Source organism: Hordeum vulgare, chromosome 6H (assembly GCF_904849725.1).
Source record: "Hordeum vulgare subsp. vulgare chromosome 6H, MorexV3_pseudomolecules_assembly, whole genome shotgun sequence".
NCBI lineage: Eukaryota > Viridiplantae > Streptophyta > Magnoliopsida > Poales > Poaceae > Hordeum > Hordeum vulgare.
In genome coordinates this window covers 184,526,174-184,598,262 of record NC_058523.1, presented here as the reverse complement: position 1 = coordinate 184,598,262, position 72,089 = coordinate 184,526,174, and positions in this window count along the sequence as shown.

The window sequence follows — 72,089 nt, the reverse complement described above, 5'->3', positions numbered from 1 at the left end:
CAACCTGAGTATGTCCCAGGAACTCTCACATGCCAACTTGATTTCATTCTGAATTTTAGATACACACAAATTATCATGGCACAACAGAACATAACAATGATATGTTCTAACAGGGCTGGATAAAACATAAATGAAGTATGCAGATAAGGGATTACAAGATCTTTTGCTGAACCACAAAACATTGAGATCATTAAACGACACTGAAGAAAAAAAAACACGAAAAAATGACACCATCAGATCAGAACCCAGGTAAAAACATGTAAAAAATGGAACCCGCATAAACCTATAGACCTGAAAAATGCATAACAAGGTGTATGCTCACCCTGTCCTGCTTCTCTCCGGACTCGCTTTTCTTGCCGATGATGTAAAAGTTCAGGCATGACCTTAGCACAGAGAAGTGCCAAGAATGACGATGATGCGCCACACGAGCCTCGGAAGCTGCTGATCGTGGCTCGCTTCCCTGGTCCTGAAGATCTCAACACTGTGAGGGCGCTTGGTCTACTGATATTGTGAACTTTATGTGTCCTGAATGCTATTTAAAAATCACGACAATTCAATGGTTTCTACAGCTGAGTAACTAAAGATCCGTACAAAGAAAAACAGAGTCCAAATTTATGGGGATATATTCAATTACTTTCATACGGAAGTTTGGATTTGTGTGCATATCAACTTAAAAGAACTCCAGTTATTAATAAGCTTCTTTCTCCATACATCCTTAACTTCAGTCACAACCATTGATCCCTTCTTTTGCAAATTGTGTTGATACCTGAAGATTGTGTTGTTCTATGTCTCTAGCTACAATCTATTTGATCATCCAGTGCAATCACCAACGAATTGAACCAAGTGGAGAGCGCACTTCGGGCTTGGAGTAGACGCCTGCGTTATCGTTGATGGGGATGGAGGGCTCGACAACCTCAATGACGACGTTGGTGGTGCCGGGCAGCTCGGGCAGACCGGCATCGAGCGTGATGTTGACGGCCTCGAACACGTCGAACCCGCGGAGCCGCGCGCTGGCCTCAGCCGTGGCGCTCAGCAGGTCCTGCACGGCGGTGGCGTGTGGAATAAATCCTAGTCCATCTTCCTCTCTTAGATAGCCAGTTCTCTGAAACTTTACCGTAGCTCGTCAGGCTATTGTCGCCGTCACACTGCAGGTTGTTTAGGTCCGTCTTTCTCAGTTTTTCAGTTAGTTAGCGATAGGATTAGTTGTCCTGGTCATTGCCTAACAAACCAGGACCGTTTCCAGTGGACGCACGACTCGCTCGTGGGATGGCGCGAGGATTACGGATCGTGAAGGTCTACCTTTGCTTTGTACTTCAGGATAAGAGAGAATGAATAGCAGTAAGAAAAGTTGCAGCTTTAGGCAACACAAAACTGACTGTCCACTACTCTGCTAGTTCATCGCAATTGCATTCTTCGATCTTTGGTGATAACAATTGGCATCGGAGCCTCTTGAAATCGCGATGGTTGGGACGCCACCACCGGCGGCTGTCGCCGGATCGAGGTCGCCTGCAGGCGGCCCACGTCGCGTGCGCACACCGAGCCGCGGACGGAGCAGGGCTCGGAGAGCTGGCAGCGGTGAAGTGGTGGTGCGCGAGACCATTGTGAGGGAGACCGGCGGCGGCGGCGCCATCTCGTGGCCTCTCCTCAGAGAGACGAACTACACCGAGTGGGCCATTCTTATGCATGTGAAGCTGCAAGGCGCAGGACTTTGGGAGGCGATCGAGACCGGCGACGCGCCGGAGCGGCAGGAGAGACAGGCCCTAGGGGCCATCCTGAGCTCGGTGCCGCCTGAGATGGTCCAGATCCTGGCTGCCAAGGATGACGCAAAGGTGGCCTGGGACACCATGAAGACGCTCCGCTTCGGCGTGGATCGCGTGCGAGAAACACGTCGGCAGAAGCTGCGGAAGGACTTCGACGCGCTCGCGTTCAAGGCAGGAGAGAACGTCGAGGATTTCTCTCTCCATGTGTCGAGCGTGTTCACAGAGCTGCAGTCCCTTGGGGACACCACCTCCGAGCTTGATGGCGTGCAGTAGATTCTGCGTGTTGTTCCGCCTAGGTACTCCCAGATGGCATGCTCCAAAGAGACGTTGCTGGATCTCAAGGAGCTCTCCATCGACAAGCTGAGCGGACGCCTTGCGGCATCGGAAGGTCGTGGCGCGCCGGAGCAAGATGCGGGTGGGTGCCTGCTCCTCATGGCGGAGGAGTGGCGCGTCCGCGAGGGAAATCACCATGGCGGCAGCGGATCGTCCGGCGGCGGCGAAAGGCAAGAAACCACAATGTCGTCCACAAAACGGGGATGGCGGAGGCAAGAATGACAGCGGCGGGAAACCACCGCGTCGTAAAGGCAAGTGCAGTTACTGCGGCTACGAAGGCCACTGGGCACGCGAATGCCGCAAGGCGAAGCGCGAGCGTAGCGACCAGGGGAAGCGGGAAGAGGCCAATCTCGTGCAGGCTTCGTCCGATGAGACCGATGGTGATCCCGCCATGTTCATGATACAGGAGGTATCGCTGTCCGCCGCAGGCGCGGGTGAGCACGTCTTCCTCAATGAAGAGCGAGCTGGCGCCGTCCTCCGCCGCTCCTCTGACGGCGTCGACCTGGCCTGGTACCTAGACACGGGAGCGTCAAATCACATGACGGGCGACGAGGCATCCATCGCCGAGCTGGACAAGGGAGTGGCCGGCACCGTGAAATTCGGTGACGGCTCCCTCGTGGAGATCCACGGTCGTGGAACCGTTCTGTTCACCGTCGGCGGAGAAGATCACCGGGCCCTGACGCAAGTGTACTGGATTCCCTGGTTGAAGACCAACATCGTCTCAATCGGCCAACTGGATGAGATCGGATGCCCGACACTTGTCAAGGACGGTTTCATGAACGTCCGCGATCACCAGAAACGCATCCTCGCCAGGGTGCCTCGTGCGCGCAATCGGCTCTACGTCGTGCATCTCCAGCTTGTCAGGCCCGTGTGCCTGACGGCGCACGCTACCGAGGATGCATGGCGTTGGCATGCTCGTTTTGGCCATCAACATTTTGATGGGCTTGCACGATTGGCGCGTCAGGGCATGGTGCACGGGCTGCCGCTGATCGAGCATCATGAGTAGGTTTGCGACGCCTGCCTTGTCGGAAAACAACGTGGAATACCATTCCCAAAGCAAGCGAGGTTTCGCGCCTCGGAGCCACTGGAGCTGGTTCACGGTGACATGTGCGGACCGATCTCTCCGGCGACGCAAAGTGGAAGAAGGTACTTCCTCCTCCTGGTGGATGATCACAGCAGATACATGTGGTTATCCCTGCTGCACAACAAAGACGAAGCTAAGGACTGCATCCGTAGATTCGAGGCGAAGGTGGAGCACGAGACAGGACGCAAGCTCAAGACGCTCCGGACAGATCGAGGAGGGGAATTCAATTCGAATGACCTCACGGCCTATCTCGCTGATCTTGGTGTCGAGCGACACCTCACCACTCCCTACACGCCACAGTAGAACAACGTAGTGGAGCGGCGAAATCAGACAGTGGTGGGAACAGCAAGATGCATGATGAAGGCCATGGGTGTTCCTGCCCGGTTCTGGGGAGAAGCAGTGTCCACTGTTGTGTTTGTGCTCAACCGCGCATACACCAGGAGCGTAAAGGGGAAGACCTCGTTCGAATCATGGCACGGGAGGAAGCCTAATGCCGACATCCACCATGTGTTTGGTTGTGTCGCGCAAGCAAAGTGCACACGGCCTCATCTGAGCAAGCTAGAAGACCACAGCAAGCGCATGGTCTTCTTTGGCTATGAGGGCAGTGTTGGGTCACGTAGCATAAATTCAAAAAAATTCCTACGCATATTCAGATCTTCCTATGGAGATACCAGCAACGAGAGAGGGGTGAGTGCAACTTCATACCTTTGAAGATCGCTAAGTTGAAGCGTTGCTAGAATGCGGTTGATGGAGTCGTACTCGCGGTGATTCAGATCGCGGTGTGATTCCGATCGAGTGCCGAACCACGGCACCTCCGCGTTCAACACACGTGCAGCCCGGTGACGTCTCCCGCACCTTGATCCAGCAAGGAGGAGGGAGAGGTTGGGGAAAATCTCCGGCAACACGACGGCGTGGTGTCGATGGAGAGACGAGGTCTCCCGGCAGGGCTTCGCCAAGCACCGTGGGAGAGGAGGAAGAAGGGGGCAGGGCTGCGCCGAGGGAGAGGGAAAACGGTGTGCCCAATAGCCCCAAAACCCCCACTATTTATAGGAGGATGGGAGGGGGTGCGCCACCCCTAGGGTTCCCACCCTAGGTGGTGTGGCAGCCCATATGGGAGAGGGGGGGGGCGGCGGCTAGGGCAGGGAAAGGGGGGGCGGCGCCCTAAGTGGGCCTTGGGCCTCCCCTGCGCCTAGGGTTTCCCCTCCCTCCCTCTCTGGTGCGCATGGGCTGGGTGTGGGGGGCGCACCAGCCCACCTAGGGGCTGGTTCCCTCCCGCACTTGGCCCATGTAGCCCTCCGGGGCTTGTGGCCTCTCCCGGTGGATCTCCGGAACGCTTCCGGTGGTCCCGTCACTTTGCCGGTGGTGCCCGAAACATTTCCGTCGTCCAAACCCATCCATCCTATATATCAATCTTTACCTACGGACCATTCCGGAGCTCCTCGTGACATCAGAGATCTCATCCGGGACTCTGAACATCCTTCGGTAACCTCGTATAACAATTCCATATAACCCTAGCGTCATCGAACCTTAAGTGTGTAGACCCTACGGGTTCGGGAGACACGCAGACATGACAGAGACACCTCTCCGGCCAATAACCATCAACAGGGTCTGGTTACCCATGGTGGCTCCCACTTGCTCCACGATGATCTCATCGGATGAACCACGATGTCAAGGATTCAATCAATCCCGTATACAATTCCCTTTGTCTGTCGGTATAGAACTTGCCTGAGATTCGATCGTCGGTATACCTATACCTTGTTCAATCTCGTTACCGGTAAGTCTCTTTACTCGTTCCGTAGCACGTCATCGTGTGACTAACTCCTTAGTCACATTGAGCTCATGATGATGTTCTACCGAGTGGGTCCAGAGATACCTCTCCGTCACGCGGAGTGACAAATCCCGATCTCGATTCGTTCTAACCCAACAGACACTTTCAGAGGTACCCGTAGTGCACCTTTATAGTCACCCAGTTACGTTGTGACGTTTGATACACCCAAAGCACTCCTACGGTATCCAGGAGTTGCACAATCTCACGGTCGAAGGAAAAGACACTTGACATTAGAAAAGCTTTAGCATACGAACAATACGATCTAGTGCTATGCTTAGGATTGGGTCTTGTCCATCACATCATTCTCCCAATGATGTGATCCCGTTATCAATGACATCTAATGCCCATGATCAGGAAACCATGATCATCTATTGATCAACGAGCTAGCCAACTAGAGGCTTGCTAGGGACATATTGTGTTCTATTTATTCACACATGTATTACTATTTCGTGTTAATACAATTATAGCATGAACAATAGACGATTATCATGAACAAGGAAATATGATAATAACCGTTTTATTATTGCCTCTAGGGCATATTTCCAACAGGCGGGAGCAAAGCCTACCATCTATATGATCCAGATGAAGAGAAGATCGTCGTGTCCCGCGATGTTGTGTTCGAGGAAGAAAGGGCGTGGGACTGGGAGCAGACGCATTCTGCGACATAAGGTATGAGTTTTTCGATAGATCCCCTGTCGACTCTGTCCGACGGCTCACCTGTGGCGACGACGTCGACCTCACCAAGCACAGCCTTGGGTCGGTCGCCATCACCACCCACACCCACGACGTCAGGTCCAGGGAGTGCAGGTCGCGGCAGCTCTACATCACCACCTACCGCTGGGTCTAGCGCTCGTGCAAGCCCGAGAACAGAACATGCTCCGCCAGTACCTGTCGCACCAGTGCATGCCATGAGGACGAGGGCACAAGACGATATCTTCCTCCCAAACCCCAAGTACACTGAAAACATCAAATCACCTGCAGTTTATTCTTCACCCCAGTCACCAGAGGTTGACGACGATGAGGAGGACCGAGATTATGAACTTGGTCTCCTGCAAGGAGAAGAACCAGGCTCGTTTGAAGAGGCTAAGCAACACGAGTGCTGGCAGCTGGCAAGGGCCGACGAGATGGCATCGATTAAGGCCAACCACACCTGGGCTCTAGTTGATCTCCCTCGAGGGCACCGTCCGATTGGTATAAAGTGGGTTTACAAAGTGAAGAAAGATGCAGATGGTGAGATAGTAAAGCACAAAGCTCGTTTGGTAGCTAAGGGATATGTGCAGAAGCAAGGTGTCGACTATGAAGAGGTTTTTGCACCTGTGGCAAGAATGGAATCAGTACGCTTGCTTATCGCCATGGCAGCCAGAGCAGGTTGCACAATGCATCATATGGATGTAAAGTCTGCATTCCTAAATGGTGAGCTCAGAGAAGAGGTGTATGTGACACAACCTCCAGGGTTCGTCATTACTGGACAAACAAGCAAGGTGCTGAAGCTTGACAAGGCATTGTACGGGCTGAAACAGGCCCCACGGGCATGGAACACCAAGCTAGACACTTGCTTGACAGGATTAAAGTTCAAGAGATGTCCCTCCGAGCATGGAATATATGCAAGAGGAGATGCAGAATCTCGGCTGGTAGTCGAGGTTTGTGTAGATGATCTGATCATCACTGGATCAGATGAAGAGGAGATCACCAGGTTCAAAGGTGAGATGCAGACGCTGTTCAAGATGAGTGATCTAGGGCATCTGAATTACTATCTGGGCATAGAAGTTCACCAGCACAATAGGGGAATTGATCTCTGTCAGGCTGGTTATGCTGCCAAGATACTTGACAAAGCTGATATGATAGGTTGCAACTCCTGCCCTGTACCTATGCAGCCCAGGTTTAAGTTGAGCAAAGACAGTACTGTTCAACAAGTTGACACAACTGAATTCAGAAGCATAGTAGTGATGCTGCGCTATCTCATTCACACAAGGCCTGATCTCACATTCTTGGTTGGATTTGTGTCAACATTCATGGAGGCACCTACCCAGGAACACGTGGCTGCAGTAAAACATATCCTGCGCTACATTTCAGGAACTCTGAATTGGGGAGTGCACTACTCCCGTGGCGCAGTTGATGCTCCCCTGATTGGATACAGTGATAGTGATCATGGTGGATGTATGGACACGCGCAGAAGCACCACAGGTCTCATGTACTTCCTTGGAAGCAACCTGGTAAGCTGGCAATCGAAGAAACAGAGCATTGTGAACCTTTCTTCATGTGAGGCTGAGTATGTTGCTGCAGCAACAACAGCTTGTCAGGGTGTGTCGCTAGCGCGCCTTCTTAGTGAGATCAAGGTGGAAGCAGTGAAATCGGTGGTGCTCAACATGGACAACAAATCGACAATGTCATTATGCAAAAACCCCATCTTCCATGAGCGAAGCAAGCATATTGATATTAAGTATCATTATATCAGGGAGTGTGTGGAAAACGGGAAGATGCAGACCGAATTTGTGGGGACCGAAGAGCAGATGACTGACTTGCTTACCAAGGCACTTGGTCGTGGGAAGCTCCAGGAGCAGCGAGCAAAGATCGGCATGGTAGAGATCATAAGGATGCACAAGGTTTAGGGAGTTAATGTTGAATAAATCCTAGTGCATCTTCCTCTCTTAGATAGCTAGTTCTCTGAAACTTTACTGTAGCTCATCAGGCTATTGTCGCCGTCAGACTGCAGGTAGTTTAGGTCCCTCTTTCTCTGTTTTTCAGTTAGTTAGCGATAGGATTAGTTGTCCTGGTCATTGCCTAACAAACCAGGACCGTTTCCAGTGGACGCACGACCCGCTCGTGGGATGGCGCGAGGATTACGAATCGTGAAGGTCTACCTTTGCTTTGTAATTCAGGATAAGAGAGAATGAATAGCAGTAAGAAAAGTTGCAGCTTTCGGCAACACAAAACCGACTGTCCACTACTCTGCTAGTTCATCGCAATTGCATTCTTCGATCTTCGGTGATAACATGGCGGAGTGGATGAGGTCGGCGACCTCCGCCTTTATGAGCTCCTCCCGCGTCTTGGCGTTGCCCCTCATGATGACGTCGTGGACGCAGATCCCCACTGGGTCCGAGTTGTGCCTCTGGAACACGGACTGCACCTTCTCCCGCTTGAGGGATGCGGCCGCCGACTCGTCCAACTGCTCCTCCTCCTCGTCCACGTACTCGAACTCCTCCTCGGCGACTTCTACTTTGGCACCAGCCCAGGGCTCGGGCACGTGTTTCCCGGCGACCTTAGTGTTCTGGCCGGCGGCGGCGACGGCGACTTCGGCCATGGTTGGGGTTTGGGGGAAGAGGCACCGCGCGGCGCGGCGAGCGGGGCGAGCGGTGTGAGCAGGCCAGCGGCGCGGCGCGGCGAGCGGGGTAGGATGCACGGCACGGCGAGCGGGGGAGGCGTGGCACGGCGAGCGTGGCGAGTGGTGCGAGCAGGCCAGCGGGAGGAGGAGGCGCGGCGCGGCGAGCGGGGGAGGAGGCATGGCGTGGCGAGCGGGGGAGGAGGCACGGCGTGGCGAGCGGGGGAGGAGGCACGGCGTGGCGAGCGGGGGGGGGGGGGGGGGGGGGGCTGGGGCGAGCGTGCGAGCAAGGGATTGATTGACCGCGAGACGTGGGGTGGGCAATTAGCGCTAACGAAAACTGTCTAGTTTCGTTAACGACGTTTTTAGACCCTTGATTAAGTGATTAGACGACTGAGATTGTGATTTGGATCTGCCGTCTCGTGCTTTTATTAGTAGAGATTACATATTAGGTTGTACATGTGTCACACTCTAATTGGTCGATACGGTTTGAGGGTTAAATCAAGAGGTGTGTGTCCGATCTGGATCTAAGAGCTTACATTAAAACATAGTCCCTCCGTTCCTAAATATAAGACCTTTTAGAGATTTGTACTATAAACTACATACAGATGTACATAGACATATTTTAGAGTATAGATTCACTCATTTTGCTTTGTATGTAGTCTCCTAATGAAATTCCTAAAAGTTCTTATATTTTGAAACGGAGGGAGTATAAATTATTTTAAATTATATAATTTAACATGTTGGATTGTAATTGGACGACCAAGGACGGATCGCGGCTCACCATGGTATCTAGATTGCCGAAACTTTACCTGAAAACGCACGCACTGCTCGGTTATGGTCGAACTCGACGTTCTGCTGCTCCTGATATTGACGAGGTGGTTGAACGGACGGAGACGATGACATCAAGGCTCTTGGTGGTCCTAATTGGCGACTGGGTGCACACAGGATTTTTTCACTGTTTTGATCCTTAAGGCGTAAGTTCATCACAAAACAAACTCGGTTCGAAAGTATTTCACGTTTTGACCCTTTTGGAAACGCCAGAGTTCGTGGCGTTGCAGGCCTTAGCAGAAACGCCAGTCTACTGGACGTTGCAGGCCTCATGTGCAACGCCAGTCTACTGGACATTGCAGCCCCTAGCAGAAACGCCAAGGGGGCTGACGTTGCAGACCAAAGCAGAAACGCCAAGAGGGCTGGCGTTGCAGACCAAGCAGCATGCCGTGGGCTGGCTGGATGTCGTCGCTGCGTTCCATAGTGGGTCTGCAACGTCAGGACTGTTGGCGTTTCACAATCGGCCTGCAACGCCACATTAGACTGGCGTTGCAAGAAAGAAAAAACGCCACGGTTGACAGGCGTGTCACTGTAGGGCAGCAACGCCAGCACTGTTGGCGTTTCACAGTGGGTCTGCAACGCCACGGTAGACTGGCGTTGCAGAAAATAGAAAACGCCACGGTAGACAGGTGTATCACTGTAGGGCAGCAACGTCACGGTAGACTGGCGTTTCTATGTGCGTCTGCAACGCCACGGATTCTGGCGTTTCAAAAAAGGTCAGATCGTGAAATAGTTTCAGTCAGGGTTCATTCCGTGAAATACTTTCATCCCACGGATCAAAATCGTGAAAAAAATCCGTGCACACATGCGGCGACGTGGGACTGTGGGAGGTGCGGACGACGGCGAAGAGCTTCAGGTGCTGACGACGGCGAAGAGCTTCAGGTGCTGACGACAAGCTCATGTGGGCAAGTTGGGGCGAATCAAGTGGTCAGGGTGATCAACGCGATCACGAGAAGATGTTTGGAGAAGATCCAAATGCAAATGAACGATGGAGCTCATGGGAATTACAACGAAAAAGTGATTAGTTTTGGTCGATGGCGAGGTCGAGGTTCCACGTGGCTCTGGGTGCGGCGGAGATGTCATGGACGTTCGTCGTGGAGTGGTAGTTCTCTGGGTGGTGTTGGGTGGTCGCGAGGGGGTCAGGGTTCACTGGAATCGCATCGGCAATCTCTTTCTCGGGGCAGAGAGGATGGCAGTGGTGCGGGCAACCCGGCGGTGCTCTGATGGAATAGATTAGGGGATTCAAAAGAGGAAGCCTGGGGCTTGACAGGACGTCAGTACGGGCGTGCATGGAGGCCGCATAGAGTGGAGGTCGTGGGCGCCCATGTGATCGGGGTCCTGGGCGAGTGGGTCAGCAACGGTTGCGGGAGGTTGATGGTGGAGCTAACGGGTGGTACCCCCATGTGAATACGAGGGGAGAGAGAGTGCGGGGGTGGCTTGGTCTGCTCGCTAGTTGTGTTGGTCCGGTTCGCTCGCTGGTTGGGCCTTCTTTGTTTTCTTTTTCATTTTCTTTTATGTTTTTAGTTTCTGCTCTTTGTTATATTTTTTAAAATTTTAATTTTAATTTTCTTAACAAGAGAAAATGCTTCGAAATTTCCATGGGAATATTGCTGACCGAATTAACATTTCTCCAACGGTTTTAACACACTAAAATTTGTTAATAGCTAGTGGGCCTAATTGATTTGCTTTATTTTTCTCTTTTCTGTTTCGTTTCTTTTATCCAGAATTTTAATTATAGTTTAATTTCCCAAATTAAACTATTTTGAAACCTTGACCACTCAGAATAATTAGGGAAAATATTATCTTAGGAAATTCCTCTCATGTCTTTATGCTAATCTTTTGAAAACAATTTTGGAGACCTCCATTACTTTCATTTGAATTCAAAGTTGAGTTTGCAATGTTAGTCTTGTTGATTTCAGAAAACAAATATGCAAGGAAGTCATCGGTGCATATGCTTCTAATTTCACAACCAAAATTTAGGAAAAATTTGGGTGGTGATAGACAAATCCCCTTAAGAGGAATCTCATCCCTGAGATTTTATATGACTAGCAAATAGGTGTGGGTGGTTCTTCTGAAGCTCGCCTTCACGTTCCCAAGTAGCTTCTTCTTCAATGTGTTAATTCCAAAATACCTTGCAAAATTTGATTGTCTTGGTTTGGGTGTTTCTCTTGGCGGTTTCCAAGATCCTAGTGGGTAACTCCTCATAGGTGAGGTCATCTCCGAGCTCGACTTCCACCAAGGGTACTGTGTCCTTTAGCTAGGTATCCATCATGTGAAAATTATTGAGTTGGGAGACGTGGAACACATCATGTACCGCTAACCATTGCATTGGCAACTCGAGTCAGTAGGCTACCTCACTGCTTCGGGTAAGCACCTTGTATGACACAAAAAATCTAGGTGGCAACTTTCCCTTGACGCCAAAATGCCTTACTTTGCATAGTGGTGAGACTCTAAGGTACACCTTGTCTCTAACCTCATAGCTCACTTCCTTCCTGTTAGTGTTAGCGAACACTTCTGCCTATTGCACTATCTTAAGACGGTCTATGATCTGTCTTACTTCCTCTTTGGCTTCTTGAATGATATATGGTCCAAACAAACTTCGCTCACCAGATCCATCCTATTGTAATGGGGTTCGACACTTCCTCACATATAGTGCCTCAAAGGGTGCCATCTCGATGTTGGCCTGGTAGTTGTTATTGTAGGAGAATTCCGTGTAGGGAAGGTTCTTATTCCAACTAGAGCCATAATCGAGGGCACATGCTCTAATTATGTCCTCGAGCACTTGTATGAGTTGTCGGTCTCACTCTTGGTTTGTGGTTGGAAAGTTGTACTGAATTCCAGCCGGGTTCTTAGTGATTCGTGCAACTGCTCCCGAAACTTCAATGTCAATTGGGTTCCTCTCCCAAGACAATCTCCCATGGAACTTCACGATGCCTTACTATCTTAGTCATATAAATCTTGGACAATTTGACAATGGTGTAAATGGTCTTTATAGGTATGAAGTGTGCCACTTTGGTGAGGCGGTCCACTAATACCCAAATCGACTCGTAGCCTAACTATGCCTTGGTAGTACGGTAATGAAATCCATTCTGATGCGATCCCATTTCCGTTCAACGAGTGTTAAGGGTTGCAAAAGTCCCGCAAGCTTTTGGTGTTTGGCTTTGACTCTCCTTCATACATCACAAAAGCACAACATATTGATCTGGGGTGGAACCCCTATGTTGGGGATATACCCCACGGGTTAACCTGCCTGGGCTATAACTTGGGTAGGAGGCCCTAGACCCGAAGGCTAAAGGGGCGACTTACCAGGAGGCCAGCTCAAGGTCCATTACATGGTAGTCTGGATCATGAAGAGAAACGTGAAGATTATCCCTCGCACAAGTTAGTAGGAAGTAGAATAAGACACATGTAGCAATGCGATCCGGACTCTAATGTAATCTCAGATCCTCTTTCTATATATATAAAGAGGGGCCCTTGAAGTGGAAAGGACAAGTAAGGAAGACTCGAGAGCTAGGTTGGAAATACCGCACCCTTGTAATCGAGTTGATCATTAATAAACACCAAAAGCACGACGTTGGGCTTTACCTCCATCGGAAGGGCCGAACCTGGGTAAACTCGTGTTTATTGATTCCAACTAACCCCGTCCACGTCACCAGCTAGTTGTGATGGCATTGCACCTCAATCCTTTCGCTAGGACATCTGCCGTGACCAAACTACAATAGTTGACGCCCACCATGGGGCAAAAGCATGGTGGAGTTGACTTCTTGAAGGGACCTCTTCCACGGATCAAGGGATACGTGATCAGAGTGATAACCATGAGTAGATGTGGTAAGATCTACATCGACGACTCAAACTGGGGTCCTAAGGATGGCTCAATCGAGTATGTGTACCAGATCCCCTTCGGCAAGATCCACATATGCAAGATTGGAGCATCAGGACCTGAGACGGACATGTGTACCGACATTCTTGAGCCGGCTCGGTGCAAGTTAATCGAGCGTGTTCAAACCGGACGGAAGCACATCTTCGTTGGTTTTACCCAGGGGGTTCAAATTGCGGACAACTCCATGACCAGCGGGGATACCCTTGTCTCTCATGACGGCGAGCCGTCTAATGGTAAAACCGAGTTGATGTGCCCACTTTTTGATAGCAGACTTGGGGGCGGCATAGATGATTGGGAGTTTATCGATACGCCATGCCAAGTCGTCGTCTACATGGCAGGTACCGTTGTGGTGCATAATTTCGTCGTCACCAGAGCAACCAACGGCGCTGGCGGGTCAGCGTCAGCCTCAGGAGCCGTCGGGGCAAGCAAGACGCTGGCTCAAGCTTTGGTGGACTTGATGGTAGAGATGTCAAACCTTCTGGCATCACCGGTTCCACCAAAAAACTAGGAGGAGCGCAACATGGAGCTTACTAAACTTCGAGCTGAGAGGACCAGGATCCACGGGAGATCGATGCTAAGAATGTTCGCATAGCAGAGCTACACGACCACATTTGTGGTGAGACTGGGCCTTTAAAGCCAGAAGCATGGCAGCTGGGACTCCGCCAAAACACCTCAGAAGTTGTTCACCGGAGGAGACATGAGAATCACCGACCTCTTAACCTTGAGCCGGGCCGATTGTTCGATACTCCGTAGTGCACGCCAGGAACCGGGCAACCTCAAGTGGAACAGCCCCCTCAGATGACTTAACCACCGTCGGCTCAATCATCACCACGTTGTTTTCTGTAAGTGCATATAGTGCCCCTTAGTGATTTGGTGGTTTGAAGACTTATAGGTTAAGAGACTGATATGTTTGTGAGTGTACACATGCTCTATAAGTCTCTGAGGAGTTTGCGTTATTCGATGAAAATTGACCCCTAAAAATGAATGTCTTCGAGTGAAGACTTTGGTCATTCCTTTAAGACTTTGATCGCGAAGAAATTGCGAAGAAATTGATATTCCTCATGAAGATATTGAATATGAGGAATTCCGTGTGTCCTGAAGAAAGTACTCGGAAGACTTTGAAGCTTGAAGATTTATTCTTTCTGTTTCATTTTATTTACACTTGAGTCATAGGAACACCGTACTGTTAAAGGGGGTCGAGGTAAAATTACGGAACAAATTTCCTCATGATGCTCAACCCAAGCCTAAATCTACCAAAGCCTCAATTTGAGGAATATGAGAGACATGAGGACTTTCATAGTTGAAAGTTCCGACCATTGTCGCGCCACGCGCCACCTGTCATAGATCTTATCCACCCAAAGGTAATATTATTAAAGGGCATTTATGTCAAAGCATGTCGGTATGCTCCCAGGCTATAAATAGCCGCCCCCAAAACCACTAGCTGGTTGGTTCCTCCGAGAGAAATTGCGCTAGTCATTATAGCAACCCAAATTCCCCAGAGCCTTTGAGAAAATCATCAAGTGAGGAAATACCCCAAACACCCAAACCAGAACCAAAACCCAAGTGATTGAGCATCACTAAAGAAGTTGTTGATATGTGGAACCGACGCTTGTTACCTTTGAGGACTGTGTATCCTCCAAATGGTTAGGCGTCATGGTCTAGAGCATCCAGCAGTCAATTGTGGATCGCCGAGTGACTGAGTTTGTGAGGGTTTGGAAGTTTGCCCTGAAGACTTACCACGAGTGTTGGGCGAGGACTGTGTGTCCTTAGCTCAAGGAGAATACGGTAGGGACAGTGTGTCCTTTGGTTTGAATACCAAGCCACTCCAAGCCAGACGTACAACTGTCATAGCAGTTGGAACTGGGTCATCAATAACTGTCTTCATCGAGTTATTGGTTCTATTTCCTCAACCTTCTCATTTCCTCAATTGCATGTTGAAGACTTTCATCTGTACTGTTTGAAGAATCTGCTTGAAGACTTTCTCTGAATTCCTCACCTCAAATTCTTCGCTTGAGTTAATGTTCACCTGCTTACTCTGTACTTGCATACTGTGCAAACCGAATCTCTGAAATCTCATCGAGTACTTTGCTGTAGACGTTTCTGCACACCTGATCCTATACTATTCTCGTTGCACTCAGTTCATCACTGAGGACTTTCCTCACTAGGAATTTCCTCAGTGATGAAATTATAAAAATCTCCTATTCACCCCCCTCTAGTCGATATAACGCACTTTAAATTGGTATTAGAGCAAGGTACTTCCTTGTTCTGTGTGATTTTGGTTTAACCACCTGGAGTTTTAGCTATGTCGATCGCAGGTATGATCAAGGTTACTACAGGATGTCCAACCTTCGAAGGAAAGGACTTCCCCTACTGGAAGACCAAGATGCAGATGCATCTTCAAGCAATTGACAATGATCTCTGGTATATTGTGGAAAATTATAGTCCGTCCATCACTGCTACTATCTCTGCCGCTGATGTGAAGAAGTTCAAGCAACTTGACTCGCAAGCGAAGAATATCATTTGTGGTCAAGTGAGCAAAGGTTAGTATGGCAGAGTGATTGCTTTGGGCACTTCTAAGCTTATCTGGGATAGGCTGTCCAAAGTCAATGAGGGAGTCTCAACACAGCGTGACTCTCGTGTTGATGTTCTTCACAATCTCTTCAATCGCTTGAAGAGGTTTGACAATGAAAGCTGCCAAGATACCTTTGATCGCCTCACTAACATCTCAAATGAACTGCAAGCACTGGGAGCTAGAGACATCACTGACCATGAAGTTGTGAAGAAATTGCTACGATCTCTTGATCCATCATTTAACACACTGGCTCTGATGATTCAAGAACGAAGAGACTACAAGATGCTTGATCCTGCTGATATACTTGAGAGACTCAATACTCATGAATTCCAACAAGAAGAAAAGAGTGATCTGTATGGACCAAGCTACTCAAGACCTCGTGCGCTCAAGGCTAAGGCTATTTCCTCATTTGAACAAGAAGACTCGGATTGCAGTCTTGGTAACCCCGAAGAACTTGGACAGGAACTTGCAATGATCGTGAGGAAATTCTAGAAGTTCACTAAACGTGACCAGTTTAGATAATCTTCAAGAAAAGATATGAGGAAATCAGAATCTTCATGTGAGGACTACAAGAAAAGAACCTGCCACAAATGCAAGAAATCTGGTCACTACATTGCTTATTGTCCTCGTAGGGTGAAAGAATCAAGGAATAAGAAATACAAGAATGAAAGTTCTGATGACTCGAAGAAAAAGAAGAAATCTTCGAAATCCTCATCTTCAAAGTCCTCATCGCACAAGAAGACCAGTTTGAGAAAGGCCCGGACACTCATTAGCAAGGAAATGGATTTTGAAGAAGAATCTTAGGAATGTGATGAAGAGGAAAGTTCTGAAGTGGAGTCAAAGTCTGGTGTGGCAAGTCTTGCACTGGCTACCACATTCGTTAGCAAGTCAATCTTCTACCTTGAAGAAGTTGACAATGCTATCTACACTGATGAATATGCTGATGACTTCACTCCAACCTATTGCTTCATGGAAAAAGGTTAAAAGGTACCAAACCACACATCCTCCTTTGATTCTAGTGACTATGAATCTGATGATTATCAAAACCCAGTTACTATAAATTTGCCAACATTGCCACTAAGCAACAAAGTGTCATTGAAAAGCTTCAGAAACTGCTAGACAAAAGCGATGATCTGTTGAACGATGAAATGAATCATACTCAAGTCCTCACTGTAGATGTAAAAAGTCTTCAGTCTAGATTTGGTAGTCTTCAAGATCGTTATGGCACACTCTTGCCTGATCATGAGAAACTTTCCTATGAATTTCTTCATAGGAAGCTTGATCTTGAGAAATTAAGAATGTCTAATGATGATCTTTGAATGGAAAATGATTCATTGCTTGCTCAACAGATCAGTACCGCTCAGGTTGAATTCATTCCACCATGTCTGAAATGCATCGAGCATGAAACTGCTAATTCTTCACCACAATCATCAAATACTTCTATCGCTACAACTTCTTCAACTGTTCCTGTGATATCAAATTCTTCACTTGAGGAAACTACAAATGCTATTGACAAAAATGTAGGAATGAAGGAATTGTATGTGACAGGAATTTACAAAAGTCTCAAATGGCATCAAACCCTTTGCGATGTGCTCAAAAAGCAGATTCTGAACAAGAACCCTAGGAAAGAGGGCATTGCCTTCGAGAGGAAATTGAATACTGATGGATCATACTGGAAACCTAAGGAGTACCCCAAAACCTCATGGGTTGCTGCTAAAGGCCCTGCCATTGATCCATCCACTCTAACAGGCTTTGCATGTGAGAAGTCCTATTCCTCTGATGAGTCATTTGACTCCAACTATAAACTTTTCAAAAATCAATCTGGTGAAGTATTTGCTCGATATGTTGAAACTAAAAGCAGGAATGGACCACCCCTGAGGAAAATCTGGGTCCCCAAAAGTTGCTTGGAAAGTCTTCATGTGAATGTCCTCATGACACCACGAGTGAAGAATCGGACCCCCAGATCAAATTCCTCAGGCGGACCAAAGTATTCACGAGGATCAAATTCCTCAAATGGTCAATATTATGCTCGTACTCGCACTAATGTTTCTAATATGCAGGGAAACTACAAGGGACATGATTATGAGCGTCATTCCTCAAATCATTATATTCATAAGTCCTCAAAGAATTTCTCTGCCTATTCATTTGAGTACTCTAACCCCCCTACTATGAAAAGAAGTGCATTAGCTTCAATGCCTCCATTATCATATGGTGTTCGCGGGATGATGAACTCCTTGCCACCCATTCAAATATGGATGGTGAAAAAACCGAACTAATCACTTCTGCACATCAGGTCTCCAGATGTAAGTCATCATCTGAAGAATTTGAAGGAGACCTCAGGAAATTGCTTGAATGGACGCAAGATAAAAATGATCAAATGATAACATTTCACTCGTCCTCAAATTTACTATTTATGATGAAATTCTTATCTCATGAAATTGATATCATATTCTTCAAGTCTGGAGCATATGAGATGGTAAGTTGTACTAGTACATCTGCAGGATGACAAACCCAAGAATACAGAGTGGGTTCTTGACAGTGGTTGCACCAATTACATGAATGGTGGTACTTATTGATGAATATGCCACTAACTCCATCACCACTGAAGAAAATCACTTACGCTGATAAAGGTAAAAGCAAGGTATTGGGACTTGGTAAAGTGGCTATCTCCAAGGACCAACACATGGATAAAGTCATGCATGTTTAATCCCTTGGGTTTAACCTGATGTCAGTCTCAATGCTTTGTGATCTTGATATGATTGTCATCTTTGGAAAATATAGATGTGTAGTCATCATGGAATCTGACAAATCCAAAGTCTTCGAAGGCTTTAGAAGAGGAGACTTGTACATTGTTGATTTTTCCACAGGTCCTCAACCAGCCACGTGTTTACTAGCAAAAACCTCAAAAGGGTGGCTATGGCATCGATGACTTGGTCATGCAGGCATGAGGAATTTGCATACACTGACAAAGAAGAAGCATGTCATTAGCATTGAATCTGTCAAATTACCATCTCTGTGGTTCTTGTGAGTCTGGAAAAATAACCAGATCCAAACACCCCTCGAAGACTATCATGACTACTACTCGTCAGTTTGAATTGCTTCACATGGATGTATTTGGACCTACCCATTATGCTGCTCTAACCAATGCAACATCTTTATATGGCTTTGTCATCGTTGACGACTATTCTCCCTATACTTTGGTACACATAATTATGTAAAAAACTGAAGTGTAGGAAGTCTTCAAACGATTTTCTTCAAGGGCCTCGACAAACTTCGGCGGCAAGATCAAACACATCGGGAGTGATAATGGGACAGAATTCAAAGACACTGGTCTTGATGATTATCTTGATGAACTTGGTATTACTCATGAATTATCTGCGCCTTATACTCCTCAACAAAATGGCGTCGTTGAACGCAAGAACATGACTCTGGTTGAAATGGCACAGACTATGCTTGAAGAATATCAGACTCCTCGTCGTTTCTGGCCTGAAGCAATCAACACTGCTTGCCACATCAACAAAAGGGTATATCTTCACAAATTCCTCAAGGAAACCTCATATGAACTTCTCACTAACAAGAAACACAATGTAAGTTATTTCAAAGTTTTCGGTGCAAGATGTTGGATTAGAGATCCTCACCATAGCTCAAAGTTTGCACCTAAAGAACATGAGGGTTTTATGCTTGGTTACGGAAAGGACTCGCACACCTATAGAGTCTTCAACACCTATCACAACAAGGTTGTTGAAACTGCAGATGTGTTGTTCGATGAAACTAACGGCTCACAAAGAGAGAAACTGCCTCCTGTGCCAGATAAATTGACTCCTGAGGAAGCCATCAAGCTCAAAGCTACTGAAGATATAATTCCTACTGAGGAACAACCCCTTGTTGAAGAAGTCGTCCCCAACACTGATGAAATACAAGAAGGTGCACCTGAGGAAAATGCTACACATCAAATTCCTCATCCCAACCAAAGTCTTCAACCAGCTCATCCAAGGATTGCAAATGAAGTACAACTTGACAAAATCCTCGATGACAACAATGCGCCGGGTCCCCCGACTCTCTCAAAAGCTTCACATTTAGTGAACTTTTGTGGGCATTCCTCTTTTGTGTCTATCACAGAACCGTCAAAAGTTATTGAAGCCTTCATGGAACCTGAGTGGATTCAAGCCATTTAAGATGAACTTCTTCAGTTCAAGCTAAATGACGAATGGGAACTCGTCAAAAGACCAGACCCTCCCAAGCACAATATCATCAGCACCAAGTGGATCTACGGAAACAGGAAAGATGCGGATGGTCAGGTAGTGAGGAATAACGCACGGCTTGTAGCCCAAGGCTACACACAGGTTGAAGGAATTGACTTTGATGAAGCTTTTGCACCTGTTGCTAGACGTGAAGCTATTTGAATATTACTTGCTTATGCTAACCATCACAATATTAATCTATATCAAATGGATGTGGAAAGTGCATTCCTCAATTGTAAGCTTGAGGAAGAAGTATATGTTGCTCAGCCCCCAAGTTTTGAAGACCCAAAGCATCCTGACAAAGTCTTCAGACTCAAAAAGGCACTGTATGGCCTCAAGCTAGCCCCTCGGGCGTGGTATGATACATTGAAGGAATTCCCCATGAAGAAAGGCTTCAAACCCGCTTCACTTGATCCTACACTTTTCAAAAAAAATCCTATTACAATGAACTATTTGTGTGCCAAATATATGTCGACAACAATATTTTTGGTTGTACTCACAAACGTTACAGTGATGAATTTTCCTACATGATGGGTGAAGAATATCAAATGTCCATGATGGGGGAGCTGAATTTCTTCTCGGGTCTGCAAATTTGTCAACAACGCAATGACATCTTCATATCTCAAGAGAAATACCTCAAGGATGTTCTAAGAAAATTCGGCATGCATGAATGCAAAGGTGTCAAGATTCCTATGCCTACCAATGGACACCTCTGCAATGATGAAAATGGGAAAGATTTTGATCAGGAGGTATATCGTTCTATGGTTGGCTATTTATTGTACCTATGTGCATCTAGGCCAGATATTATGCTTAGTGTTGGCATGTGTGCACGTTTTCAAGCAAAACCGAAGGAATCATACCATAAGGTTGTGAAACATATTCTTCGATATCTAGATCACACACCAACACTAGGATTATGGTATCACAATGGCTCAAATCTTTACCTTGTTGGATATTTTGATTTTGATTATGCTGGTGACCGTGTGGATCGCAAGTCAACATCAGGCACATGCCATCTACTCGGAAGATCATTAGTCCGCAGGTCCTCAAAGAAGTAGAACTGTGTATCACTCTCCACTATCGAAGCTGAATACATTGCTGCTGGATCTTGCTGTGCTCAACTGCTATGGCTGAAGCAAACCATCAGAGACTACGACGTCAACATGAAGAATGTGGCCCTCTACTGCGACAATGAGAGTGCAATCAAGATCGCCTACAAACTAGTACAACACTCGAAGACCAAGCACATCCAGATTCATCATCATTTTCTTTGTGACCATGTGTGACGCCCTCGATTTAATCGTACGTTAAACATACACGCAAATGCGTACGATCAAACTCAAGGACTCACGGGAAGATATCACAACACAATCTAGACACAAATAAAACATACAAGCTTCATATTACAAGCCAGGGGCCTCGAGGGTTAGAATACAGAAGCTCGATAAACACACGATTCAGCAGAAGTAAGAAATATCTGAATACAGACATTAAACATGGGGTGCCTTAGAGAAGGCTACCACAAAATAAACACGATCGAACGAGGCGAGGCCTCCTACCTGGGAACCTCCTAAAATACTCCTGGTCTTAAGCGGCCTCCACGAAGAAGACACCATCGGGGGGTAGACGTCGGCAGGAAACTCCATCTCCTGGGCTCCATCATCTGGTCGCAACAACGGATCAAGGGGGCAAAGGGGGAGCAAAGCAGCGGTGAGTACTCATCCAAAGTACTCGCAAGACTTACATCAAAACTATGCTAATTATGCATCAATATCAAAGAAAGGGGGGGGTTTATATGTGGACTAACTGCAGCAATGCAAGAATAGAGAGAGAAGGCCTAGTCCTATCGAAGACTAGCATCTGCAAGGGTCTTGCAGCAATAGATGAGAGTAGAGCAAGTTACACAAATAATAGTCATATTGTTGCAGCAAAATTAATATGAGGTCACACCCAGAGATCCTCCCTCGACTCCATGCGAGGAAGCAATCCCGGAGCACCTATTCCAGTTAAGTAACAGTTGTAGTTGTATAAGATCAGGTCACAACTCCAAGTCGTCCTGTAACCGTGGACACGACTATCCGAATAGTTAATTTTCATCCGTGCAGGGGTGCACCAAGTTTCCCGTCACGCTCGATAACACTCTGGTCGGACACACTTTTCTGGGTCATGCCCGGCCTCGGAATATCGACACGTCGCAGCCCCACCTAAGCTCAACAGAGAGACCAGCCCGCCGGTCTAACTCCTAAGCACAAAGGGGTCGTGGGACCACTTACTCTCCGCGCTCGTGCACGATGCGAGGGCGGACGATGTTAGTCCTAGCACCGTTAATACAAGAGCGATGCATCTCGGGACCACTCAGGCGCACGCCGCTACATCGCTGACGTTTGAAGAGCTTCAGATGATACGGCGACGTCGAGTACCCATAATTCTTTCCACGCAGACGGTTAGTGCGAAAAGGTCTCCGACCAAGCCAGATCAAATACCCAAATCCATTATCATTTTAATTATGTCATCGACACAAACACGCGGGAATCTGCCCGCCTATCATCTATTCATCAAAGATCCCAGTAACATGATCAAGTAACTGTGTGGTAGAAACATCAAGGGGGATCCGAGGTATCACCCTCGTTGGATTCCGAACGATGTATCCGTCAAGGTGGACCTAGAGGAATCACCCTCCAGGGTCACACACTTGAGGGGTTGCACGACAGAGGTATCGTCGGGAATGGTGAAAGAGGAATCACCCTCGATAAACACGACCGACTAGCTACACTACAGAGGTATCATCATGAGTACTTCGCGAGGTGTCACGCTCGGTACCCGACTGTATCTCTGTAGCATCGTACAACTAAGGGCGGTGTAAGTGGTGTGTCGGGTCTGGCTCGTCGATCAGGGATCGAGACTTGAAAACAATGCGGGGCAACTGGACTACGGGGTCAGAGGGTATGACTGCTCTACCTATACTAAATAGTTTAAAGATACAGTACTGAAAGTAGCAATTCATCAAAATTAGGCTATGCATCAGATATAGGAGCTAACTCCAACAGTAGCAAAATTCTAATGCAAGCATGAGGAAGAAAGAATAGGCGATATAGGGATGACCAACGGGGGTTTTCTTGCCTTGTTGCTCTGCGACAAAGGGTTGGTCGGCAGGGTCATAGAGGTACTCGGCAGCAGCGTCAGTCTCGGGGTCTACAGGAAGAAGAGGGGGGAGAAACAATAAATAATAGCAACAGGTGCAACACTAAGCATGACATGACAATATGCAGGCTAGGCATGAGCTAACGCAGTAACATCCGTCATAGACGGGTCGGGAGAATATCAGATATATTTCCCGGATCTGTGGCTACTACCGGACAAATGAAAAAACGATGGAAAAGTTCCATGTTTGCTATGCTAGGGACGCGTGACAGACAAATGGACTGTGTAACCGGATTCGTCTCGTGCTGCTAATCAACTATCATGTTCAAAATATTTTGATCTCACTTACGGTTTTTTAGATTAATTTTTAAAGTTTTATTAATATTTAGGAATTAAAAACAGATTTAATTAATTATTAAATGCTATTATGACATCAGCATGATGCCATGCTCACAACAGGAGTTGACTGGTCAACAGACCAGTGGGTCCCATGTGTCATACACTCAATTTTTAATTAGGTTAAATATTAATTAATCAGATTAATTAAATGGGGGACCCATGTGTCATACTCTAATAGGATAATTTAATTATCCTAATTAACAGATTATCTAATGAATCTAGTTACTTAATTAACTAATTAACTAAATAATATATTTATTTATTTATTTTATTAATATATATATATATATATATTTATTTATTTATTACGTAATTGAAACATTTTTATAGGGGGAGTTTCGTGGGCCCCCTTGCTAGTGGAACTGGGGGGGGGGGGGTTGGCCCCACATGAAAGTGAGCCAACGGTCTCACCACAGCACAACACACACATATACATATCCATACAGATGCAGAATGTATTTTCTTCTACATACATGCATACATACCCAAATACATACATACATACTTACATACACGCATCTAATATATCCATATTCCTTCGTATTTTCTTTTCTTTCATTCCTATCTCTCTGCACATCTCTCTGTTCCTTTCTCTCAACACAGAGACAGAGGCAACCTCCACCTCCTCTCCTAACATGAGATCAACGGCGCCAGAACGAGGAGATCAGCGCTAGAATGGAACGGGAACGGGGGAAGAAGAAAAGGGGGTTTGCTAACCGAGCCTGTAGAGGTGCAGTCCGGCGAGGTGGATCCGGCGGTGGTGGAGTTGCGGTGACGGAGGCGGTCGGTGGAGGCTCCGACGAGGTGGTGGTGAAGTGAAGGGCCACCCGGGGCGGGGGTGCCGCGGCGCCGCCGGCGCGGATCCGGCAGGAGAGGCGCGGGCGCGCACGGTTCCGATGCGGGGAGTCAGGACCGGGGAATGGGGCGTCTGGGAGAGAAGAGGCGCGGCGCGAGGCATAGGGCCAGCGGGCGAGGGAGCTGCTATCCCACGGACAACAGCGCCCGAAATTGACATGTTGACGGAGGCTGGGCTTGCGTTGGTTTTTCCCTTGAAGAGGAAAGGGTGATGCAGCACATGAGGAGTAAGTATTTCCCTCAGTTTGAGAACCAAGGTATCGATCCAGAAGGAGGGTCTCGTCAAGTCCAGAGTACCTGCGCAAACACAAACAAGCTTGCACCCAACGCTTCAAAGGGGTTGTCAATCCCTTCAAGATTGTTTGCAAAGTGAGATCTGAAGGCGGAAAGTGCAACAAAGTAAAAAGTGTAAGGCTGAAAATGTGGTGTGGAGTAGACCCTGGGGGCCATAGTGTTCATTAGAGGCTTCTCTCAAAATAGAAAGTATTACGGTGGGTGAACAAATCACAGTCGAGCAATTGATAGAACCGCGCAAAGTCATGACGATATCTAAGGCAATGATCATACATATAGGCATCACGTCCGAGACAAGTACACCGATACTTTCTGCATCTACTGCTATTACTCCACACATCGACCGCTATCCAGCATGCATCTAGTGTATTGAGTTCATGACGAACAGAGTAACGCTTTAAGCAAGATGACATGATGTAGAGGGATAATCTCAAACCAATGATGAAAACCCCATCTTTTTACCCTTGATTGCAACAACATGATGCGTGCCTCGCTACCCCTTCTGTCACTTGGTGAGGTCACGGCACGGTATGAACCCAAAACCAAGCACTTCTCCCATTGCAAGAATCATAGATCTAGTTGGCCAAACAAAACCCACAACTCGAAGAGAATTACAAGGATATGAAATCATGCATAAGAGAGATCAGAACAAACTCAAATAAGATTCATAGATAATCTGATCATAAATCCACAATTCATCGGACCTCGATAAACACACCGCAAAAGAAGATTACATCGGATAGATCTCCATGAAGATCATGGAGAACTTTGTATTGAAGATCCAAGAGAGAGAAGAAGCCATCTAGTTACTAGCTATGGACCCGTAGGTCTATGGTGAACTACTCACACATCATCAGAGAGGCGATGGTGTTGATGAGGAAGCCCTCCGTGTCCGAATCCCCCTCCGACAGGGCACCAGAACGTGCCCCAGATGGGATCTTGCGGAGACAGAAGCTTGCGGCGGAAAAGTACTTTCGATGATCTCCTGATTTTTTTGGGATTTTTAGGGAATTTATAGGCGCAACCCCTAGGTCAGTGGCGCTCAGGGGGCCCACAAGCCTGGATGGCCCGGCCTCCCCCTGGCCGTGGGGTTGGGGCTTGTGGGGCCCCTGAGGCTCCCCTGCCTTGTCTCCCTTGCTTCCCGATCTTCTTCCGTTCCACAAAAAATCTTTTCGGGGATTTTCTTCCGTTTGGACACCGTTTCAAAATCTCCTCTGAAAGGGGTCAAAAACATGGAAAAAACAGGAACTGGCGCTTGGTACTGAGTTAATAAGTTAGTTCCAAAAAATATAAAAGGCATGCAAAACATCCAAAGTTTGACAACAGAATAGCATGAAACCATCAAAAGTTATAGATACGTTGGAGACGTATCAAGCATCCCGAAGCTTAACTCCTGCTCGTCCTCGAGTAGGGAAGTGATAAAGAATGAATATTTGATGTGCAATGCTACCTAGTATAGTTGTCCTTTGCAACTTCTTTCACGTGACATGAATGTTCAAATCCGTAAGATTCAAAACAATAGTTTGCTATTGACATGAAAACAATAATACTTCAAGCAAAGAGGCAAGGTAATCACGAATTTTCGAAATAACAAGGCCAATGAAAGTTATCCCTACAAACTCATATAGTCTGGCTATGCTCCATCGTCCTCACACAACTAATGTAAATCATGCATAACCCCGGTATTGGCCAAGTTATTGTTTTCACACTCTTACTTTCTCAAACTTTTTATAACTATCACGCAATACATGAGCGCGAGCCATGGATATAGCACTATAGGTGGAATAAAGTGTGGTGGTGGTTGTGAGAAAAAAAGGAGGAGATGGTCACATTGACTCAGCGTATCAAAAGGTTATGGAGATGCCCATTAATATATATCAATGTGAATGAGTAGGGATTGCCATACGAGGGATGCACTAGAGCTATAAGTATGTGAAAGCTCAAAAGTAGAACTAGTGGGTGTGCATCCAACTTGCTTGCTCACGAAGACCTAGGGCAATTTTGAGGAAGCCCATCATTGGAATATACAAGCCAAGTTATATAATGAAGATTCCCACTAGCATATGGTAGTGGCAAAGCAAAAAGCTCTCAATCATGAAGAACATGGTGCTATCATGAAGCACAAGTGTGGAAAAATATAGTAGCATTGTCCCTTCTCTCTTTTTCTCTTTTTTTATTTGGGCTCTTAGGCTTCTTTTTTTTCTTTCCCCCCCTTTTTTTATTTTTGAGCTCTTTGGCCTTTTTTTATTTACTCACATGGGACAATGCTCTAATAATGATGATCATCACACTTTTATTTACTCACAGCTCAAAGATCACAATGATGGTGACTCCATAGGAATTGCCTCTGGCAGTGTACCGGGATGTGCAACGATCTAGCATGGCGTATGACGTTGAAACATCTCGCTAGCTATCTTACGATCATGCAATGGTAATATGAGAGTGACGGCACAAGTCATGAGATGGAACGGTGGGAGTTGCATGGCAATATATCTCGGAATGGCTATGAAAATGGCATAGTAGGTAGATATGGTGGCTGTTTTGAGGAAGGAATTTGGTGGGTTTATGCACCGGCGAGAATTGCGCGGCACTAGAGAGGCTAGCAATGGTGGAAGGTGAAAGTGCATCTATACCATGGACTCACATTAGTCATGAAGAACTCACATACTTATTGCGAAAGTTTTTATTAGAAATCAAAACAAAGTGCTAAGCGCATATTCCGAGGGGAAGGGTTGGTAGGAGTAAACCATCGCGCGATCCCGACCTCAACACAAAGGATGACAATCAATAGATCAATTATGCTCTGACTTACTAACATAGCGGTTCACCATATATGCATACTACGGGAATCACTAACATCAACACCAGTATTTCTAGATTCACAACACCCTACTAACATGACTTTTAATATTACCAAATCCATGTCTCATAACTATTTGACAGGAATCAAAACTTCTCTTTTTATTCAATGCACATGAAGATGGAGGTTTTTGCATCCTCTTTGGGTACCTATCACAATTGGAACTAATTTCATAGCATAAGCCAACTACCAAATCACGCATCACCGTGCTCTAAAGATATAAGTGAAGCACAAGAGCAAAAGTATCTAGCTCAAAAGATATAAGTGAAGCACTATGAGCATTCTAGAAAAATCACGATAAGTGCATGTCTCTCTCTCTCAAAAAGGTGTGAAGCAAGGATGATTGTGACCAAACAAAAATAAAAGACTCCTAAGATACAAGACGCTCCAAGCAAAACACATATCATGTGGTGAATAAAAATATAGCTCCAAGTAATGTTACCGATGGATTGAAGACGAAAGAGGGGATGCCTTCCCGGGGCATCCCCAAGCTTAGGATTTTTGGTGTCCTTGAATTTGGCTTGGGATTCCTTGGGCATCCCCAAGATTGAGATCTTTCCACTCCTTATCTCATCGTCCATGGGAACATCACCCAAAACTTGAAAACTTCACAACACAAAACTTAAACAGAAACTCATGATAACATTAGGATATGAAAACAAACTACCACTTCTTTTGATACTGTAGAAAATTTGAATTCTATCTATATTTATGTTGGGCTACTATATTCTCACTTTTCCATGGCTAGTACCCCCCGATACTAACCATAGTTTCATCAATACAAGCAACCAACTCAACAAAAACAGAATCTGTGAAAAACAAACCAGTCTGTAGCAATCGGTATACTTCGTATACTTCTGATACCTAAAAAAATCTGAAACATTACGAAGGCCTGGGAAAAAAGCATATCCATCAGGAGCAAAAAGAATCAACTCAAAATCTCTTCCTGAATAAAAATGAAAAATCATCTCGTGAGCGAAAAGTTTCTGTCTTTTTCCTGCAGGATCAAACAACCATTACCGAGACTAGTCATAAAGGTTTTGCTTGGCTCAAACACAAAAAGAAACACAAAAAACACAATCACAACAGAATTATGATGGTGTGGACGCAACAAAACAGAAAGAAAAAGATAAATTCATTGGGTTGCCTCCCAACAAGCGCTATTGTTTAACACCCCTAGCTAGGCATTCATAATTCAATGATGCTCACACAAAAGACAAGAATTGAAGCATAATGAGAGCCTCATAAAGCATGTGAAAATCACATCTAAGTCTAACATACTTCCTATGCATAGGTATTTTATAGGAAAACAGATTGTCAAGACAACCAATAGTTACCATATGCAAGGAAGAAGAAAGAGACAATAGCAATCTCAACATAACGAGAGGTGATTTAGTGATATGAAAGTTTCTACCACCATATTTTCCTCTCTCATAATAATTACACGTGGGATCATATTCGAAATCAACAATGTAACTATCACATAGGATATTCTTTTCATGATCCACATACATGCAAAGTTGACGCTCTTCAAAAATAGTGGAATTATCATCAACTAAAGTCATGACTTCTCCAAACCCACTTTCAATAATATTGCAAATATCATATTCATCATGAGGCTTAAATTTTTTTTCAAGATCATAAGAAAAATCATCGCCCCACTCATGATCATTGCAACAAGTAGTGGACATAGCAAAACTAGCATCCCCAAGCTTAGGGTTTTGCATATTTTTAGCATGATTGTCACTAATAGAATTTATAGTGAAACCATTGCAATCATGCTTTTCATCCAAGGAGCCCTCGTGAATCACTTCATAAATTTATTCCTCACAATTTTCAGATTCACGCATCTCAAGAAAAACTCCATAAATATAGTCAAGTGCACTCAACTCACTAGCAATTGGATCAACATAATTGGATCTCTTAAAGAGATTAGCAAGTGGATGAGGATCCATATCACTAGATTTTCAGCAAGCGAAGATGCAAGCATATTGAAGGCACATGGCACACAAGCGAACATAAAGCAAGCGAGAGAAAAGGGCAAATGAAAAAGGCAAACGAAAAAAAGGCAAACGAAAAAAGGCAAACAAAAAAGGCATATTGGTGAAGTGGGGGAGAGGAAAACGAGAGGCAACTGGCAAACAAAGTAAATGCAAGAGATGAGTTTGCGACACCTACTTGGATGAGTCCTTGACTTGATCTTCCTCCCCGGCAACGGCGCCAGAAATTCTTCTGCTATCCCACACACAACAGCGCCAGAAATTGACACGTTGACGGAGACTGGGCTTGCGTTGGTTTTTCCCTTGAAGAGGAAAGGGTGATGCAACACAGGAGCAGTAAGTATTTCCCTCAGTTTGAGAACCAAGGTATCGATCTAGAAGGAGGGTCTCGTCAAGTCCAGAGTACCTGCGCAAACACAAACAAGCTTGCACCCAACGCTTCAAAGGGGTTGTCAATCCCTTCAAGATTGTTTGCAAAGTGAGATCTGAAGGCGGAAAGTGCAATGAAGTAAAAACTGTAAGGCTGAAAATATGGTGTGGAGTAGACCCTGGGGGCCATAGTGTTCACTAGAGGCTTCTGTCAAAATAGCAAGTATTATGGTGGGTGAACAAATTACTGTCGAGCAATTGATATAACCGCGCAAAGTCATGATGATATCTAAGGCAATGATCATACATATAGGCATCACGTTCGAGACAAGTACACCGATACTTTCTGCATCTACTGCTATTACTCCACACATCGACCGCTATCCAGCATGCATCTAGTGTATTGAGTTCATGACGAACAGAGTAACGCTTTAAGCAAGATGACATGATGTAGAGGGATAATCTCAAACCAATGATGAAAACACCATCCTTTTACCCTTGATGGCAACAACATGATGCGTGCCTCGCTACCCCTTCTGTCACTGGGTGAGGTCACCGCACGGTATGAACCCAAAACCAAGCACTTCTCCCATTGCAAGAATCATGGATCTAGTTGGCCAGACAAAACCCACAACTCGAAGAGAATTACAAGGATATGAAATAATGCATAAGAGAGATCAGAAGAAACTCAATTAAGATTCATAGATAATCTGATCATAAATCCACAATTCATCGGACCTCGACAAACACACCGCAAAAGAAGATTACATCGGATAGATCTCCATGAAGATCATGGAGAACTTTGTATTGAAGATCCAAGAGAGAGAAGAAGCCATCTAGTTACTAGCTATGGACCCGTAGGTCTATGGTGAACTACTCACGCATCATCGCAGAGGTCATGGTGTTGATGAAGAAGCCCTCTGTGTCCGTATCCCCCCTCTGGCAGGGCACCAGAACGTGCCCGAGATGGGATCTTGCGGAGATAGAAGCTTGCAGCGGCGGAAAAGTACTTTCGCCGATCTCCTGATTTATTTAGGGATTTTTAGGCAATTTATAGGCGCAACCCCTAGGTCAGGGGGCGCTCAGGGGCCCCACAAGCCTGGATGGCGCGGCCTCCCCCTGGCTGCGAGGTGGGGGCTTGTGGGGCCCCTGAGGCTCCCCTGGCTTGGCTCCCAAGCTTCCCGATCTTCTTTCGCTCCAGAAAAAATCTTTTCGGGGATTTTCTTCCGTTTGGACTTTGATACGTCTCAAACGTATCTATAAATTTTGATGGTTTCACGCTCTTATCTTGTCTTCTTTGCTTGTTTTATGTACCTTTTATATCTTTTTTGGGACTAACTTATTAATTCAGCGCCAAGTGCCAGTTCCTGTTTTATCCGTGTTTTTGACTCTTTTCAGATCTGAGTTTGGAACGGAGTCCAAACGGAAGAAAAACCCCGAAATGATTTTTCCCGAAACGGAAGAAGATCAGGGGGCCTTTGGGCCGAGCCAGGTGGGCTCCAGGGAGCCCACAAGCCCCCGCTCCGCCACCAGGAGGGGAGGCGGTGGTGGGCAGGCTTGTGGCCTCCCTGGCCGCCCCCTGACCTAGGTCTTTGGCCTATAAATTCCCAAATATTCTGCAAAAAATCAGGGGAGCCTCGAAAATACTTTTCTGCCGCCGCAAGCTTCCGTTTCCGCGAGATCTCATCTGAGACCCTTCCCGGCACCCTGCCGGAGGGGACTTTGGAGTTGGAGGGCTTCTTCATCATCATCATCGCCCCTCCAATGACTCGTGAGTAGTTCACTTCAGACCTATGGGTCCGTAGTTAGTAGCTAGATGGCTTCTTCTCTCTCTTGGATCTTCAACACAAAGTTCTCCATGATCTTCATGGAGATCTATCCGATGTAATCTTCTTTGGCGGTGTGTTTGTCGAGATCCGATGAATTGTGGATTTGTGATCAGATTATCTATGATATATATTTGAGTCTTTGCTTTTTTCTTATATGCATGATTTTATATCCTTGTAAGTCTCTCCGAGTCTTGGGTTTTGTTTGGCCAACTAGATCTATGATTCTTGCAATGGGAGAAGTGCTTGGTTTTGGGTTCTGCCATGTGGTGACCTTTCCTAGTAAAAGTAGGGGCAGCAAGGCACACATCAAGTAGTTGCCATCAAGGGTAAAAAGATGGGTTTTTATCATTGGTTTGAGATTATCCCTCTACATCATGTCATCTTGCTTAAGGCGTTATTCTGTTCTTATGGACTTAATACACTAGATGCATGCTGGATAGCGGTCGACGTGTGGAGTAATAGTAGTAGATGCAGACAGTATCGGTCTACTTGTTTTGGACATGATGCCTATAGATATAATCATTGCATAGATATCGTCACGACTTTGCGCGGTTCTATCAATTGCTCGTCAGTAATTTGTTCACCCACCGTCTACTTGCTTTCATGAGAGAAGCCACTAGTAAACACTACGGCCCCCGGGTCTATTCACATCCATCGTTTACACCTCCGCTTTTACTTTGCTTTGTTACTTTGTTGCTTTCAGTTCTCACTTGGCAAACAATCTATAAGGGATTGACAACCCCTTCATAGCGTTGGGAGCAAGCTTTTGTGTTTGTGCAGGATCTTGTGATACTCCTCCACCGGATTGATACCTTGGTTCTCAAACTGAGGGAAATACTTACCGTCACTGTGCTACATCACCCTTTCCGCTTCAAGGGAACACCAACGCAAGGCTCCAAGGCCACGGGGGAAATCCTTTGCATACTTGCCTAGGAAGTCCCTTAAGGCATAGCCGCAGCTGAAGGATTCCTGGTGCGACCGACACACTTGTTTCTGGCGCCATTGGAAGGACTTCTGTGGATTAGCATAGCTGACATCAGACTTCGGTTCAAAATCTCCTCTGAAAGGGGTCAAAAACATGGAAAAAACAGGAACTGACACTTGGCACTCAGTTAATAAGTTAGTTCCAAAAAATATATAAAAGGCATGCAAGACATCCAAAGTTTCACAAGATAATAGCATGAAACCATAAAAAATTATAGATACGTTGGAGATGTATCAGGAGCCAGGCGACAGGATCGCACTGAGAGAGAGGGAGGTCGCGGGGGAGAGGCGCGAGGGAGAAGGAGCGCTTGATGGGAGAACGGCGGGGCCATGGACGAGGGAAGTGGAGCGGGGCATAGGGGGGCTCTGGCACGGTGACGGAGGGAAGGGGGCTCCGGCGCGAAAGGGGGAGGTGGTGCGGCGCGGTGGGGTCTGGCGAGCGCGAGGGGCAGAGGAATAGGCTCGCGTGAGGGAGGAAGGAGATGGGGCGAGCAAGCGCTGGGAGTTGGTGGGGAGCTGACGAGGGCGTGGGGTTCCTGGCGGCGCTAGGTGGGAGTGGGGAGGGGCTCGCGCCTTTGTATGGTTTCCCGTGGGGGTCTTATACCCCCAGGCGGATGGGCTATGGGTGATGGGCCATTTGGCCCAGTTGGCCGTGGCCTTTCTAGGGTTTTTTTTCTTTGTTATTATTTTTAAATTTTCTTTTTTATAGTTTCTGTCTTAATTATATAGTGGTTTTAATTAATTTGAAAAAAGCCCGATTCAATTCTATAAATAATTAAGGAACATTTGTAACTCATCCGACATTTTTGTTTAACATTTGGAAACTTTTCTTGTTCGGCTTATTTTTAAATTTTGAATTTGACTCGGTTTCGTCTAACACGAGATCAACGATATAAATCACGGTGACGTGGCATCATTAGTGTGGGATCACTTTAGCTTCATGACAAGGGTTACTATAGCCTAATCGGGGATGTCACAACTCTACCCTACATACAAGAATTCTTGTCCCGAGAATTAAGAGGTAGAAGGAATGAGCTCGGGGTATTCATCACGAAGATGATCCTCGCGTTCCCAAGTGGCTTCATCTTCAGAATGATTTGACCACTGCACTTTAAGGAACTTGGTGACTTCGCAACGAGTTTGACGTTCAACCTGGTCGAGAATGTGGACCGGATGCTCTTTATAAGAGAGGTCTTGTTGCATTTCAAGCATATCATGATCCACTGTTCGAATAGAATCCTTAAAGCAGTGGCGGAGCTGAGACACATGGAAGATATCGTGAACCTAAGAAAGGTTCGTCGACAGTTCCAATTGATAAGCCACTCTTCCATGCCTTTCGAGAACAATGAAAGGGCCAATATAGCGAGGAGCTAACTTGCCCTTGATCCCAAAACGGTATGCACCTCTCAGTGGTGTGACACGAAGATAAGCCCTTTCGCCAGGTTGACAGATCATATCTTGATGATGACGGCCATACTAACTCTTCTGACGAGACTGAGCAGCCTGCAGATTCTCATGAACAATGCAGACGTGATCTTTAGCGTGTTGGGTATCATCCGAACCAAAGAGGGATCGATCCATTGAACGGTGGCTCTGGAATTCCATACGAAGCGAAGTGTAAAGGATACTTTGAAGTCAAAGATGTACAGGAGAGTTAGGTTTCAATCCTGTGGAACTTTGGGTTATGGGTCCACCATGTGGGACAAGAGTGGGCAGAGCAACGACAACTTATACGGTCTTGGTAACAAGACATGTCAGAGAATAGCCTGTCAGTTATGTTGGCAACAATATCGGTACCAAGGGCGGGGGACCAATAGAACCCTTTTTCCTGCTCGTTGAAATGAGGCGGACCAATAGGCAAGGTTCTTGTCCATCGGCGGCTACCGGAATGTTATCCACAATAGTAACATGGTCTTACTGACAGAGTTGTATACCGAGATTTTTACCGAAGCAGGGAATTAACACTGCTTAGATAAGTAATGTCAGAAGAAAAAGTCAAAAATACCAATGGGAAGGAAATTGTGCTACCACAAAAGTATTAAAGTATACCATTCCCGAAAAAAATAGAGTATGGTATACATGATAGATCATCAAGTACCTAACCATCTTGATAATAGGGCGACGAGAATCATGATGTTTACCCATACCATACGGTTTGGATAATTGATTAGGAACAATTTAGCATTGCGCTTCCAATGTTTTTGTTGAAATTTGAAGTACCACATCCGTGCTTCAAGGTAGCATCGACATGGTCATCGGATAAATGTCGGACTTTGGGTACACAAGGGATACATGAGGAACAACTTATAACACAAGCCCTACAATTTCCTCATGGTAGAATGGCTAACCTTACACATGGAAGAAATTGTAACAATAGGTCTTGCGGCCCGGTGTACCAGACAACACATCACCTTACCGAGTTATATAAGACCAAAGTTATGATTATTGGCAAAAGTTCCAACGATCACATCTGATCGAGATTCAGATCTGATTGGTGTCGGGACACCTCAAGCTCAAGATACGTGAGAAGAAAAGATGATGATGCAGGATTCTCGGGATATGAACTACACAAGCAATCCTTGGATCACGAGTTGGATTGTAAGACACATGAACACCATGTGAAGACATTCGCGCCCACGTGGAATTCTTACAACGAAATGCAAGTGAGTTGTGATTTGAGAACCATCATCGAGGATATCAAGGCCCTTGTGTAAGCCTCGATTAGCTCTTATAAGAAACTCCTTTTCCTTGATCAAATCAGGCAAAGGCTTGGGGTGTTAAGGGAAAGTTATATGAAGTGAAGATAACAAATCTTCAAAACATATAACACCCACACATGCGTGAATGATTTGGGACGATCCTAGAGGAAGCAAAACAAAACTTTCACATATTCACGGCGGAAAGAGTGCACGTGAACTTTGGGAAAATACAGTCCTTCTATCCAACAATTTCTTCATGAGCTAGGCACAAGGATAATGCTTTCAAGAGCTTCATCGTCGAACCATGAATAAGTTGAGGGTGTGGACGATGGGCTCAGCAACAATCCCTCGAGATTTTGACAGGGATGAATTTCCAAAATTATAATATCAAGGATATATCATTTGTCAAATCAAATGGTATAATGTCGTATGCTCGAGGGAAGAACAACAATTAAACATTGGTCGAAGGGTGCACTCAGAAATACGGACGGAGTAGCACAACCAATGTCAAAAATGATGAGTCAACACCCAACACACTAAGAATGAAACAATTAGTTGTTAAGCTCAAGGCAATAGGGTTGTGATATGTCCATTTTGCATCATGCTTTCATGTTGATATTTATCGCTTCATGGACCGTTATTATACTTTGTGGTACCATACTTATGCCTTTTCTCTCTTATTTTGCAAGGTTTATTTGAAGAGGGAGAATACCGGCAGCTGGAATTCTGGACTGGAAAAGGAGCAAGTCTGAGTCCTCTATTCAGCGCAACTCCAAATGCCCTGAAAATCAACGTGGAATTTTTTGGGAATATATAAAAAACACAGAGCGAAAGAAGTGCCAGAGGGGAGCTGCCAGGGGCCCACAAGCCTGGTGTCCGCGGCTATAGGGCTTGTGCGCACCCTGGTGGCCCACTGGCCACCCTCTTCTGTTATATGAAGGGTTTCGTCTGGAAAAAAATCAGGGCGGAACTTGAGCAGAACCAATCTAGAGCTCCCGTAGGACGATCATGTCGGGGAAACTTCCCTCCCGGAGGGGGAAATCATCGCCATCGTCATCACCAACACTCCTCTCATCGGAGGGGACTCGTCTCCATCAACATCTTCATCAGCACCATCTCATCTTGAAACCCTAGTTCATCACGTGTAACCAATCTCCGTCTCGCGACTCCGATTGGTACTTGTAAGGTTGCTAGTAGTGTTGATTACTCTTTGTAGTTGATGCTAGTTGGATTACTTGGTGGAAGAGTTTATGTTCAGATCCTTGACGCTACTCGTTACACCTCTGATCATGATTATGATTATGCTTTGTGAGTAGTTACTTTTGTTCCTGAGGATATGGGATAAGTCATGCTAATAATAGTCATGTGAATTTGGTATTCGTTCGGCATTTTGATATGTTGTATGTTGTTTTTCCTCTAGTGGTGTTATGTGAACATCGACTACATAACACTTCACATTTATTTGGGCCTAGAGGAAGGCATTGGGGAGTAGTAAGTAGATGATGGGTTGCTAGAGTGACAGAAGCTTAAACCCTAGTCTATGCGTTGCTTCGTAAGGGGCTGATTTGGATCCACTAGTTTAATGCTATGGTTAGACGTTGTCTTAATTCTTCTTTGGTAGTTGCGGATGCTTGCGAGAGGGGTTAATCATAATTGGCATGCTTGTCCAAGTAAGGGCAGTACCCAAGCGCCGGTCCACCCACATATCAAACTATCAAAGTAACGAACGCGAATCATATGAACATGATGAAACTAGCATGACAGAAATTCCCGTGTGTCCTCGGGAGCGTTTTCCCTCCTTTAAGAATTTGTTCAGGATTGTCCCTTTCTACAAAAGGGATTGGGCCACTTTTATGCACCGTTGCTACTACTTGTTACTTTTCACCTGCTACGTTTCACCTCACTACACCATCACTTGTTACCGCTACTTTCAGTGCTTGCAGTTATTACCTTGCTGAAAACCGCTTATCGGAACCTTCTGCTCCTCGTTGGGTTCAACACTCTTACTTATCGAAAGGACTACGATTGATCCCCTATACTTGTGGGTCATCAAGACTCTTTTCCGGCCCATTGCCGGGGAGGGAAGCGCCTTTGGTAAGTGGAATTTGGTAAGGAAACATTTATACACCGTGCTGAAATTTATTGTCACTTGTCACTATGGAAACTGTTCCTTTGAGGAATTTGTTCGGGGTATCTTCACCACGAACGGAAGCACAAGGAGTTTGAGAAACTGCTGGCTAATCCTTTTACACGAGATGGATCATCACATCCAGACTTGCATCTAATCTATGTAGATGAAGCTTGTGGTCTATTTAGGCTTGCAAGTTTGCCCGAGGATGAGGTAAAGAAGAAGGTCTTTCCTTTATCTTTGAAGGATAAGGCATTGACATGGTATAGGCTATGTGATGATACTAGATCATGGGACTACAATCGTTTGAAATTGGAATTTCATCAAAAGTTTTATCCTATGCATTTAGTACATAGTTATCGGAATTTAATTTATAACTTTTGGCCTCGTGACAGGGAAAGCATAGCTCAAGCTTGGGGAGGCTTAAATCAATACAATATTCATGCCCCAATCATGAGCTCTCGAGAGAAATTATCACTCAAAACTTTTATGCTCGGCTTTCTCATGAAGATCGTACCATGCTTGACACTTCTTGTACCGGTTCATTTATGAAGAAGGATATTGACCACTAGTGGAATTTATTGGAAAGAATCAAACATAACTCTCAAGATTGGGAGCTTGAAGAAGATAAGGAGTCAGGTATGAATTTCCAGTTTGATTGCGTTAAATCTTTTGTTGAAACAAACACTTCTAGAGATTTTAGCACTAAGTATGGACCTGACTCTCAGATAGTAGCTTCTCTATGTGAATCTTTTGCTGCTCATATTGATCTTCCCAAAGAGAAGTGGTTTAAGTATCATCCTCCTGTAGAAGTCAACATAGTTAAATCCAATCTAGTTGAAGAGGAAGTCATTGCCTACAATGATCCTGTTGTTCCTTGTGCCTACATTGAGAAACCACCTTACTCTGCTAGGAAAAAGGATCATTCTAAAGCCCCAACTGCGATATGTAGGGGTTACATTAGACCACTTGCACCCCCTGAGGAAATTAGAGTTGAACCTAGTGTTGCTATTATCAATGATCTCTTAGCCGAAGACATAGACGGGCATGTTATCAAATTTTGTGAGGACTTCGCTAGAATTGCTAAACCTCACGTGAAAGACAAATACGGACATGTAGTTGGCCTGCCCGTTGTTTTTGTCAAGATCTGAGATCACTGTTATCATGGTCTATGTGATATGGGTGCTAGTGTTAGTGCAATACCCCGGTCCCTATATGATGAAATCAAAGATGAGATTGCATCTGCTGAGTTAGAACCCATTGATGTCACTATTACACTAGCTAATAGAGACACTATCTGCCTTGTGGGAATTGTGAGAGATGTAGAAGTCCGGTGTGGTAAGACAAAGTATCCTACTGATTTCCTTGTCCTTTCTACTGCACAAGATAGCTTTTGTCCTATCATATTTGGTAGACCCTTTCTCAACACTGTCAATGCTCATATTGATTGCATTATACAGACTATCACTGTTAGTTTCGAGGGTGTGTCTCATGAATTTAACTTCTCCAAGTTTGGAAGACAACCCCATGAAAAAGAGTCGTCTGGTAGGGATGAGATCATTGCTCTTGCCTCTATTGCCGTGCCTCCTACGGATCCTTTACAGCAATATCTGCTTGAGCATGAAAATTATATGCATATAGATGAAAGAGATGAGATAGATAAAATTGTTTTAGAACAATATCCTATTCTTAAGAATAATCTGCCTGTTGAACTGCTTGGGGATCCTCCCCCACCAAAGGGTGATCTTGTGTTCGAGCTTAAATAGTTACCAGATACACTTAAGTATGCCTATCTTGATGAGAACGAGATATATCCTGTTATAATTAGTGCTCACCTCTCGAATCACGAAGAGAAGAAGTTATTAAAAACTTTGAGGAAGCACCATGCTGCTATTGGATATACTCTTGATGATCTTAAGGGTATTAGTCCCACTCTATGTCAGCACAAGATTAAAACCGATCCTGATTCTAAGCCAGTTGCTGATCATGAACGGAGGTTAAATCCTAGGATGAAAGAGGTCGCGAGAAAAGAAATATTAAAGCTTGTGGAAGCGGGAATCATTTATCTTGTTGCACATAGTGATTGGGTAAATCCAGTACATTGCGTACCTAAGAAGGGAGGTATCACCGTCGTTCCTAATGATAAGAATGAACTAATCCCACAAAGGATTATTACTGGCTATAAGATGGTGATAGACTTCCGAAAACTGAACAAGGCAACCAGGAAAGACCATTATCCTTTGCCGTCTATCGACCAAATGCTAGAAAGGCTATCTAAACACACACACTTCTGCTTTCTAGACGGTTATTCAGGTTTCTCGCAAATACCTGTTGCACAATCTGATCAGGAGAAAACCACTTTCACCTGCCCCTTCGGTACCTTTGCGTATAGACGTATGCCTTTTGGCTTATGCAATGCAGCTGCGACCTTTCAAAGATGTATGATGGCTATATTCTCTGACTTTTGTGAAAAGATTGTTGAGGTTTTCATGGATGATTTCTCCGTTTATGGTTCTTCCTTTGATGATTGCCTCAGCAACCTTGATCGAGTCTTACAGAGATGCAAAGATACCAACCTCGTCTTGAACTGGGAGAAGTGCCAGTTCATGGTTAATGAAGGCATCGTCTTAGGACACAAAATTTCTGAGGAAGGCATTGAAGTTGATAAGGCTAAGGTTGATGCAATTGAGAAAATGCCTTGCCCCACAGATATCAGAGGTATACGAAGTTTCCTAGGTCATGTTGGTTTCTATAGAAGGTTCATTAAAGACTTCTCTAAGATTTCTAGGCCTCTTACCAACCTCTTGCAGAAGGATGTTCCTTTTGTTTTTGATGAGGATTGTGAGGAAGCTTTCAAAATACTTAAGAAGGCCTTGATAACCGCACCTATTGTTCAACCACCTGATTGGAACTTGCCCTTTGAAATCGTGTGCGATGCTAGTGATTATGTCGTTGGTGCTGTTCCAGGAAAAAGAGTTGACAAGAAGTTGAATGTTATTCACTACGCTAGTAAAACTCTAGACAGTGCCCAAAGAAACTATGCCACTACGGAGCAGGAATTTTTAGCAGTCGTGTTTGCATGTGAAAAGTTCAGATCTTATATAGTTGAGTCCAAAGTCATTATTCACTCCGATCATGCTGCTATTAAGTACCTTATGGAGAAAAAGGACGTTAAGCCTAGGCTAATCAGATGGGTTCTCCTGCTACAGGAATTTGATTTGCACGTTGTTGACCGAAAGGGTGCTGATAACCCTGTAGCAGATAACTTGTCCAGGCTAGAGAATGTCCTTGATGACCCACGACCTATTGATGACAACTTTCCTGATGAGCAATTGAATGTCATTCGCACTTCACATAGTGCACCGTGGTATGCTGATTACGCAAACTATATCGTAGCCAAATACATACCACCCAGTTTCACCTACCAGCAAATGAAGAAATTCTTCTTTGATATGAGACACTACTTTTGGGATGATCCTCACCTTTATAAGGAAGGAGTAGATGGTGTTATTAGACGTTGTGTGCCTGAACATGAACATGGATAGATCCTGCAGAAGTGTCATTCCTAAGCCTACGAAGGACACCATGCTGGAGATAGAACTGCTCATAAGGTATTGCAATCAGGTTTCTATTGGCCCCCTCTCTTCAAGGATGCCCGTAAGTTTGTCTTGTCTTGTGACGAATGTCAAAGAATAGGGAACATCAGTAAACGTCAGGAAATGCCTATGAACTATTCACTTGTCATTGAACCATTTGATGTCTGGGGCTTTGATTATATGGGACCCTTCCCGAGTTCCAATGGGTATACTCACATCTTAGTTGCTGTTAATTACGTCACTAAGTGGGTAGAAGCTATCCCCACTAGAAATGCTGATCACCACACCTCTATTAAGATGCTTAAAGAAGTCATTTTCCCAAGATTTGGAGTCCCTAGATATCTGATGACTGATGTCGGTTCACACTTCATTCATGGTGTTTTCCGCAAGACGCTCTCTAAGTATCATGTGAACCATAGAGTTGCATCTCCTTATCATCCTCAGTCTAGTGGTCAAATGGAGTTGAGTAATAGGGAGATCAAATTGATCTTACAAAAGACTGTCAATAGATCTCAAAAGAATTGGTCTAGCAAACTTGACGATGCACTATGGGCTTATAGGACTGCTTATAAGAATCCCATGGGCATGTTGCTGTATAAAATGGTTTACGGTAAGGCCTGTCATTTACCTCTTGAGCTAGAACACAAAGCTTACTAGGCAATCAAAGAGCTCAACTTCGATTTCAAACTTGCAAGTGAGAAGCGGTTGTTTGATATCAACTCATTAGATGAATGGAGGGCCCAGGCATATGAGAATGCCAAGTTGTTCAAGGAAAAGCTTAAGAGATGGCACGATAAAAGAATACAAAAACGTGAGTTCAATGTAGGTGATTATGTCCTGCTATAAAATTCTCGCTTAAGATTCTTCGCAGGCAAGCTTCTCTCTAACTGGGAAGGTCCCTACGTTGTCGAGGAAGTATATCGTTACGGTGCCATCAAAATCAATAACACGGAAGGTAATTTTCCGAGAGTGGTAAATGGGCAAAGAAGCAAGCATTATATCTCTGGTACTCCCATAAATGTTGAGACCAATATCATCAATATCAAAACACCAGAGGAGTACATAAGGGATGTTTGTCAGCCTGTTTCAGACCCTGAAAACAAAGAGGTATGTGTTTCGTAAGTAATCGGACTCCAAAACTTTTCCACTAGGAATTTTTCTCCGTTTTGGAATTTATTGAAAAATAGAAAAATAAAAAGCAGTCCGGAGAGCGCATGAGGCGGCCACAAGCTTGGTAGCCGCGGCCTCCCCCCTGGACGTGGCTATAGGGCTTGTGGGCACCTCGTGTGCCTCCCGGACTCTGTTTTCTTGCAGAGCACTCCTTCTGGTCCAGAAAAAATCATTATATATACGCCCGAGGGTTTTGATCTCCGTATCGCACAGTTTTCCTCTGTTTTCGTTTCGAGCCTGTTGTCTGCCGCAGATTTACAACAAAGATGTCTCAGGAATCTGTTGGGGAGAATAATCTCCCTCAAATTGATGAAGAAGTAGGTGCTGATTTGAAAAGAGTAGAAGTCTCGGAAGCCAGGGACAAAGCTAAGGAGAAAACCCAAGCTAGGGAGAAAGTTCAACCTATGTTCAACATTGAAGACGTTGAAGGAGTGGATTTTCTCCAACCCTTCCTCCACATGCTGTCTCCATCCTTGATTGAACTCTTGAGGTTTTGTGAAACAACTCGTGCTCGCAATATTTCCCTTTCTCGTGAAGTTGTTTTGCTGGAGAATCATGTCGTAGATCTCCGAGGTATAAATCAAAGATTGATAGCTCTCTTGGAATCAAAGGCAAAGACTCCACCGCCATCACCACCAAAGGAAGACAACTAGGCATTGGTATGGGCAATTCCCTTGGTTTGTGCCAAGCTTGGGGGAGTTGCCCTGGTATCGTATCACCTTTATATCTTTTTCTTTTACCTTTTTTTTAGTTCTTTCCTTTTTGGTTTTTATTTCTTCTCTTAGTGGGATAAGTCTTTAGTGTTTAGTTTGAGTCTTTTGCCTTTTGTTTCCCCCGATGTATTCGAGCTTACGAGCTATATAATAAAGAGTATCTTAGTCAAGGGCTTTGTTTTGTGCCGTGATCAAAAGTATGAAAAGAACGATAGCATGAAAGATCATAAGATGATCTTATGGAAAGTGATAGCTTCACATATAACAAGTATGATGATTGAAACTTGTTGAGAATAGACCAACATAGACCCCAGTCATCGTTGCTATTAATAAGAAGTAATAAGGAAAGAGAGGTTCACATATAAATATATCATCTTAGACACTTTTTACAATTGTGAGCACTTACCAAACTATTACATGCTTAGAAGTAGATGTTGGACAAGAAAGACAACATAATGAATTGTGTTTGCTTGATTCCAAACAATGTTATATGTCTAGAGATCCCTTAGCATGTGATGATTGCTTCCACCTCATATTAGCCAAAACTTCTGTACTAAGTAGAAATACTACTTGTACATCCATAAACCTTCAAACCAGTCTTGCCATGAGTGTCCACCATACCTACCGATGGATTGAATAAGATCCCTCAAGTAAGTTGTCATCGGTGCAATCAATAAAAATTGCTCTCTAATATGTATGATCTATTAGTGTGTGGAAAATAAGCTTTATACGAACCTGTGATGAGGAAGACATAAAAGCGACAGACTGCATAATAAAGTTCTTTATCACATGAGGCAATATAAAGTGACGTTCCTCCGCACTAAGAGGACACGCATCCAAACCTCAAAAGCGCATGACAACCTCTGCTTCCCTCTGCGAAGGGCCTATCTTGTACCTTTACTTTTGTCCTTGTGAAAGCAATGGTGATCAACACCAATTCCCTATTTCGTCTTCATCTTGGTGAACGTCATATGCTTGGGAAAGATATATATTCATATATCAACTTGGAGATGAGTACTTATGCTTTATTATTGTTGACTTTACCCTTGAGGTAAATGGTTGGGAGGCAAAATTATAAGCCCCTATCTTTCTCTGTGTCCAACTGAAACTTTGATGCCATGAGTACCACGTGAGTTGTAATAATTGTGGAAAACAAAAGAGATGATTGAGTATGTGGATTTGCTTTACAAACTTTTATTTGACTCTTTCTGATGTTATGCTAAATTGCAATTGCTTCAATGACTATGGACTGTTGTTGGCTACTTCTCGGTAAGGTTTTTGATTCATATTTTGCTTTGTGAAGGAATTGTGACTTTGCCATAAGAATCTTTATGATGTATTGTTGTTCTATGTGTGATCATGATGCCCTCATGTCCGTATTTTGTTTTATCGAAACCTTCATTCCTAAACATGTGGACATGTTTAGGGATCTTGGTTTTCGCTTGAGGACAAGCAAGGTTTAAGCTTGGGGGAGTTGATACGTCCATTTTGCATCATGCTTTCATGTTGATATTTATCGCTTTATGGACCGTTATTATACTTTGTGGTACCATACTTATGCCTTTTCTCTCTTATTTTGCAAGGTTTATTTGAAGAGGGAGAATACCGGCAGCTGGAATTCTGGACTGGAAAAGGAGCAAGTCTGATTCCTCTATTCAGCACAACTCCAAATGCCCTGAAAATCAACGTGGATTTTTTTTGGGAATATATAAAAAATACTGGGCGAAAGAAGTGCCAGAGGGGAGCTGCCAGGGGCCCACAAGCCTGGTGGCTGCGGCCTACCCCCCTGGCCACGTCTACAGGGCTTGTGGGCACCCTGGTGGCCCACTAGCCCCCCTCTTCTTCTATATGAAGGGGTTCGTTCGGAAAAAAATTAGGCCGGAGCTTTTTCGAGGAGGCACCGCCGCCACGAGGCGGAACTTGAGCATAACCAATCTAGAGCTCCGGCCGGACGATCCTGCCGAGGAAACTTCCCTCCCGGAGGGGGAAATCATCGCCATCATCATCACCAACACTCCTCTCATCGGAGGGGAGTCGTATCCATCAACATCTTCATCAGCACCATCTCATCTCCAAACTCTAGTTCATCCCTTGTAACCAATCTCCATCTCGCGACTCCGATTGGTACTTGTAAGGTTGCTAGTAGTGTCGATTACTCTTTGTAGTTGATGCTAGTTGGATTACTTGGTGGAAGAGTTTATGTTCTGATCCTTGATGCTACTCATTACACCTCTGATCATGATTATGATTATGCTTTGTGAGTAGTTACTTTTGTTCCTCAAGACATGGGATAAGTCATGCTAATAATAGTCATGTTAATTTGGTATTCGTTCGGTATTTTGATATGTTGTATGTTGTTTTTCCTCTAGTGGTGTTATGTGAACATCGACTACATAACACTTCACCATTATTTGGGCCTAGAGGAAGGCATTGGGGAGTAGTAAGTAGATGATGGGTTGCTAGAGTGACAGAAGCTTAAACCCCAGTCTATGCGTTGCTTCGTAAGGGGCTGATTTGGATCCACTAGTTTAATGCTATGGTTAGACGTTGTCTTAATTCTTCTTTCGTAGTTGCGGATGCTTGAGAGAGGGGTTTATCATAAGTGGGCTGCTTGTATAAGTAAGGGCAGTACCCAAGCGCCAGTCCACCCACATATCAAACTATCAAAGTAACGGACGCGAATCATATGAACATGATGAAACTAGCATGACAGAAATTTTGTGTGTCCTCGGGAGCGTTTTTCCTCCTTTAAGACTTTGATCAGGCTTGTCCCTTGCTACAAAATGGATTGGGCCACTTTTCTGCACCGTTGCTACTACTTGTTACTTGTTACTTTTCACTTGCTACGTTTCACCTCACTACACCATCAGTTATTACCTTGCTGAAAACCGTTTATCAGAGCCTTCTGCTCCTCGTTGGGTTCGACACTCTTACTTATCAAAAGGACTACGATTGATCCCCTATACTTGTGGGTCATCAGGTTGCTAGAAGTATTGGAATCACATATGAGAGTTCACTTCTCGGTATTCCGTTTTGAAACAACATGGGACCAAGAAATGTATGGTGATGGCGAGAAGTATTACTATATCAAGAATTACTTAAGAGGTGCAAAAATGCTCGCAATATTATTGACATAGAAAATGGTAATACTCCAAGGTAGAAGGTAACATAAGCTGAACAACAAGGAACTTAAGGGACGACACAAAGCATGAACACGTTTGTGTTGGAGGGAAGCCAAACAAGGATGTCGATGATAATACAAATCATCGAGGGGCAAGGATGGTATTTCTCATCATGCATTCGATTGATACCCTGTAAGAGCTCGGGATGCTGATGATGATCACAACACATTTGTCAAGAAGCTTCACGAAGATGTAATCGTTCAGCGATGACATCAAGCAAGGGAATGATGAAGCAAGAGGTTGTCGGAATCACATATAAGACTACTAGCTTAGAATTGAGATTGCCTTTCAAAACAACCAATATGATGTGGAAAGCTCGATGTGAGCTTAACGCACAATTGGAAATGTGTTCTGGACAAGGAGGGCATAGATAGCATGGTCAATCTCCAACACGACGATGATGATGAAGCTTAATAACTTGGTGTGATATGATCGAGTACAAACTCATAAAGAAAGAATTTTACTAAGAGTTGTGGGATCAAAATGCGTACTCGATTCAGCTATCGGTGTCCTTGAGTGTTCAACATCTCAAACACGAGGAAACTGGAATCACTGAAAATATCATAGTTGATGAGGACCTCATAAGTTATGTAGCTCCGTGATATTCTCGGGATATGAGGGACAATACTCGAAGGTAGATCAACATTAAGGCTTGGACCGATGTGTTGATCTAAAGAAGACAAGTACTTTAACTCGCCTGAGAATGAAATCAAGGTAGGATAACATGGTCGGAACAACGATTGCAAAGTACAAGATCACAGATACCAGATTGAACCACAGAATGAATGATTATTGATACGAGAAGCTTCTATGGTAAAATCAAAGTCGTCTCCATGGGCATGAACACAAAGTTCAAGGTCGACTCCCACTTCATCAATGCATCACCTGCCATTTCCTCTTCGCATTTGATCAGGTTGTAGCTTTGAAAGATCATCTGGTAAAACACTAGAAGAGTAAGATTCGTGAAAACTCTTCGGGTCATATTGATTTAGGAAGGCATAGGTTCAACTCATCGGGGTATCTTAGAAACATATACCGCAAACTCCAAGAGTAATTAAGACATGCTTGAAAGGCAAGGCTGACAAGGGCATCGGATATAACTTATCGAAAGGAGAAGACACAATTTACCAATGTCATTATTTATCAGGGGAGCAATATCACAATTTTTTATGAATGTAAAGGATGCCGTCGGATAATAACCCAGAATGAGTCTCACAATCCACAAAGGATCAGATGTGAGTATCGGTACTCAAACAGAGGGAGATAGGATGCAATGCATCGGGTTATAGAACATCTAAAAAATATCGATACTTAATTACCAAAGGAATTAGGATCTCTAGGTTGGTGTATCATAATCAGATGCTCCGATCAATTTCAAGTAAGTTGAATGGACTTAGATGAACAACCAACCAAAGTTGATTTTTGAGAACCAACTCTACCTGGAAGGACGTGTGAGTCGGAAAGATAATTTATGAGTATCAACAGGTGATAGTGTGCATTCACACAAAGCTAGAATCAATAAGATCAGAGGAAAATCACAAAGGATTTTAATGAATGCTGCTAGACATATGGATTTAACCATAATGCAAGCAGGTGAGAAAGGTCAAGAGTAATAGGCTACCGGGGATTCCGAAAGATCGAATAGTAATTCAAAGAACTCTCGAAATCCATGACAAATGATGATGGACGAATCCCCGATAAGATAATTCGTTGCATCTCGTAAAACAAGAGCAACTAAAGGGAAAATATGAATGACATTTGTACGTTGTCATCCGTAGTGGTTGACGGAGAAGGGAAATCGCAAAAGCGATGAGCACAAGTTTTCAAGAGAACATCGAAGAGTAACTGCAATTGTTCTCACGGATAAAGCCATCATTTGGAATACGGGGCTCTCCGGGAGGAAGCATTTACGAGAACCAAATGTTATAGTTAGCAAAATCTTTATCCCGAAAGAGAAGAGAGAGTAGAGCCCAGAGTATAGGAAAGGAGTAAACGATACTAATACCACCCAATTGAGATGTGGGCCCATAAGCCACAACATCAGTGTTAGTAAAGTTTTTCAAACACTAAACTCAACTTAGGCCAAGGAGTTGGAAAGGGGGCTACCTATAGGCAGTCGGCTCTGATATCAACTTGTGACGCCCTCGATTTAATCGTACGCTAAACATACACGCAAATGCGTACGATCAAACTCAAGGACTCACGGGAAGATATCACAACACAACTCTAGACACAAATAAAACATACAAGCTTCATATTACAAGCCAGGGCCTCGAGGGCTAGAATACTAAAGCTCGATAAACACACGAGGCTAGCACAAAAGAAACACGATCAAACGAGGCGAGGCCTCCTGCCTGGGAACCTCCTAAACTACTCATGGTCTTTAGCGGCCTCCACAAAGAATACACCATCGGGGGGGGGGGCAGACGTCGGTAGGAAACTCCATCTCCTGGGCTCCATCATCTGGTCACAACAACAGATCAAGGGGGCAAAGGGGGAGCAAAGCAGCGGTGAGTACTCATCCAAAGTACTCGCAAGACTTACATTAGAACTATGCTAATTATGCATCAGTATCAAAGGAAGGGGGGCTTATATGTGGACTGACTGCAGCAATGCAAGAATAGAGAGAGAAGGCCTAGTACTATTGAAGACTAGCATCTTCAAGGGTCTTGCAGCAATAGACGAGAGTAGAGCAAGGTAACACAAATAATAGTCATATTGTTGCAGCAAAATTAATATGAGGTCACGCCCAGAGATCCTCCCTCAAATCCCTGCAAGGAAGCAATCCCGGAGCAACTATTCCAGTTATGTAATAGTTGTAGTTGTATAAGATCAGGGCACAACTCCAAGTCATCATCTAACCATGGACACGGCTATCCGAATAGTTAATTTTCATTCGTGCAAGGGTGCACCAAGTTTCCCGTCACGCTCGATAACACTCTGGACGGACACACTTTTCTGGGTCATGCCCGACCTCGGAATTTCAACACGTCGCAACCCCACCTAAGCTCAACAGAGAGGCCAGCCTGCCGGTCCAACTCCTAATCACAAAGGGGTCGTGGGCCCACTTACCCTCCGCGCTCCTGCACGATGCGAGGGCGACCGATGTCAGTTCTAGCACCCCTTAATACAAGAGCGATGCATCTCGGGACCACTCGGGCGCGCGCCGCTACATCTCTGACGTTTGAAGAGCTTCAGCTGATACCGCGACGTCAGCTGCCCATAATTCTTCCCATGCAGACGGTTAGTGCGAATAGGTCTCCGACCAACCCAGTTAAAATACCCAAATCCATTATCATTTTAATTATGTCATCGACACAAACACGCGAGAATCAACCCGCCTAACATCTATTCATCAAAGATCCAAGTAACATGGTCAAGTAACTGTGTGGTAGAAATATCAGGGGGAATCCGAGGTATAACCCTAGTTGGATTCCGGACGATGTATCCGTCAAGGTGGACCTAGAGGAATCACCCTCGAGGGTCCCACACTTGAGGGGTTGCACGATAGAGGCATCGTCGGGAATGGTGAAAGAGCAATCACCCTCGAGAACCACGACCGACTAGCTACACTACAGAGGTATCATCATGAGTACTTCATGAGGTGTCACCCTTGGTACCCGATAGTAGCTTTGTAGCGTCGTACAACTAAGGGGGTGTAAGTGGTGTGTCAGGTCTGGCTCGTCGATCAGGGATCGAGACTTGAAAACAAAGCGGGGCAACTGGACTATGGGGTTAGAGGGGATGACTGGTCCACCTATACTAAACAGTTTAAAGATACAGTACTGAAAGTAGCAGTTCATCAAAATTAGGCTATGCATCGGATAGAGGAGCTAACTACAACAATAGCGAAATTCTAATGCAAGCATGAGGAAGAAAGAATAGGCGATATAGGGATGATCAAGGGGGGTTTGCTTGCCTTGTTGCTCTGCGGCAAAAGGTTGGTCGGCAGGGTCGTTGAGGTACCCGGTAGCAACGTCAGTCTCGGGGTCTACCGGAAGAAGATGGGGGCGAAACAATAAATAACAACAACAGGTGCAACACTAAGCATGACATGACAATATGCATGCTAGGCATGAGCTAACGGAGTAACATCCATCATAGACGGGTCGGGAGAATATGATATGATATTTCCCGGATCTCTAGCTACTACCGGACAGATGAAAAAACAACGGAAAAGTTCCATGTTTGCTATGCTAGGGACGCGTGACAAACGAATGGACCATGTATCCGGGTTCGTCTCGTGGTACTAATCAACTATCATGTTGAAAATATTTTGATCTGACTTACGGTTTATTTTATATTATTTTTTAAAGTTTTATTAATATTTAGGAATTAAAAACAGATTTAATTAATTATTAAATGCTATTATAACATCAGCATGAAGCCATGCTGACATCAGCAGTTGACTGGTCAACTGACAAGTGGGTCCCATGTGTCATACACTCAATTTTTAATTAGGTTAAATATTAATTAATCAAATTAATTAAATGGGGGACCCACGTGTCATACTCTAATAGGATAATTTAATTATCCTAATTAACAGATTATCTAATTAATCTATTTACTTAATTAAGTAATATATCTAATTATTTATTTATTTATTTTATTAAGAAAAAATATATTTTATATATATATATATATTTTAACATTATTATAGGGGGAGTTTCCTGGGCCCCCTTGATAGTGGGAGTGGGGGGTTGGCCCCACATGGATGTGAGCCAACGGTCTCACCACAGCACATCACACACACATATACATATCCATACATATACATAATGTATTTTCTTCTACATACATGCATACATACCCAAATACATAATACATACATACATAATACATACAGACATACATGCATCTAATATATCCATATTCCTTTGTATTTTCTTTTCTTTCATTCCTATCTCTCTGCACATCTCTGTGTTTCTCTCTCTCAACACACAGACAGAGGCAACCTCCACCTCCTCTACTAACAGGAGATCAACGGCGCCGGAACATGGTGATGAGCGCCGAAACGGAACCGGAACGGGGGAAGAAGAAAAGGGGGTTTGCTCACCGAGCCCGTAGAGGTGCCAAGCAGGCTCGAGGGAGGGCGACGGCCAACGGGGTGCTGCAGTCCGGCGAGGTTGATCCGTCGGTGGTGGAGTTCCCGTGACGGAGGCGGTCGGTGGACGCTCCGACGAGGTGGTGGTGCAGTGAAGGGCGACCCTGGGCGGGGGTGCCGCGGCACCGCCAGCGCGGATCCGGCAGGAGAGGCGCCGGCGCGCACAGTTCCGGTGTGGGGTGACGGGACTGGGGAATGGGGCGTCGGGGAGAGAAGAGGCGCGATACAAGGCAGAGGGCCAGCGGGAGAGGGAGCCAGGCGACGGGATCGCGCCGAGAGACAGGGAGGGCATGGGGGAGAGGTGCCAGGGACGAGGAGGCACTCGATGGGAGAACAGCGGGGCCAGGGACGAGGTAAGTGGAGCGGGGGGGAGGAGGGCTCGGGCGCAGTGATAGAGGAAAGGGGCTCCCGCGCGACAGGGGGAGGTGGTGCGGCGCTGTGGGGTCTGGCGAGCGCGAGGGGCAGAGGAAGAGGCTCGCGCGAGGGAGGAAGGAGATGGGGCGAGCGAGCGCTGGGAGTTGGTGGGGGGCTGACTAGGGCGTGGGGTTCCTCGCGGCGCCAGGTGGGAGTGGAGGGGCTCGCGCGTCGGTAGGGTTTCCCTTGAGGGTCTTATACCCCCACGCGGATGGGCTGTGGGTGATGAGCCATTTGGCCGTGGCATTTTTGGGGTTTTTCTTTTTTTTCTTTGTTATTATTTTTTAAATTTTCCTTTTTATAGTTTCTGTTTTAATTATATATGTGTTTTAAATAATTTGAAAAATGCCCGATTCAATCCTATAAATAATTAAGGAATATTTGTAACTCATCCGACATTTTTATTTTAACATTCGGAAACTTTTCTCGTTCGACTTATTTTTAAATTTTGAATTTGACTCAGTTTCGTCTAACACGAGATCAACGATATAAATCATGGCGACGTGGCATCATTAGTGTGGGATCACTGTAGCTTCATCACAAGGGTTACTATAGCCTAATCCGGGGATGTCACACCATGTACTCAAGGGCAGTATCATCATCGAACATGTGCAGACTGATGATCAGCTAGCAGATATCTTCACAAAGCCCTTGGATGAGAGAAGGTTTTGCAAGTTGAGGTGTGAGCTAAATATCCTGGAATCTTCAAATGCCTTGTAAAGATCCACACATCCTAACACTTATGCAAAATTGATGACTTAGATGTGCAACACACAAAGTAACAATTTTCTTCAATCAATGAAGAATATCACTCTAAGTGTGAAGAAATCAATAAAGAATTTGGTTCTCACGGCCCTACCCAACTTTGAAATTCTTCACGTTGGAAATCCTTCAAAGTTGGAAATCATCAATCTGAGACTTTTTCACAAATTCCTCAAAATTTTCAAACTTTAAAATTTTGTACGGCACCTGAAATCATCGTTCTTATATGATGGGTCACGCCACCACCCAGCTTTGAAATTCTTCAAGTTGGAAATCCTTCAAAGTTGAAATTCTTCAATCTGAGACTTTTTCGCAAATTCCTCAAAATTTTCAAACTTCAAAATTTTCAAATTCTTCTAAATTTTCTGTGATGATCTTCATTTGAGTATATATAAATATATGAGCTTTCAATGTCCTCAACAACATTCACTTATTGCTAAATCTTTAAGTTGGTATTTCTTCTAAGTGAATGTGATCGGACCCGTCTCCCCTCTATGCTAAGCTTAAACCAGTCTATTCTCAATTCTTCATATGCGTTCTGTCTGACACTTGTTCAAAATCCTTACTCAGTCCTTGTCAGCTAAGGACTTTGCAACAAAATCCTCAAAATTAGAAAAAAACGTTACCACAGTAACCACACCCACTACTCACGTTTGGATAACCATGATCTCCACCGCTTCGATTGTGGGTAGCACGTGTCATGCGGAGACGAAGGGGCAAGGGCCGTTCCGTTCGAAGTTTTTCCTTCACACCGTTTTCACCTGAGCTATAAATAGCCCATTACCCCCCCCTCAGTCAAAAACTCTTCCTCCCACTTGTCTTCTCTGCTCGGGCTCAAAACCTAGAGTTGCCGCTAGCATCTTCATCGCCGGTGAGGAAAAGATTCAATCCCTCGCCCTCACCGTCGCCGGACTCACGCCGACTGCGAAACATCTACCTCCGCCGCCCCCGTAGTTGTCTTCAGTCGCCAAGTTAGGGCACTGAAGATCTGGACCGAAGAACTTCTACTTGTACTTCCCCAGTTTATCGTGTTCTTCACACAGGGTAATTAAAATCCTATTTTACTAACCCCGCTGATCTCTTTATTCTCTTAAGATTTATGAAATCAGTTTTACCTCAAAAACCTCTCAGTTGTGCACTCCCATGTCTAGAACACTTGATGAATTTCACTAAGCCACTAAATTCTTCACGAGATTCCTCAATTGTGTAAATTTTTGAATCTGCACAACTTTGGAACCCAAGATCAGAATGCTTAGTCAAATTCCTCAACTCACTGGTCAAATTCCTCAAATTAAGTAATTTTTCAATTTCCTCAAATCTGAGAACGCATATGACCTCTCCAAATTCTTCACACCTATATTCTGTTCACGGGTACAAAATGTCAGTTGATAAATCACTAGGTTCTTATCAACTTAACTCATTTGCAGCATTTCTTAAAAAACATTACGTGTGTCCTTGGATTCATCAAGAATACAAATTCCTCAGCAAAAACCTTAGCTGGAGAAAATGGAGGAAGACAGAAAACAGAAGGGCGGCAAGAAGCTAGAACACAACACTGCGTTTGAGATCCGTGAGGAGATCTATGCTGAGCACTGCACGCGTGATGAGTAAATTCATGGTAAATCGACCTTGGAAAAACGCAACATAAAGCTTCAAAAGATTGAACGCACATGGGTGAAGGAGTGGAAGGAATATAGGTATGTCACTCCAAAATATGCTACTAAGTTTGCCTCAGGGAGATCAACAAGCAGCACATCCCTCAAGTGTAGCCACAATTGAGGATTATCCTGATGAACAAGACAAGTATTTGTCTAAGCTGCAGAAAAAGGCTAAAGTTGTTGTCACAAAATTTAATGAGGACTCTGCAACTGTAGCTATAGCCGCGACTTCTTCTCCTGCCGAGGCTTCTGCTACAGAAAAATCTCAGAAGAAGGCTCTATTGAAGAAACCGAGTCTGAAGCCAAAGGCCTCATCAACAGTTTCAAAAGAGCAACTTCCTCTGAAAGTAGAAATAGCTGCCAAGTCCTCAACTGCACCAAAGTCTTCACCACCTCTGCAGTCACACCAGACTGAAAAACTAGGTTACTCTATACCATCAGCCATAGGCTCAGCTTCAAAATATTCACCTGGTCTGTTGAAGACCAAGATGACTGCTGGTAGAGGTACCAGGCCAAGTCCAAGCAAGATTGTTAGCATTCTTCTACATCAGAAGGAAGTGAAGAATATGATGATGAAACACTTCAAGCCATCATCAGAAACAAGCAAGAAAGGGTTGCACAAGCTAATGGGAGCACCATTCCCCTCGCACTGGATCCTAAAGTACTGATGAACTTCATCGATATTTGGTATGAGGATCCAAACACTCCAATTGACTACTTGAAACTTCCTCCTGGAGTTAGTCATATGGTTGCTTCATTCATCAATGAAGAAAAATGGAAGGATCAACAAGCCAAACAAGCTAGGCTTGCAAAGGTTGAAAAGGAGAAATAGTTGAAGCAAAACCTCCTTAACCTGTCGCCTGAGAAACTTGTTTCTACTTAGGCAGAGCTGAAAACCCTCACTGATAGAAATACAAGTCTTCACGCTGATCAAAAGGGTGTCAAACTGAAATTTGTCAAAGCGCAACTACTGCAATTAATGAATACAACAACAGGGTTGCCGCTCCAAAGCAGTCAACAAATCCTCAGCTAACATATACTATGCAAATGACTGAGGCATAAGAAAATGAAGAACCAGCTGGTGACGAAATTACTCAGAATATTTTAGCTAAAGAATCTGACAGGCCAGCCACTGCCAACACAATGCATGATGAAAATGCTCCTTCACCTAAGTCTTCAAAGGTGAAGAAAGTGACTCTTCCGTCTACAGCAGACGTGAAGAAAACAAAAGTTGCTGAAAAAGAAGCCAACGAGAGAAAGGCTTCAACTACTTCAGAGTCTTCAGAGGAAAAATGCCTGAAGACTATGCCTACCTCATCATCGGCTCCAGTGGATGCTACACCCCTCAATGTAGCACCATCCTATATGGTTGTTTGATTTGGTGAAGAATACATCATTCCAGAACAGGATGAGCAAATTGATGATAATCGCTCTGCTGCATCCACGCCAATGGATGAGGAAATTCAAGGAGATCAAATTCCTCAAGACACAACCCCTCCAATGACTTTTGAAGAAAAGGAGGGTGATGAAGGAATTGGAAGCAGCACACCTTTTATCCATGATGAGTTTGGGAAGAGGCTCACCCAAACTCACCAATAAAAACTCCAATTCCTCACACTCCTGTAGCCACTTAGATTCTGACCGGCTCTGAAGAAAAGAGATCACATGTGGAATCAGCACAAGTCCAAGAATCAGTTGCATAAGCTCATGAAACTGAAAAGGAAACAACAGCACCAAAAACTGAATCTGCTCCCTCGGATCAGCAAATTCCTCAAACTGAAGGTCAAGCTCCTTGTAACACCCTAGACACACCCACCGGCGGTCGTTACTCCTGGCGGGATCTAGACTGTCCCCACATATTAATACTAGTCTTTTCTACGCACTTTGTCCTCACTCATGCGCACCCGGGAACAACTTCTTGGTCGGTCACCCATCCTAGAACTACTCCAAGCCGAGCACGCTTAACCTGGGAGTTCTGTCCGAATGGGCTCCCGGAAAAGAAGGAATTCCTTATTGATATGAGTAGTCTATCATCCCTAATAAGACAGGCTATCACATACACCACCACTCAGAGGAACCGACGTCCTCGTCGGGCCACAAGAGCGTTCCCTCTTGGCACAAACGTCTGTGTATCCAGTCCAGTACATGTATTATGCCGTGTGCCATGACGGGTCACAAACGTCATGAACAACATGACCGCACACCTGTCCGCAAGCATCCGTGTAACCGCGAGGGTCGGCTGTGATACCAAACTTGTAACGCCCCGGACACACCCGCCGGCGGTCGTCACTCCTGGCGGGATCTAGACTGTCCCCACATATCAATACTTGGCGGGATCTAGACTGTCCCCACATATCAATACTAGTCTTTTCTGCGCACTTTGTCCTCACTCATGCGCACCCGGGAACAACTTCCCGGTCGGTCACCCATCCTAGAACTACTCCAAGCCGAGCATGCTTAACCTGGGAGTTTTGTCCGAATGGGCTCCTAGAAAAGAAGGAATTCCTTATTGATACGAGTAGTCTATCATCCCTAATAAGCCAGGCTATCACACTCCTGCTCAAAATGCTGCAACTGCAATTGTAGTGGTAAATCGTGAAACTGCAATCATGGTGGACACAACTTCTCAAAATGAACAACATCATAATCTTCAACCAAAGCCTCATCAGCCCTTCTCAAAGAGGCAAAAGTTTCGGAAGCAAGACTTCTATGATGAACGACATTTCTTCATAGGAGTAAATCCTTATGATAGGCTTCACATCAGGCACTGAAAGTTCTGGACAAAAACTCAACTCAACTACTATGCCTTTGTGCTCTGTGGGAGAAGGAAGATATTTCTTCACACCCATATTCCTAACTATGACATGGAGTAAATTCCTTGCTTCACCCTAGTTCTCAGTGTTCTTCACGATGCAGGGCTATTGCCATTCTGCACATCTATTGTGACTGGAATACTGACATTATTCTTCAGTTCTATGCCACACTACTTATCTCTGGTGACCCCAAAGACATCAACTCATGGGTCTTGGACTAGATGACACAGTACACCCACTACAAAGTTCCAGCCACTGAATTGCTTCGAGATTTACCGATATCAATACCTTCAAATGAAGCAATCAAACTCTATGATGAAAGAGAGCTGCCAAATCATCTAATGGAAGTCCTCGTGAAACCTTTGGCTATGGAACAACCTCCGAGGACAAGATTGGTAGTGAAGGAGTTGAAGTGTTTGCCCAGGACAGTTTACAGAATATTTTCTTATTCCATCGCACCAATCAAAGGGCATGATAAGTAAGAAGATGTTGTTAGTATCATGAAGAATATCCCGTTTCACATCTTTCGTGGCAACAAAATGAATCTTGACGATTTCTTCTTGAGGACTTTGGCTGACAATGCTTTGTCACCATTTGAGCTAAAGATTTATGCACCTTGGATAATGAGATTCATCAGAAACAGATCTGCCATCAACCACCAAGCTGACTTTCAGAATCACCTCGGCTATCTGCCGGCTCTTAAAGTCATCAAGAGCACTTTTGAACCTGTTGAAGGCAAAGGCAAGTCTTTGATTGATGAAGGAAATGGACCCCTGGATGGTCAATTTCGCAAGGCTGCCTCTTATTCCTCATATGATGACACTGCCACTCAAGAATCTGATGGCAGAACAAAACCTCCAAGCCCAACTACCCCAAGGGTGATGACTAACAGAGAGCTTCGCCTTAGTCTTCAACAGAAAGTCGATCGCAAACACAAGTGGGTAAAACGCCAGTTTGGCTCCATTATGAAAACCCTCAATGAGACTCAAAATGTTGTGAAGAAAAATCACTATTATCTTCATGAGGTATTTGATCGCACTTGGGCCATATTGTCTCACCTGAAGACTCCTAAGGAACTTGATGAAATGGAATTTACTCAAGACTTTGATTGGTCGTGGCTTCCAAAGAAGAAATTCAAGCCTATTCTAGTTCCTGACTTGGTGGACAGCTCATTTTCTTCATTTTGCACTGCATAATGAGATGAAGAACATGAGGAAACTGCAACTGGTCCATTAAAGAATTCTGCCTCCAAGGATCCTCATGACTCTACATCAACACATAAGTGAAATTCTTCACGGGCGTTAGTCCTCAGTCTTGTCCCTTTTGTCACTTGATGACAAAGGGGGAGAAATCTAAGAGTTAGTCTTCAAGCGGGTTCTATTTATGGGATTATAAACTTTATTAAGTTACAAACTCTTGGTTCTTCTGAATTATTTGATGTAATGAGTTGTAACTTAAGCCCGATGGTGTTCTGACTCTTTTGAACGTTTTTCCTCGCATGCTTATTCTCAAGTTTATTAATGCAGGCATGGTGAAGTTCGTGAGACACCATTTTTCATCATGCATTTCTAATTCCTCGTACCATATGTCAAATGCATGCATGGATTGCAAGATACAGGGGGAGATCTCCATGATATAAATCATCAATGTGCATTTGCTGTTCAAAGCAAATTCCCCAAAACATGCACATCTCCAGGGGGAGTTTCTTTGTATCTTGACTTCAAATTCCTAAAAATCAGTACTTACATTTCATATTATTATCACCGTTGAAAACTTAACCTAGTTGTCATCAACCACCAAAAAGGGGGGGATCGTAAGTGCATCTAGTGCCCTTAGTGATTTTGGTGGTTTGGAGACTTATCGGTTAAGACACTGATATGTTTGTGAGTGTACACAGGCTCTATAAGTCGCTGTGGAGTTTGAGTTATTCGATGGAAATCGACCCCTAAAAATTAATGTCTTCGAGTGAAGACTTTAGTCATTCCTTGAAGACTTTGATCACGAAGAAATTACGAAGAAATTGATATTCCTCATGAAGATATTGAAGATGAGGAATTCGGTGTGTCCTGAAGAAAATAGTTTGAAGACTTTGAAGCTTGAAGATTTATTCTTTCTGCTTCATTTTGTTTACACTTGAGTCATAGGAACAACGTACCGTTAAAGGGGGTCGAGGTAAAACTACAGAAAAAATTTCCTCATGATGCTCAACCCAAGCCTAAATTTACCAAAGCCTCAATGTGAGGAATATGAGAGACATGATGACTTTCAGAGTTGAAAGTTCCGACTGTTGTTGTGCCACACGCCACCTGTCACAGATCTTATCCACCCAACGGTAATATTATTGAAGGGCATTTATCTCAAATAATGTCGGGATGCTCCCAAGCTATAAATAGCTACCCCCACAACCATTAGCTAGTTGGCTGCTCCGAGAGAAATTAACGCTAGTCATTTAGAGCAACCTAAATTCCTCACAGCCTTTGAGAGAAAATCATCAAGTGAGGAAATACCCCAAACACCCAAACCCAAACAAAAACCCAAGAGATTGAGCATCATGGAATAAGTTTTTCATGTGTATAACCGACACTTGTTACCTTTGAGGATTGTGTATCCTCCAAACGGTTAGGCGTCGCGGTCTAGAGCATCCGGCAGTCAATTGTGGATCGCCGGGTAACCGAGTTTGTGAGGGTTTGGAAGTCTGCCCTGAAAAACTTACCACGAGTGTTGGGTGAGGACTGTGTGTCCTTAGATCAAGGAGAATACGGTAGGGAGTGTGTGTCCTTTGGTTTCAATACCAAGCCGCTCGAAACGAGTCGTACAACTTTCATAGTAGTTGGAACTGGGTCATCAACAAGTGTCTTCATTGAGCTACTGGTTCTATTTCCTCAACCTTCTCATTTCCTCAATTGCTTGTTGAAGACTTTCATCTATACTGTTCGAAGAATTTGCTTGAAGACTTTCTCTGAATTCCTCACCTTAGATTCTTCACCTGCTTACTCTGTACTTGCAGATTATGCAAATCAAATGTCTGAAATCTCATCGAGTACTTTGATGTAGACGTTTTTGCACACGTGACCCTGTACTATTTCTGCTACACTCAATTCATGACTCAGGACTTTCCTCACTAGGAATTTCCTCAGTGATGAAATTATAAAACTCTCCTATTCACCCCCCTCTAGTCGATATAACACACTTTCATTTTCACATGCTGGTGGTTCACTTCCCAAACCCGGTGGGTAATATGCTAGCAACGACTCGCCACCTTGAAGCCCTTCCGATTACTCGAAACACCCCAATTTAAGTTGAAGCTAGGAACACCATCGATATGTCGCAAATAATAGTCACCCAACAGGTGCAATATTCCTATAGTCGAGACCAGATTCATTATACACCTTACGCAAGTCATAGTAAGATTCGCCATGATTAACCAACATTGTCTAGTATTGGTCACAGGAAACAGCCTCAGAGTTCCCCAAACCGACCTGTGGTTTCGGATTCCCAAACAATAGTGGATGTGGCTCGAGCCTTAAGAGAAGAAGAAGTAGCAACAGTGGTGGCGGGTCAGGTACCACCCATCCTGACCTGGCCTGACTCTTCGATGGAGGGTCTAAATAGCAGGACCATCGGAGTTCCATGCTTATCTCTAGCTCTACATGATGAGCAGGTCAAGACAGTTGGAAGGCTCGAGGGCTGGAGTTATTTTTTCTTCCCCTCGAGGTGACAATTTTTTTATGTCTTAAGGCTTATGATTCCTTGCACTAACAATTCAACAAAGTATGAATTTCTACTTCACGGGCTACGTATGTGTGGGGACCCCGACTTACGAGTCGAGACCGCCATGCTCAGTGATCCCAAAGATCAATGCTCACCGAACACAGATACCGGATAAAAGAGTCTTACATCCATACATATTGTTTGATACAATAAATGACCACCTTGGTCGAGTCTTACATATATAGGGCCCTAAAGGCCAACACTCCAACTGAACCAATAGCGGAATTATTGGTTGAAAGTGTGAACCCATGCCATCAGCCTTAACCTACAGGAATTCTGACTGGGAAGCGTCCTAGCTCGCAAGAACATCACCGAGTTAATCTTCACCATATCCTGTTCTTTCACACCTGGTCAATGAAATAACCAGTGGCAAGCTAATGAGTACTTTGAATGTACTCGCAAACAACCCATGATACAATCATTGAAAGTGAAGGATAACAATATCATGCATCTTTAGTGTAACTCATCTGGGTGGAATTATCATGAATAAGCATCAACTTAAAGAATTACTCTTGGAGAATAGGTTACAGATATCAACATATCTGCTAAGGGCTGAACCATACGAATTCACCACATATATATGATTCACCAATGTACATCCCCATATATCCAAAGAACCAACATACCAAGTATTGCACTATTTATCCATATATACATATACATGTAGTTCGACATTGTTCATCAACTCAAATGAAAACTAGATGATATACATATAAAGTTCATCCATCGACATTGTTCAACTCCATGAATGCCAGCTTCCATGCATGTAGTATATCCAATCTGCAAAAATGTGAATAAGAAAGTTAGAAGAAGAACAAAATATGATGTTTTCAGCTAATTATGTCATTTTTAGCGGAAAACAAGCTAAGTATATGTGTGGTGAACTATATATCATTTGTCGGAGCTAAATTACCTAATTATGTATTTTTTGAGCTAAATGGGCTAATTATGTCATTTTAGAGGAAAACAAGCTAAGTATATAATATTCATGAGCTAACCAAGGTTCTTATGCCATTTTGAGCTTATTATGGTATTTTGGAGCTAAATGGGCTAACTATGTCATTGTTAGGTTAATTAAAGCAAGGATAATACGAAAGAGGAGAAGAAAGAGGAGGAGGAGGAGAAGAAGAAGAAATCGAGAAGAAGGAGGAGGAGGAGGAGAAGGACTAGAAGGTCCTTGGCCTTCTCCTCCTCCTCCTCCTCCTCCTCCTTCTTCTCTTCTTCTTCTTGTCTTCTTCTTCTTCTTCTTCTTCTTTCTTTTCATTTTGCCTATTTCTTCTCCTTTTCTCCTCTTGTTGGAGCTAAATTACCTAATCGTGTCTTTTTTGAGCTAAATGGGCTAATTATGTCATTTTAGAGGAAAACAAGCTAAGTATATAATATTCGTGAGCTAACCAAGGTACTTATGCAATTTTGAGCTTATTATGGTATTTTGGAGCTAAATGGGCTAATTATGTCATTGTTGGGTTAATTAAAGCAAGGATAATATGAAAGAGGAGAAGAAAGAGGAGGAGGAGCAGAAGAAGAAGAAATCAAGAAGGAGGAGGAGGAGGAGAAGGACTAGAAGGTCCTTGGCCTTCTCCTCCTCCTCCTCCTCCTCCTCCTCCTCCTTCTTCTTCTCTTCTTCTTCTCTTCTTCTTCTCTTCTTCTTCTTCTTCTTTCTTTTCATTTTGCCTATTTCTTCTCCTCTTCTCCTCTTGTTGGAGCTAAATTACCTAATTATGTCTTTTTTGAGCTAAATGGGATAATTATGTCATTTTAAAGGAAAACAAGCTAAGTATATAATATTCATGAGCTAACCAAGGTTCTTATGCCATTTTGAGCTTATTATGGTATTTTGGAGCTAAATGGGCTAATTATGTCATTGTTGGGTTAATTAAAGCAATCATAATATGAAAGAGGAGAAGAAAGAGGAGGAGGAGAAGAAGAAGAAATCAAGAAGACGGAGGAGGAGGAGGAGAAGGAGGAGGAGGAGAAGGACTAGAAGGTCCTTGGCCTTCTCCTCCTCCTCCTCCTCCTCCTTCTTCTCTTCTTCTTCTTCTCTTCTTCTTCTTCTTCTTTCTTTTCACTTTGCCTATTTCTTCTCCTCTTCTCCTCTTGTTGGAGCTAAATTACCTAATTATGTCTTTTTTGAGCTAAATGGGCTAATTATGTCATTTTAGAGGAAAACAAGCTAAGTATATAATATTCATGAGCCAACCAAGGTTCTTATGCGATTTTGAGCTTATTATGGTATTTTGGAGCTAAATGGGCTAATTATGTCATTGTTGGGTTAATTAAAGCAAGGATAATATGAAAGAGGAGAAGAAAGAGGAGGAGGAGGAGAAGAAGAAGAAATTAAGAAGGAGGAGGAGGAGGAGAAGGAGGAGGAGGAGAAGGACTAGAAGGTCCTTGGCCTTCTCCTCCTCCTCCTCCTCCTCCTTCTTCTCTTCTTCATCTTCTCTTCTTATTCTTCTTCTTTCTTTTCATTTTGCCTATTTCTTATCCTCTTCTCCTCCTGTTGGAGCTAAATTACCTAGTTATGTCTTTCTTGAGCTAAATGGGCTAATTATGTCATTTTAGAGGAAAACAAGCTAAGTATATAGTATTCATGAGCTAACCTAGGTTCTTATGCCATTGTGAGCTTTTTATGGTATTTTGGAGCTAAATGGGCTAATTATGTCATTGTTGGGTTAATTAAAGCAAGGATAATATGAAAGAGGAGAAGAAAGAGGAGGAGGAGGAGAAGAAGAAGAAATCAAGAAGGAGGAGGAGGAGGAGAAGGAGGAGGAGAAGAAGGACTAGAAGGTCCTTGGCCTTCTCCTCCTCCTCCTCCTCCTCCTTCTTCTCTTCTTATTCTTCTTCTTTCTTTTCATTTTGCCTATTTCTTATCCTCTTCTCCTCCTGTTGGAGCTAAATTACCTAGTTATGTCTTTCTTGAGCTAAATGGGCTAATTATGTCATTTTAGAGGAAAACAAGCTAAGTATATAGTATTCATGAGCTAACCTAGGTTCTTATGCCATTGTGAGCTTATTATGGTATTTTGGAGCTAAATGGGCTAATTATGTCATTGTTGGGTTAATTAAAGCAAGGATAATATGAAAGAGGAGAAGAAAGAGGAGGAGGATCAGAAGAAGAAGAAATCAAGAAGGAGGAGGAGGAGGAGAAGGACTAGAAGGTCCTTGGCCTTCTCCTCCTCCTCCTCCTCCTCCTCCTCCTCCTTCTTCTTCTCTTCTTCTTCTCTTCTTCTTCTCTTCTTCTTCTTCTTCTTTCTTTTCATTTTGCCTATTTCTTCTCCTCTTCTCCTCTTGTTGGAGCTAAATTACCTAATTATGTTTTTTTTGAGCTAAATGGGATAATTATGTCATTTTAAAGGAAAACAAGCTAAGTATATAATATTCATGAGCTAACCAAGGTTCTTATGCCATTTTGAGCTTATTATGGTATTTTGGAGCTAAATGGGCTAATTATGTCATTGTTGGGTTAATTAAAGCAATGATAATATGAAAGAGGAGAAGAAAGAGGAGGAGGAGAAGAAGAAGAAATCAAGAAGACGGAGGAGGAGGAGGAGAAGGAGGAGGAGGAGAAGGACTAGAAGGTCCTTGGCCTTCTCCTCCTCCTCCTCCTCCTCCTCCTTCTTCTCTTCTTCTTCTTCTCTTCTTCTTCTTCTTCTTTCTTTTCACTTTGCCTATTTCTTCTCCTCTTCTCCTCTTGTTGGAGCTAAATTACCTAATTATGTCTTTTTTGAGCTAAATGGGCTAATTATGTCATTTTAGAGGAAAACAAGCTAAGTATATAATATTCATGAGCCAACCAAGGTTCTTATGCGATTTTGAGCTTATTATGGTATTTTGGAGCTAAATGGGCTAATTATGTCATTGTTGGGTTAATTAAAGCAAGGATAATATGAAAGAGGAGAAGAAAGAGGAGGAGGAGGAGAAGAAGAAGAAATCAACAAGGAGGAGGAGGAGGAGAAGGAGGAGGAGGAGAAGGACTAGAAGGTCCTTGGCCTTCTCCTCCTCCTCCTCCTCCTTCTTCTTCTCTTCTTCATCTTCTCTTCTTATTCTTCTTCTTTCTTTTCATTTTGCCTATTTCTTATCCTCTTCTCCTCCTGTTGGAGCTAAATTACCTAGTTATGTCTTTCTTGAGCTAAATGGGCTAATTATGTCATTTTAGAGGAAAACAAGCTAAGTATATAGTATTCATGAGCTAACCTAGGTTCTTATGCCATTGTGAGCTTATTATGGTATTTTGGAGCTAAATGGGCTAATTATGTCATTGTTGGGTTAATTAAAGCAAGGATAATATGAAAGAGGAGAAGAAAGAGGAGGAGGAGCAGAAGAAGAAGAAATCAAGAAGGAGGAGGAGAAGAAGGACTAGAAGGTCCTTGGCCTTCTCCTCCTCCTCCTCCTCCTCCTCCTTCTTCTCTTCTTCTTCTTCTTCTTTCTTTTCATTTTGCCTATTTCTTCTCCTCTTCTCCTATTGTTGGAGCTAAATTACCTAATTATGTCTTTTTTGAGCTAAATGGGCTAATTATGTCATTTTAGAGGAAAACAAGCTAAATATATAATATTCATGAGCTAACCAAGGTTCTTATGCCATTTTGAGCTTATTATGGTATTTTGGAGCTAAATGGGCTAATTATGTCATTGTTGGTTTAATTAAAGCAAGGATAATATGAAAGAGGAGAAGAAAGATGAGGAGGAGAAGAAGAATAAATCAAGAAGGAGGAGGAGGAGGAGGAGAAGGAGGAGGAGGAGAAGGACTAGAAGGTCCTTGGCCTTCTCCTCCTCCTCGTCCTCCTCCTTCTTCTCTTCCTCTTCTTCTCTTCTTATTCTTCTTCTTTCTTTTCATTTTGCCTATTTCTTCTCCTCTTCTCCTCTTGTTGGAGCTAAATTACCTAATTATGTCTTTTTTGAGCTAAATGGGCTAATTATGTCATTTTAGAGGAAAACAAGCTAAGTATATAATATTCATGAGCTAACCTAGGTTCTTATGCCATTGTGAGCTTATTATGGTATTTTGGAGCTAAATGGGCTAATTATGTCATTGTTGGTTTAATTAAAGCAAGGATAATATGAAAGAGGAGAAGAAAGAGGAGGAGGAGGAGAATAAGAAGAAATCAAGAAGAAGGAGAAGGAGGAGGAGGAGGAGGAGGAGAAGGACTAGAAGGTCCTTGGCGTTCTCCTCCTCCTCCTCCTCCTCCTCCTCCTTCTTCTCTTCTTCTTCTTATCTTCTTCTTCTTCTTCTTCTTTATTTTCATTTTGCCTATTTCTACTCCTCTTCTCCTCTTGTTGGAGCTAAATTACCTAATTATGTCTTTTTTGAGCTAAATGGGCTAATTATGTCATTTTAGAGGAAAACAAGCTAAGTATATAATATTCATGAGCTAACCAAGGTTGTTATGCCATTTTGAGCTTATTATGGTATTTTCGAGCTAAATGGGCTAATTATGTCATTGTTGGGTTAATTAAAGCAAGGATAATATGAAAGAGGAGAAGAAAGAGGAGGAGGAGGAGCAGAAGAAGAAATCAAGAAGAAGGAGGAGGAGGAGAGGGAGGAGGAGGAGAAGGACTAGAAGGTCCTTGGCCTTCTCCTCCTCATCCTCCTCCTCCTCCTTCTTCTCTTCTTCTTCTTCTCTTCTTCTTTCTTTTCACTTTGCCTATTTCTTCTCCTCTGATCCTCTTGTTGGAGCTAAATTACCTAATTATGTCTTTTTTGAGCTAAATGGGCTAATTATGTCATTTTAGAGGAAAACAAGCTAAGTATATAATATTCATGAGACAACCAAGGTTCTTATGCCATTTTGAGCTTATTATGGTATTTTGGAGCTAAATGGGCTAATTATGTCATTGTTGGGTTAATTAAAGCAAGGATAATATGAAAGAGGAGAAGAAAGATGAGGAGGAGGAGAAGAAGAAGAAATAGAGAAGGAGGAGGAGGAGAAGGAGGAGGAGGAGAAGGACTAGAAGGTCCTTGGCCTTCTCCTCCTCCTCCTCCTCCTCCTTCTTCTCTTCTTCATCTTCTCTTCTTATTCTTCTTCTTTCTTTTCATTTTGCCTATTTCTTCTCCTCATCTCCTCTTGTTGGAGCTAAATTACCTAATTATGTCTTTTTTGAGCTAAATGGGCTAATTGTGTCATTTTAGAGGAAAACAAGCTAAGTATATAGTATTCATGAGCTAACCAAGGTTGTTATGCCATTGTGAGCTTATTATGGTATTTTGGAGCTAAATGGGCTAATTATGTCATTGTTGGGTTAATTAAAGCAAGGATAATATGAAAGAGTTGAAGAAAGAGGAGGAGGAGCAGAAGAAGAAGAAATCAAGAAGGAGGAGGAGGAGGAGAAGGAGGAGGAGAAGGACTAGAAGGTCCTTGGCCTTCTCCTCCTCCTCCTCCTCCTCCTCCTTCTTCTCTTCTTCTTCCCTTCTTCTTCTTCTTCTTTCTTTTCATTTTGCCTATTTCTTCTCCTCTTCTCCTCTTGTTGGAGCTAAATTACCTAATTATGTCTTTTTTGAGCTAAATGGGATAATTATGTCATTTTAAAGGAAAACAAGCTAAGTATATAATATTCATGAGCTAACCAAGGTTCTTATGCCATTTTGAGCTTATTTTGGTATTTTGGAGCTAAATGGGCAAATTGTGTCATTGTTGGGTTAATTAAAGCAATGATAATACGAAAGAGGAGAAGAAAGAGGAGGAGGAGGAGAAGAAGAAGAAATCAAGAAGAAGGAGAAGGAGGAGGAGGAGAAGGACTAGAAGGTCCTTGGCCTTCTCCTCCTCCTCCTCCTGCTCCTCCTTCTTCTCTTCTTCTTCTTCTCTTCTTCTTCTTCTTCTTTCTTTTCATTTTGCCTATTTCTTCTCCTCTTCTCCTATTGTTGGAGCTAAATTACCTAATTATGTCTTTTTTGAGCTAAATGGGCTAATGATGTCATTTTAGAGGAAAACAAGCTAAATATATAATATTCATGAGCTAACCAAGGTTCTTATGCCATTTTGAGCTTATTATGGTATTTTGGAGCTAAATGGGCTAATTATGTCATTGTTGGGTTAATTAAAGCAAGGATAATATGAAAGAGGAGAAGAAAGAGGAGGAGGAGGAGAAGAAGAATAAATCAAGAAGGAGGAGGAGGAGGAGGAGAAGGAGGAGGAGGAGAAGGACTAGAAGGTCCTTGGCCTTCTCCTCCTCCTCCTCCTCCTCCTTCTTCTCTTCTTCTTCTTCTCTTCTTATTCTTCTTCTTTCTTTTCATTTTGCCTATTTCTTCTCCTCTTCTCCTCTTGTTGGAGCTAAATTACCTAATTATGTCTTTTTTGAGCTAAATGGGCTAATTATGTCATTTTAGAGGAAAACAAGCTAAGTATATAAGATTCATGAGCTAACCTAGGTTCTTATGCCATTGTGAGCTTATTATGGTATTTTGGAGCTAAATGGGCTAATTATGTCATTGTTGGTTTAATTAAAGCAAGGATAATATGAAAGAGGAGAAGAAAGAGGAGGAGGAGGAGAATAAGAAGAAATCAAGAAGAAGGAGAAGGAGGAGGAGGAGGAGGAGGAGAAGGACTAGAAGGTCCTTGGCGTTCTCCTCCTCCTCCTCCTCCTCCTCCTCCTCCTTCTTCTCTTCTTCTTCTTATCTTCTTCTTCTTCTTCTTCTTTATTTTCATTTTGCCTATTTCTTCTCCTCTTCTCCTCTTGTTGGAGCTAAATTACCTAATTATGTCTTTTTTGAGCTAAATGGGCTAATTATGTCATTTTATAGGAAAACAAGCTAAGTATATAATATTCATGAGCTAACCAAGGTTCTTATGCCATTTTGAGCTTATTATGGTATTTTGGAGCTAAATGGGCTAATTATGTCATTGTTGGGTTAATTAAAGCAAGGATAATATGAAAGAGGAGAAGAAAGAGGAGGAGGAGGAGAAGAAGAAGAAATCAAGAAGGAGGAGGAGGAGGAGAAGGAGGAGCAGGAGAAGGACTAGAAGGTCCTTGGCCTTCTCCTCCTCCTCCTCCTCCTCCTTCTTCTTCTCTTCTTCTTCTTCTCTTCTTTTTCTTCTTCTTTCTTTTCATTTTGCCTATTTCTTCTCCTCTTCTCCTCATGTTGGAGCTAAATTACCTAATTATGTCTTTTTTGAGCTAAATGGGCTAATTATGTCATTTTAGAGGAAAACAAGCTAAATATACAATATTCATGAGCTAACCAAGGTTGTTATGCCATTTTGAGCTTATTATGGTATTTTGGAGCTAAATGGGCTAATTATGTCATTGTTGGGTTAATTAAAGCAAGGATAATATGAAAGAGGAGAAGAAATAGGAGGAGGAGGAGAAGAAAAAGAAATCAAGAAGACGGAGGAGGAGGAGGACTAGAAGGTCCTTGGCCTTCTCCTCCTCCTCCTCCTCCTCCTCCTCCTCCTTCTCCTTCTTCTCTTCTTCTTCTTCTCTTCTTCTTCTTCTTCTTTCTTTTCATTTTGCCTATTTCTTCTCCTCTTCTCCTCTTGTTGGAGCTAAATTACCTAATTATGTCTTTTTTGAGCTAAATGGGCTAATTATGTCATTGTTGGATTAAAGCAAGGATAATATGAAAGAGGAGAAGAAATAGGAGGAGGAGGAGAAGAAAAAGAAATCAAGAAGAAGGAGGAGGAGGAGGAGAATGACTAGAAGGTCCTTGGCCTTCTCCTCCTCCTGCTGCTCCTCCTCCTCCTCCTTCTCCTTCTTATCTCCTTCTTCTTCTTCTTTCTTTTCATTTTGCCTATTTCTTCTCCTCTTCTCCTCTTGTTGGAGCTAAATTACCTAATTATGTCTTTTTGAGCTAAATGGGCTAATTATGTCATTTTAGAGGAAAACAAGCTAAGTATATAATATAAATGAGCTAACCAAGGTTCTTATGCCATTTTGAGCTTATTATGGTATTTTGGAGCTAAATGGGCTAATTATGTCATTGTCGGGTTAATTAAAGCAAGAATAATATGAAAGAGGATAAGAAACAGGAGGAGGAGGAGAAGAAAAAGAAATCAAGAAGAAGGAGGAGGAGGAGGAGAAGGAGGAGGAGGAGAAGGACTAGAAGGTCCTTGGCCTTCTCCTCCTCCTCCTCCTCCTCCTTCTCCTTCTTCTCTGCTTCTTCTTCTCTTCTTCTTCTTCTTCTTTATTTTCATTTTGCCTATTTCTTCTCCTGTGCTCCTCTTGTTGGAGCTAAATTACCTAATTATGTCTTTTTTGAGCTAAATGGGCTAATTATGTCATTTTTGAGGAAAACAAGCTAAGTATATAATATTAATGAGCTAACCAAGGTTCTTATACCATTTTGAGCTTATTATGGTATTTTGGAGCTAAATGGGCTAATTATGTCATTGTTGGGTTAATTAAAGCAAGGATAATATGAAAGAGGAGAAGAAAGAGGAGGAGGAGGAGAAGAAAAAGAAATCAAGAAGAAGGAGGAGGAGGAGGAGAAGGAGGAGGAGGAGAAGGATAGAAGGTCCTTGGCCTTCTCCTCCGCCTCCTCCTCCCTCCTCCTCCTCCTCCTCCTCCTCCTTCTCCTCCTTCTCCTTCTTCTCTTCTTCTTCTTCTTTATTTTCATTTTTCCTATTTATTCTCCTCTTGTTGGAGCTAAATTATCTAATTATGTCTTCTTGGAGCTAAATGGGCTAATTATCTCATTTTAGAGGAAAACAAGCTAAGTTTGGAGGAGAAACTTACCGTAGTGGTCATCAAGGAGGAGAAACACCACGGTTGCTCGCGCCGGCTTCGTTTGGAGACGGTTGCCCTGTAGAAGGGTCGTGCGATGCCGCTAGGGAGTTATTCTGCAGAAAATATATTTTGCAGTGTCTCAGTTAGCATGATGACACTCAATTATTAATACTAGTTTATAATGAAACTCACCGTTCCAATCGCAGAGAAGACGAGCATCGTCGGAGGGACTTGACCGCTCTTCTCGCACAGACCCTGAAGAGTGGGTCGTATTACTTAGTATTGAAACAGACATTACACACATGATTTGGCTAATGTGAAAAAAACATACCACAAAAAGCTCGTACAGGGCCCGTTGACCCGCCTCATTCCGGGCCCTGTCCTCCTCAAGCAATCGTGCCGTGGTCTGGTCCCTCTCATCAAGAGCAGCCTCAAGAGCAGCCTGGCTTGCCAATCTCTCTTTCTCAAGAGCAGCCTAGTTTGCCGCTCTCTCTTTCTGAAGAGCAGCCTGAAACACCATTCCTCGTTACCACAGTAATGATCTATGGTGAAACACATAATGAAATGGATGAAACTATTCTTAGTCCGTACAACTAACCTCGATGGCAAGTTCGACTGGCCGTGGACGACGCGTTATCTCAGGACAACTACTCGACTGGCGCGCCTTGATCTCTGGAAGAGTGAGTGGACAACGTATTATCCCATCTCCAATGGCTATCGAGCCATGGGGCCTCCCGCCACCAGATATCATCACCAGCTCTGGATCCAAAGGTTCCTGGCTAGGGTTAAAGTCATCCCCTTTCGTAGCCTTCCCCGCATCCCTGTATGCCACGAGCTTCTGGTGGGATGATATGTTGGTGAAGTTATTGGGATCATCCAGGTCAGACTCAGAGAATGCCTTCGCCTTCTTGTACGAGGCAGTATGGGCCATGCCATAAAGGTCGTACAAGTGTGGCATCTCAGTCTTATTGTGATGCGCCTAAAAGGGAGGAACAAAATATTTGCATCAAGAATGAATTGCATGAATCATGAAGAAAATCACATACCCAGTTTCGTCCAAACTGAAGTAAGTTGGCGCTGCCTTGATGGTGTGGCACACCAACCATTTGGCTACACCGATCCTTCGCATTCTCGTGGACGGCTCGCCAGCTGCCTGTGCACCACTCATCAACCAACGCCTCCCAACAATCCATCTTATCCACACACCATCTCGGGGGAACCTGTAAGTTATTAGAAAGAATTTTCAGCGCTACGCCTATGAATGAAATCAAGAAAACTATGTAGAAGGACTTAATAATAGGTATTTAACTTCATGTATTGCTCCTTCTTCAGAAACTTTCCGCGGCAATCCTTCTTCTGCTTCTTAATACCACGCGGGGCGTAGTAATCTCGAATAGCCCGCGGCCGAGCCTCGTGGCGCAAGTTCTGTAGTAACCGCCTACACTCGACCTCGAGAACCCTGGCCCACTACTAGAATTGATAAATTTGCCGTCTGCCTAACGGCCAAGAGCACGCGGACGACAAAGGGGCACCACCCTAACACCCAACTCGCGCCGCACCCCACCCACCCCTTTGTCGTCTGCCTCCCAGCCTTAGTAGACGGCAAAGGAGCTCCCCCTAACGGCGCCTAGCCCCCACCCCCAGCTCCCCTAACGGCCAACTCCAGCGCACTGCCCACCCCCCTAACGGCGCCCAGCCCCTCCCCGCGCACTGCCCACTCCAGCGCCGCCGCCCCTCCTCCCCGCGCAACTCCTCCCCTCGCCGGAGCTCGCCCTCCCCTCCTCCCCGCGTAACTCCTCCCCGCGCCCGTCCTCCACGCGCCCCTCATTCCCGTGCCCTGCCC